The sequence below is a fragment of the Struthio camelus genome, chromosome Z (assembly GCF_040807025.1).
Source record: "Struthio camelus isolate bStrCam1 chromosome Z, bStrCam1.hap1, whole genome shotgun sequence".
Lineage (NCBI taxonomy): Eukaryota > Metazoa > Chordata > Aves > Struthioniformes > Struthionidae > Struthio > Struthio camelus.
The window spans coordinates 74,148,435-74,209,382 of NC_090982.1; the positions used below are offsets into that span (position 1 = coordinate 74,148,435).

The 60,948-nt window shown below is 42.3% G+C and overlaps 1 protein-coding gene across 2 annotated transcripts; it reads left to right on the forward strand.

The window, feature by feature from the left end:
* Nucleotides 1–8,072: 8,072 nt before the first annotated feature.
* Nucleotides 8,073–59,381, forward strand: LOC138064587 (leukemia inhibitory factor receptor-like). Of its 2 annotated transcripts, XM_068927892.1 has the most exons (21): nt 8,073–8,179; nt 16,541–16,647; nt 30,778–30,932; nt 31,640–31,760; nt 33,767–33,918; nt 36,186–36,349; nt 37,739–37,913; nt 38,255–38,524; nt 40,652–40,781; nt 42,620–42,783; nt 44,066–44,211; nt 46,561–46,726; nt 46,879–46,949; nt 47,375–47,588; nt 49,887–50,066; nt 51,748–51,849; nt 53,620–53,787; nt 54,449–54,610; nt 55,620–55,713; nt 56,286–56,364; nt 57,057–59,381. In XM_068927892.1, exons 3-21 carry the CDS (start codon nt 30,851–30,853, stop codon nt 57,693–57,695), a joined length of 3,279 nt encoding a protein of 1,092 aa, XP_068783993.1. In that variant the 5' UTR covers nt 8,073–8,179; nt 16,541–16,647; nt 30,778–30,850; the 3' UTR covers nt 57,696–59,381. The 2 variants fall into 2 exon arrangements, with proteins under 2 accessions (XP_068783993.1, XP_068783994.1); XM_068927893.1 differs by lacking the exon at nt 16,541–16,647.
* The last annotated feature ends 1,567 nt before the right edge of the window (nt 59,382–60,948 follow it).

Consider the following 60,948-nt stretch of genomic DNA (forward strand, 5'->3'; position numbering starts at 1 on the left):
CTATCAAATGGGGCTCTGTGACACAGGGACAGCTGTTCTCTGCATCTCAAGTGACTCAAATGAGAAAAGAAGTTGCCTAGACATCCAGCTTTGCAAAGACAGGAACAAGACAGAACATGCTCAATAGCACTCTTTTCAGCATGTAAGTACATTCCTGCTGTCTGCAGTATTATCCACATGTCCTAAGTGTTTTACAGAAAACAGTTTTCTGCCTGAAGAATCTCACAGCCCTAATGCTACAAAAAAATCATTCCCTGGGTGGGCAGCCCCTTGGCATTACTGGGGATGTGCAGAGAGGCAGACATCTGCCCATCAGGTCCTGCTCTCAATCTGCAAGCTAGTGAAAGCGAAGATACTTGTTACACCAGAAGGGAGGATGTGAGGATGCATGCAGATATGTAATTAAGTGGGTACTAGGTTAGGATTTTACGTCATCGGTAAAGATGTTTTTGTATAAAAAAAAAGCAGAACATAGGATAAAAATAGGTCCACCTTGATGGAAACTCCTGGAACGGATACAGAATCAGCCTCAATTTTTAACCTAGTGCAAACAATCATCTGCCTTTATGAAACCATCTCTCAATTTGGCTTTTAAATATGCTGGGATTATCCTCTTTTTTTATACTTAGAATTTCTATTTATGTACCAATACAGAATTTACATTAGCCTGTAAGAGAACTGTGGTTAACCAGGGCAACTGAGACACACCAAACAATAATATTTGTAAAATTAGGCTCAGAAAGGGTAAAGCTGCTTCTGTATAAATGAATTTTGCCACTGTGTCCTCTACGGCCACATCTTAAGATATCTGTACATTATTTAATACTGTAATATCCCAAGCCCTGATGTTAAGCAATATTGAAACTCACAAGAAGTCCTGAAGACCTTGTAACTAAATTTTCTTCTATATGGTGTCATGTAGGAGACAGTGGTTACAACTAAGTGCACAGCCACGAACTCCCAACTTGCCTACTCATCCTCAGCTTTCATGTGTTAGTACGTACTTGCACATGGTACAAACCGTATTCTGATGAGTGTTTGGTATATTAGCATAGGGTCTATGCATGCTGCTGTTCTGTGCAGCAGTAAATAACTGAGGTTTCCTCTTGGACATGAGATAAATGCTGTAAGCTTTGGGTACAGCTGGGAAGACAAACAGCAATGTTAGTAGAAAATATATGGGTCACAGGACTGGCCATGCTTGAACACATCCTTGAACTTGCTACCTACCTTCCAGGTGGATACCTTCCAGATAAGAGAGTCCATGGGTATCTAAAGATGTAGCAAGCTCTATCACATCTGAAAAGTGACATGGAAGGACTGAGAGGAGAAATGCAATGACTGTGTAAATATAGAACTTCATATGCATCTGAAAAGCATGTATATTAGGTGTCTCCACCTGCTCCCTGACTGAGCTGTCTTTTTCTCCCTACTTATCACAGAATCACAGAATCGTTTAGGTTGGAAGGGACCTCTGGAGATCATCTAGTCCAGCCTCCCTGCTCAAGCAGGGTCACCTAGAGCATATTGCCCAGGATCACATTCAGACGGGTTTTGAATATCTCCAGCGAAGGAGACTCCACCACCTCTCTGGGCAACCTGTTCCAATGCTCTGTCACCCTCACAGTGAAGAAGTTTTTTCTCAGGTTCAGATGGAACTTCCTGTGGTTCAGTTTCTGCCCGTTGCCTCTTGTCCTGTTGCTGGGCACCACGGAGAAGAGGCTGGCCTCATCCTCTTGACACTCCCCCTTCAGATACTTGTACACGTTGATGAGATCCCCTCTCAATCTTCTCTTCTCCAGGCTCAACAGGCCCAGCTCTTGCAGTCTTTCTTCCTAGGAGAGGTGCTCCAGCCCTCTAATCATCTTGGTAGCCCGCCGCTGGACTCTCTCCAGTAGCGCCATGTCTCTCTTGTCCTGGGGAGCCCAGAACTGGACACAGTACTCCAGGTGAGGCCTCCCCAGGGCTGAGTAGAGGGGCAGGATCACCTCCCTTGACCTGCTGGCAACACTCTGACGCATAGAAGTTTAGTTTCAAACAGTGAGTGGGCATACAGCTCAGTCCAAGGTTACTATGGGAGAAGGCATGTTTGTTTTCCTAGATATGGTTCAGTAGGAGAGAGCGTATTGTGGCCTTGCAACTTTGTGCAGGGAGAATTTTGAAGACTTCAGTGACTTACCCAGGATTCACTAAAGCTGGCTGCTCAGCTGAGTGAGAGGAATTCTGGTCAAATGACTCCTGTTCATGCACAGATCAACTCTGGAGAGCATGTTCATAACAGCTCTGGTGCTTTAAATTCATCTGCCATGTTCAGAACACGGATTGAAGCACAGATCTGAAACATCACGCAAGCACCAACTTACTAAACTTTGTAGAGTAGGACATGTTTCTCTGTGGGATCTCTTAGAAATAGAGGAAGCATGGTGACATCTGTCTGATAAATTGGCAAGCAAAAAGATATGACTGATGGGAATGATAGGACACGGAGCCAACACAACAGTGACAAGAATTGCTAAGGAGCATAGTAGAAAGTTGCACAGAGCAAGGCAGTATATTTGAATGTGATACATTGATGTTGGGGAGTCAACGGCAGAGACTTACAACATTAAGAGTATATGAATGTCTGAGATGTGCTCAGTATCTTTTCTTTGCAGATTTCCATGCTTCTCTGACTATTACAAATCTAAATTAGCTTGTGACTCTCATAAATCCTCTTTTTCATGATGTAATTAGGCCCTTCCACTACTGTGCAAAGTAAGCCTCTTCAATTTCATATCCATAAATCAGACTAGGTTCTAGGACTGGTTCCACCAACCCTTCCACAGTTAGTAAGATTGTTACCATTTGTTGGTGTTTATCATGTTCTTCAGAGATTTATATTTAGCTTCATTTTCTTCCAAGAACTTTGCTGTATCTTATTTCACTGACATGAAGGCTGACCTCTTGCGCTACTGTATGGGACTCAGCAATGGGACTCATCCAACATGATTAAGCATGTGCTGAACTTTACACTGCCGGTATAATCAACTGCGGGATGGCGTAAGTGCTTAGATTGGGAAGCAGGCCTGCAGCTGTTAAACACTTTACAACATGCAGGTTGTTTTAACAGGTGAACTTCAGTAGGAAGTTCTTTCTCAGGCATTAGCTCACTATGAACACTGTAGAACTTTGTAACTGAAATATTAAGACTGGTCTGAATGAAGTATGAATGGGAATGCCTGTGTGTGGAAGCATCAGAAGACACACAAAGCAAGGGTTGAAACAATGGCCTGTATTGCAAATCAGGGGCATGAATGACACCAGTCAAACTAATAAACAGTGAGGAGTGCGTTGTTTACATCAAGACCAGAAGATATCTGCTCTGATAAGGCCACAGCGCAGGCAACTGGTCACCCGAAAACCCATGTTCTGATAACATGGGTTTGGATAACGTGTCTTCCCAACAGGAAGACAGACGGTGGCCGTAAAGATGGCAAAACAAAGAGACAAAGACAATGGGCAGAAACTTGCCCAGGTTTCATGGAGGATAACGCAAGCAAGATCCTGAAGCAAAATCTGCTTCAAATTCTGCATAAAAACTGCTTGACTCAAGAAGGTATAAAAGATCTATCCAAAAAATAGTTCTTCGTTGCCAGTTGAGAGAGACCCAATGTACTTAGTGAGGACTCGACAGCTGGTGTCCTCTGTTCTGCGTATGAATGACCCTGGCCAAACCACTTGGACACAAATATCTTGATGCTTGGCAGTATGTGGCAGTGAGATCCACCTTGTAGTAGCTATCTTCTCTGTACTGTGTGGGTGAATCTTCACCCTCACTGCTAACCGTAAGAGTCTTACTACAGGTAGTGAATCCAGTATTTCCACACAATGTATTTTTGAGGCATCTGAGGTAGAAATTTTTCCAGTGAAAGGAATGCAAGTACCTTCAATTTAATTGTTTTTGGCAATTAGGGTTTTTCTTTCCATTTCTTTTCAAATTCATGGCACTAAGTTAGTGCAGGCCGGCAGATCAAAGTCCTTCATTGCTCCGCCCTGCAAACACACAAACCACAATAGAGCATGTGGTTTTCCTGCAGGCAGAGGAGGCCAGGGAATTTTGTGAAGCCCTATGGCAATATATTGACAACATGTCACCGGGGTTTGTAGGCATGGGTCCCTAATGATGAAGAAAATTCTCTATATTTGAAAAATCTTAATTACAAGGAGATCATTTATCTGGGGTCAAAGAACTCATTTCCAAGAATAGCTGTTATCCAGCCTGACAACACAGGGATGCTTCCACTGAGACCTCATAGGAAAAAGCTGTTGCCTTGTGAATGCACCAAAACACATGCACTATCCAGCGTACTCAAGGTTATTCTTGGCATGAACAGAGGCTACTCTTGCACCTTTCACAGCAAATGTGAGTTTTGTTATTGGCTTTCCTGGATGCATTCAATCAGACACCAAATTTGCTTTGCTGGTGGTATTATATATCCATTTTTTAAAGAACAACTTAAGAAATAACTTTTCCAGACTTAATGCATAGTCCATAAAATGAATCATTGGCAGGCCTTTCTTGGAAATATTATATATTTACGCTCTCTGGTGTTTGTAAATGCTGGTAGAAGTACTACATCGCACATGGTTGGTTACACTGTATGGTTTTTAAAATGCGCACACAACTTTTCAGCAAAGGAAGTTCTTTAATATTCTTCATTGGCTGGAGGAAAGTGGGTGCCAAATACAACTGTGAAATGGGAAACAATGCACAAAGGAAAAGTTCCAGAACATCAACACATCCGTTCCTTTTCTCTGCCATAAATAACCAACACACCCTTAAAAGCAAGACTAAATGGCTCCAGGAAACTCTCATTAATGAAAAAGTCCTAGCTGGGTTTCTCACTTTCATTTGAAATTTACAAAGCCCCAAGACATTTTTTTCTGACCTAGACAGCAGATGAGTTGTTTTCCAAGTAGTATTCAGCCCTAAGATAAACTAGCTGGCCTGTTATCCACAGAGACTTAAACTTTCCTCTCTCACTGTCCAGAATATTAATATCGAAAGACATGCTCCTGCTGCTATTAAAATGAATGACAAAATCCTGCACTGAGTTTATAAAGGTACAGTGTGTGTTCCAGCATCTGCCCTTCAGTTATCTGGAAACTAGAGATAAGGCAGGAAACAAAATAAATGCCCTGCATATATATACTACCTGCAGTTAAGTTTTATTTTAAAATAAAATAGCTTTGATATTGTACACAGGGAAGGTCATGTGATGAGACAGGATGCACAAATAGCATAGTTTCTGCAGATCAGAAGTAGTAGGGTAAGGATACTTAAACCAGCCTTTCGTCTATGGGATATTTATATTTAAATTAGCATATTAACAGTATGACAAACTGATATTGAAACTTGTACTCTATAGATTTGTGTTAAATAGCCAGGTCAAGAAAGTTTCTTAACTTCTGACTGAGTCATTAAAAATTGAATCATTAAATACAAACCAAAAACCTTAAAATAACTTGAGGAACTACCCCTGCCTCTGATTTCTCCTGCCAGCTCCTTCTAATTTTGCAGTCGTATTTTCCTGCTTTTAACAAAACCTCTTTCCCCAGTTCTTCCATGGAACGTCTGTGAATTACAGGGGAAGTTGCCTAGCTAAGAGGAAACAGTAAAACGGCCCGTTTGATTGTGTCAAATAGAAAATGGGCCAGATCTTCTGCATTTGCTCATGGTACAGATTCCTTGATCAACAGGGCTTCGTGCTAAGTGAGCAGCCTGTGAGCCTTTACTAAAGGTGAAAACATGACCTGCTGAAAAGTCAGGTCAGTGAATTTCATTTGACGTTTTCGATGCCTTCAGAAGAAAGTTCTTGCATCCCTTTAGTGGATGTAAACCTACGTGTGTGGCTCCGTCATCCATGGCACAGGGTGAGCTGCATCCTTAACAGATTCTCCACAAGCCTTGGATCCAGACTCAAGGGAGGGCACCAGGCTTCAATTCATGAGGTCTGGAAAAGGAGAAAGGCAGAGGCTGCCCTCCTTTGGATGGGTCAGACACAGTGATATGGGCACCTTCTCCCCAAGCCTTCTGGTGCTATGGCTCTTCCCAGTAATACTATGTCCTCATAGGACTGTGGGAGTGCCTGGCATTCGTTGCCGCCCTGGGTACTGCTGGATGGAAAGAGGGCAGGGGGACTTCAGGGCTAGAACAGGAACAGGGAATTAAAGGGCTGGGGCAGCCAAACTACCAAACCTCTCGGAGTGCACAGTGGAGTCCAGACCCCAGAACCAGGCATCCAGCAGCCGTTCCCTGTGTGGAGAGATTTGGGCAAAGGGACTGTGGAGAGCTGACTGACCGACATGTTGGGTAGGAAGCTGTTTAAACCTAGCTGACAGAAGAACACTAAGAAAAGGACTCTTTTAACGTCAGCCCTTCTTTGGAGTTAAAAATGTTTTAATCTATTTCAGGAGGAGACATCACCTTCTGCCAAGCAACTTGTGCTTTTAATTCAAGTCTGTATAGTACATACATAGTGCTATGTCATACAAGTGTGTATAGTACAAGCGATTATGATTCACAGCCCAGGTCTTCTCTCCAAATGCAATTTTGAAAAAAAAGTGTTTCCCAGGAATGGTGTGTGTATACAGACACTTTGTGCTTCCCCTTAGGTAGGTGACATAGGTCAAAGGATACAAGACTGTCTCAGGATACAAGGTCTGAAGTCAAGCGTGCTTTTAAGCCAGAAGAGACCGAAACTCATGTCTGTTGAAGCATGACTTATGCTTCTCTTGCTGGCTGATGCTTCAATTCTCTTTGTACAAGGAAAGATAATGGAAAGGGGAGAAAAGAGTAGAAGATTTTTTTCTACAGAATAGCCTGCATGCACTTAGGCTGAGCAGGGAATGTGCTGGATGGCAGGAGATGCTGACCCTGGACCAGAAGCCCATCTACTGACCCAAGATGGGACACAAGACTGGACCCAGGATCTCCATACAGTTATTTGAGGTTCCTTATCATCTAGGATCTGAGAAAATCTGTAGCAACGTGGAAAATCCCTGTAGGAACATGTAAGCAGAAAAATGAAAGGAAAACTGAGCAGTTACTTTCTTCTCCCCTCTCTGCTGTGGTTTACTGGGGAACAAGGGAGGAGCCACAGACTTGCCAACTCTTCTGATTTTATGGGCCTCGTGATATACATTTTTTTAATTGCCTGACTCTTGAGACTGTGGGACTGTGAGGATTTCAAGTGTTATTTAAAAGAGAGGCTGGCATGTAGCTGTTGTGGCTTCAAAGAAATGTTGGAGGTCAGGCCCCAGACCTCAAACACCAGAGGCAAATAGGAAGATACAGTGAACCAAGACCCTCCTGGGATTGGAAGGCCTGGCCCACCATTTCAAACCCTTGAGGGCTCGCAGTGTTGAAGACTTTCAGAATACTGTTCTAAGTAGGATATTTGCCTGTGCCACTGAGAGAACCTGAAATGATCAGATCAGATTAGTAACTTAATCCACCCCAAGCATGCTTTTAATAGCTCATTGGGGACCTAGCTAAACCACTAGTCACTACGGGAATCTGTAACAACTTAGTCCTGACTAAACCCTGACAATATAAATAAATAATAACGACAGGCAAAGTGACTCTGGAGTGTGCCTAAGACCCAGGATATCGTCGGTCTGATAAAAATAAGAGTATGGCTTGTGCTTCTACGATGGATCCGCTGTCACGGCGGCTGGGTGGCGAAACCCTGCAAGGACCTACCCCACTGGAAGCGCCCTGCAGCGGCGTGCCTGCTCCATGTGCCGAAAAGCGGCGTGCCAAAGCCCTGCGGAGGTGGCACGGCAGGAGGGCAGGGGACGTGCCCCCCGCCGTCAGGGAGCACCTCGGGGCGCTGCGCGGGGCTCTGCCCGGGCTGGGGGTGGGGGTCGGGCCCCGGGGGCCGCAGCCCGGCTCGGGGAGCCGCAGAGCCGGGCGGTGCGCCGCGGCGCAGGCTCCTCCCGCCGGCCGCCCGCCGGCCCCTCTCCTCCATCCCTCCCTCCCTCCCTCCCTCCCTCCTTCCTCGGCTCCATCCCTCCGCGGCGGCTTCCTGTCGGCGCTGCGCAGCGCTGTCCGCCGGAGCTGGGCCGCCGGGGACGGCGCCGTGGGCAGCCCCCGGCCGGCATGAGGCTGCCGCAGGGCACGGCGAGGCGGCGGCGGGTGAGTGCCGGCCCGCGGGGGGCGGCGAGGGGAGAGGGAGGCGGCGGCGGGCGAGAGCCCCGCGGCCGCGCTCCGCACGCACGTGGGGGGGGGGGGGAGGCCGCCCGCGCCCGCCGCCGCCGCCGCCCCCCCCCCCCACCGGCCCGCGGCGCCGCGGAGAGACGCGTCGCGGCCTCCGCGCTCGCCTCCGGCCGCCGGTGCGCGCAAGGGCGGCGGGCGAGCTGCGGCGCTGCCGCCGGGGCGCCTCCCCGGCAGCCGCGGCGCTCGGCGGGGCCGTGTCGTCCGCCCCCGCGGGGCAGGTGGCGGCGGCCCCGGGCGCCGGCGGGGGACGGGACGGACGGACGGACGGCGGCCGCCGCCGCCGCTCCCTGGGGCTGCGCGGGGCAGACCGGCGGCTCCTTTCCGCCGCTGCCCGGATCCTGCGGCTTCAGTAGAGGCTGTGTTTTGTCAGCAGCTCGTTCTGCTGGCCGGCAGGTTGGTTCAAGGACTGGACAGCGGGTGAATGTTTATAGCTCTCTTTGCGGTTTGTTGTCGTTTTTTAATAAGTAGCACCCTTCTGAAAAAGGGGGGGGGGGCTCTGGAGGCCGTGCCAGGCGGCAGCGCCCCTTCCGCGCTTGGGGAGCGTCTGGCCGCGCTGCGCGCCGGCTTGCGCGGGGCTGCGCGCAGCCCGGCTGTCCGGGGTGGGGGGGACACAGGCGCTGCGGCAGCTCGCCGTGCCTGGCTTGAGTGATTGGATTTCTAATGTTTAGAGTTTGCGTTTGAAAAGGGTATCTGTCCGAGGTGGTCATGGAAAGAACATCATTCTCTTGTTAAAATTCGACGTGTGTAAGTAAATGGGAACTAAGCGTATGGTGTTAGAGGCATGCTTGGTGTTGCTTCAGGAAGAATTGGTGATATACGTGGTTTGATTTGTTTCTTAATCGTAATCGGTCATGGATGCCGGGGGGCTTTTGCTATAAATGGGAGAAGAGCAGCAGATAAATACTGTAGTCATCTAGTGCTGGGCAGAGTTAGGCTCTGAGCTGTCATTTAAGAATTGCCACTTAGATTTGCTTGCATGGACTCTCACACTTAAAATCTCCGTTGCAAAAGCAGTCACATATTCATGTTCCATAACCAAGCTGGCCAGGTCCTGTCGAATTCCCTTCTAGGAATCGCGGGCATGGGTAGCTCTGTGCTATTTTTAAAACCTAGCTTGTTACCAGAGTTAGGGAACGTGACTTGCCTTTGACATCTCACCTGGAAATCCGTTCTGCCTTTTTCCTCTGCTATAAAAGAATTCTTTAAATTCTTGTTAAACCTTTAGTTCAGCTCTATAGAAGGAACCCAGACTGTTAATCGACTTAGCAGCTTTAGCAGCTGTGAGGAAGATTAAGGTCTGTGCCCTGCCGTTTCCCCCCCTCAAATTAGCATGTTGCAATGCCAGTTGAGACAGTGATTTGTTTCATGTAAGTCCATCAATGCACGTGTACTTTATAAATAAAGCTCGGCGTGTTCTGCAGGGAAGAATGCATGCATTCCTCAAACTGCAGAAAGCCTGTGCTTGTCCTTAACTTCTCAGACATTGTATTCTGTATGTTTTTGCTGATGAAGGTAAGCATTGATTTCGGTATGTTTTGGTGATAAAGGAAAGCATGCACATAGAAGTCTTCTTCATTGGACCCCAATGAGAGTCAAGATCAAAACAAAAATTATGTTTGATGAGGGGAAGGGTTGGGATGTAGGAGAGATGGCAGCAAATGCAAGGAGTGGATCTGCATAATTAACACTGCCGTGTCTGCAGCTGGTTGGTATTGTTCAGATTCAGTTACCTGTCATTAGTTAGATAGGAGTCTGCGAGTTTCTTCTGAGAGGTGCGCTGAGGCAACTACGAAAAGAAAGCCTAGTATCAGCAGACTGCAGGTCTGCAGGGATCTGTATCTAAACTGTATTTTTTTTTTAGAAGTCCACAAATCAAAAGCTTAAAAATCACTAACTTGGAGCTGGTTTAGAGGATAGCTTTTAGGCAGTCCGCAAATCACCAGATTTTGTTTGGTTTTCCTTTCTGTTTACTCAGTCTTTGCATCCTTTCATCTTATCACTATTTCACCAATTCAACATTTTATCAGCATTATTAAGTGATAACAGTTTCCATTGTGCACTTTCCAAACATACCTATTTAGTCACTTACAGCAACCAGTGGCAAGTACTATCTGGTTTAGATTGTATCAAATCCCTTTACAGGTGTGCCGGTGTGCCGAGGAAAGGGAGAGACTTAACCTCTAGGCAGGGGCATTCTCATAGACTTGTCGAAGATTGTGGAATACATGAAGAGCCATTTGGGTGGAGATGCCCTCCAAGAAAGAGAGATAAACTTACTTTTACAGGTGGTAAAGCTGCTGCTGCTGCTTTAACGCAGAATTCATGGGGCTTTAGTTCTCAAGTGCTTGATGAATTAGGATCTGTTCTCATAAGGTCACATCTGTTTCAAGATCATGCACAGCTCAGACTTATTCTAGGGGCTTTAGTAACATCAGTAGAACTGTCTGAATTCATAAATCTCCATATGTAACACTAGAACAATACGTAAATCCATTTGGTTCTGTTAGAGCATGATTACATTGTTTTATCCAGTGAATGACTGAGAGTAGGCAAGTTTTGTGCCACATGAGAAGATGTATTTAAACACAAGGCTAAATGTATGTTAGTAAGAATTCCACGTGAAAGGTGAAATGATCCTTCAAGAAGAAAGTCTCTGGCAGACTTAAACAATCTAGATTTTACCAAGGCTGATGCAGATGGATTATATTTTTCTGCAAATGACTCGATAGATGATGTGACCAGGTATGTGAGGTTCTTATTCAGTTATGTTGTGTGCTAGTAGTGGTCAGAGGAGTGCAGAGGGTGGTAAATCCAACCATTTCTGTGATGTGGTCTAAAGAGCGCTGATACATTTGTTAGATGAAAACAAGAATGATCTGATACGTTTTTTAAATGGCTGTTTATGCTATCTTGTAATGAGCTTTATTGCAGCTGTTGAATGGTAGCTTTTGGATAATGGACGGGAAAAGAGAAAAAATAAATCAGGAAACTTTCTGAAATGAGTTTTGTCCTGCTTTAAATAATATTAATTGATCTAGGAAACGGTTATAAAAATACTAGAATCCTGGATTCAGACTAATGTTGAAATGCTGAGATGATTCAAGTGAAGGGATGTTATTTAGTAGTGCAGAGGGAAAAGTCTGACAAAGGAAGTTTAAAGACACTCTATTAGGTGAAAGGCGTGAGAACTAAAGGCGAGTTATGGGTGGCTGTCTTTCAGCCGCCCGTAGCTCTGAGTTAGGCACTGATTCACATGCAGAAAGCAAAGGAGAACTAGTAGGAAAGGCAGTTTATCCTCTTGTCACCATAACTAGCTAGAATTAGTTGAAATTGTTTCATGGTTTGGTATATCTTTTCCCCTGAGATTTAGCTTTGAATCCTCTTTGACAGTTAGGTGTTGAATTTCTGTCTTAAAGATAAGAAAAAGCTACTGTCTTCAAGGTATGGATTGAGAGGTGATAGTGTTGTGTGCCCCACGGCTGGTTTACATATTTCATTGCATAAACTGTTCAGTGTAAAAGATATGAATAGTCCCTGGGAGTCGGGCCTGGAACCCGTGGTCCCTCACTTCAGCGAGTGCCCTCTCACAAGGACACAAGGACACAAGGACAGAGTCATGCTCTTAGTCAGTGATTACTTAAGCCTTGGAGAGAAATGCCATCTGCAGAAAGGCTTGAGAAGGATCCGTCCCAGCTGGTCTTAGCTGATCTGTTACTTAGAGTAGTCTCCAGGACAGTCAGGGTTGTTTCCCACATCCCGGGTGAGTGCTCCAACCACTGGGCTGCCTTAGAAAAGGGAGCATCAAAACGTCTTTCTTTTTCTGGCTGTGTCTTTAACCAAAAGCAATGGCTTCTGCTCTTTCTGTGGAAGTTAGTTCTTTGGATATGAGTGTGACATGTTCCGTGCACGTTTTATTGGCAGGCAAGGGAACAATTACTTTGAGGGGCTTGAGTGTTTAAGCATTAGGCAGTTGTTCTGGCCCTGCCAAAGCTGAGACTGCCTGCATCTGTGCATGCTGATGCCTCCAGAATTTTATCATCACCTCTATCTTTTTTTTTGCCAGTAGTACTAAGCTGCAGCTAAATAGGAGTTTGAAGCATCATTGCTTTAAGTTTAAGTGTCTAAAGTTCTGGTTTTATAGGTGCTTAAAAGGTCTCCATGGATCTCTTCCAGAATCATACGGATCTCTTCCAGAGTCCTTAACGCAGCAATGAGAGGGGCCATATAAATTCCTAGATGGCAAGAGCTGTTTTCTTATCTGCCTTTGGGGGAGGAGGGAGAGGCTAGGATACCAGTCACCAGGCAAGCACCGAAGTTCCCGTGTTGTTTGTCTGCCTTACTAATTTGTAGATGGACAGATAATGATATCTAAGAGGTTCTGAATTGACACTGAGTAGAATACCAAGGGACTGTTTTTCATAGGCACCACCAATTTTTTGCTGATCATTGCTGTCCTCCTTCCCTTGGATTTTGTAATTCCTAAATGTACAGATTGTTGGAGCCCTCCTATTGTGCTTCTGTAAGGCCCTTGCACTTTGGCGAGAACCAGAAAGTCTTGGCATGGGCTTTTGCTGCTGCTGCTGTCTCCCTTCCCCTGCTGCTCCCTCTCGAATCACCCCTGGTGGCAGGTTTTACTGCAAGGAGAAAGTGCTTAAACTAAATATAACTTCTAGCCCTTCCGTACGAATGTTGGTCAGAGTGTAAGGTTTTGAAGGGCATATGTCTCCCCTCCTCTTTCCACGTGCTGTCTGGAGCTGGCATTGGAGTGATGTCAAAGACGGTTGCTACAACAGAAGCAGCTTTGCCAGGCAGAGAACTGCTGAGTTGTCAGCTGCTGAGTCCAAATTATGCCTTTTACCTCAGGGAGCACAAGTTATAAAAGCATGTGTCATGGAAACAAGGACAGCACCATACCAGTTCCCTGCTCTTTCTGTCTCACTGCCCACCACGCCAAAAGTCAGACCCAACGGAGTAGCCTGCAAGAGAGGACGGGCAGCCTGTGTTGCCAGCTTGGTGCTAGGGGAGCACTTGCGAGCGGGATGGCTTCCCCCTCGCTTGGGCCACATGTTATCAGGGAGCAGAGATTTCTTTCTCACCTGTAAAGCCATAAATTTAGGGGCTGCTTCCTGCAAAACAAGAGTGCAGACTTTCAGTCAGCCTCAGGCAGCTGAAATTTCCTGAAGTCTTAGGAAACTACAGGAGGGCTTTCTTTGGATTGCTTTTATGTGTTCACTATCTTCCAGGCCAGCCAAAAAACTTCACTGACACAGTAATGTTGATTAGAGAATTACTAGGGTTTTTGATTTGGTTGGTTGGTTGTTTTTTTTTTTTGGTGGGGGGATGCTTCTATATTGATGAGCAACATTATACCAATGTTGTCTGCTAATATAGCTTACTGCATTTCGATGACTTTTACAGTTAAAAGCACTTTCTTGTGTATTCCTAAAATAGAGAAATATATTTGTGCTTGCTCTGTAACTATAGCTGCACTGATAATAGTTTGTAATATCAACTTAATCTTAATAGCTTAATATCAAAGTAGCTTAGCCAAAAGTAGCTAGTAGTGTCTAGTCATGAAGTTTATATAAAGCAATGTATTTGTACTATTTTTAGTTGATAAACTCTGAATTAAAAAAGTGTGCTGGAATACTTCTTATGCTTACTTGACTTTGTCATTATTGCACAGGTTGCTTAAAGTTGTGGTAAAGGTGCAGGTATTCAAGATGCTTGTGTTGTCAGTCTGGCTCAGATGCTCCCTGTTTTCTGCTGCTGGGCCTTAGCCATCTAAGCTAGCTCTATTCCAGCCAACTTTATGTCCTTGAGTGCCCCTTGTGTTGTGCCCTTGGGCTTGCAACACATTTCCAGCCTAAAGCTTTAAAGACAACTTTCCCTTTATTTTGAGCACTTTGAACCGAGAAGCACACAAAAAAATTGTCTTGGAGCCAGACAGTGATATTGGCCACTATCTGTGAAGTGGTCACTGGGCTAGTCCATACCTAGGCATGCTGGTCCCAAGCAGTGTGAAGGGAAAGCAGGCTGCAGTATTTAGGCTGGGGGTGAAATTACCTCTGTAGTGCAGTCTGCCAGGGCAGCATGGGCATCTTTGATATGTGTCATTTCTGTAACTTTACAAGCTGCGTTTCAAATTACTTGGGTGTTTGAGGGTTGCACCACATATCCCATGTATCTTGAAGACCCCAGAGGAGAGGGAGGTTTGGACGTGGCTCTGCTCAGTGTGGGGCTGGCCCGGGCAGGTAGCTGGCTTTAGAGGCTATCTGATAATATTTGCCCTAGCCCTATCTAGGGATTCCTTTCAGATCAGGACTTAAGCGATCGCCAAGAAGCTTTTGTGCCAGGACAGCTCAGCTGCTCATCATGTGATGTAACCCTGTTCATATGGCTGACGATGGACGTTCCCTTCTTGAACTGGGTGATCCAATGGCTTCTCTTAGCTATAAAATCTGTGAGGACAGAGCTACAAAATATCTTTCTCAAATAATTGGTGTTAATAATACTGCAGGGCAAAAATGCTGCTTAAGTCAAATGAACTTCAGAGGAGAATTATAGTGGTCAGTGCAACAGTTGGGGCTTTTGCAGGCTCTGAAGCCCAAAGGTGAATGTAAGCTATTTGTATTCCAACTATAACTACTTTTCAGAATATTTCATGTTTTGGATCAAGTTCAGCACTTTGTGGAAAAGAGATGCTTGACCTCTGAGGTTTTATAGCCACTCTGGAGCTAAAACTGAGGAGATAAGTTGTTAATGTTTAATCCTAGGGAGAGAAACAGAGAGAAGCTCTGACTTATTTATGGTGTAGACGTCACTATTGTCTTGATTTATGTGTAACAAGCCCCAAAATACTGGGTGTGAGATATGGACATAAATATTGCACTCTTCTTTCACTTTGGTTGGAGTTTCTGCTGATTCGGAGGATAAAAATATCTATTCCCTAGAGTCTACCTATTCCCCTTCCTTTCCCCCTCGTTCCCCCTGCTCCGTGCTCCTCCAAAGGTCATGGCTACGAGAAATCTTTAGTATGCCAGTCCCTAGGCACGTAACTCATAATTCGTCCTCTAGAGTAATATTGTCACAGTCCCGAATATAGAACAGTCTTCTCCTCAGGTTTAAATGTGATCGATCTATTTCTTTTCTGAAATTCTAGGAAGTCTTCAAAAAAAAGATATTTTTGACCAAACCTTGTGTTGTATTTCAAATGATAGGATTAATCTGGATGTAAATTGAACAACCTGTCACATAACCCTTATTTTAAATCTTACCTCAAAATTGGTTGTTGATCCTCTGTGTATTGTCTTCCTTCAGCACTAAAACATTTTTTAATTAAAGTTCTATGGCATTTTTGTGCTAATTATGTTTGTGCTAATTTAGTCTGACATGGATGCAAAATGAACCCTTGTATCCAGTCTTTCCTTTAAGATTTCAAGCAGTTCATCCCATCCTTAAAAAGCTTTGTGAATACTTAATTACCTTTACTTTTAAAAATATGCACTTTTAGTTAAGATTTAATGCAGGGCATTGACTCTCCCTTGTCTCCTTTTTGTGGGCTATGTTAAAATCCTTTCTAGTGTAATCTTTTCTAATGTAGGTAATTGAGGACTGTGATCAAGTAACCTCATTAAACTAAATAGTTGCATTGTTTTAGGCTTTGCAACAGCAGACTATCTCCCAGACCTGAACTGCTCTACTCCATTTGATTCTGCATATAAATGAACTTTGTGTTGGACTGAACCATTTCTATTGCTAATGAATTGTAATTTTTTTCTCTTGCATTGTTAGATCTCTTTCTTCTGTTGCCTTGTCCATAGCGATTAAATTGGGAAGACTTTTATTTTCAGTAGCTTTTATACAGTTACTTGCTTGAGCTGTAATAGCTCATACGTAAAAACTTGAAGGTTTTCCATCTGCTTCTCCGTATTTCAACTAATGAGCGGTGCTGCTGGTGTCAATATGCGATGAACATGTCCTTGAAAAAAAATAGATTCTTGTTTATTATCCTTTTGTCCTAGCATATACTTGCTTGCTAATCAGTAGGTAACTCCGAACTGGAGATCAGTTTGGGCAGTGATTTTTGCTGGCAGTAACGGGAGCAAGCTTAACTGCGTGGAGCATTAGGTCGTTAACAGTCTCTGAGCGAAATAGTGTTAATTTCCCCTTCTGCATGTTCAACATAGAAAGTGTATTTATAATTCCACCATCTTTTCTGAGTCATCCTCTAGTGGAGCATCCCTCCCCATTGATTATATATACATCTTTTAACTTCAGGTATCTCATGTGACTACCCACAGCAGCGTTCAGTTCTCCTGTACTGAAGAGTGAGGACTGAGCCTGTCACAGGCTCTTGCAGCTGGGCTCCTGCCAACAGTGCAAATGTAAGTTTATGCGTAACTTTACTCTTGAAATAGAATTATTCATATATTTACAAGTCTGCAGATTAAGGAGCAGTATGTGTACGTATGTGGTTACTGAAGTTTATTATCTTACATAAATCTGATAGTTGCACAGTCGCAAACAGCATTCCGTGCCTTTGCAATACCTTCTCTGCGGTGGGCACAGGTGATCTCTGATAGCGTTAGCTGCCTGTTTCATGGGATGTGTGAAGTAGGATGTTACAGTCTAAACCTGTACTAATGACTTTAAACCTGAACCTGAATACTTTAAGCCTGAACTAATGACTTGAATAAGAATTTAACAAGTATTGCTAATAACTTTCTCCAGTTGATCTCTTCTTTTGAAGTAATGTGCATCGATTTTTACCATTGTTAATGATAGGTGAGTGTTTGGGGAGGGTTGTTTTTTTTTTTTTGTCCTTCTCGTTAAAAAAAAAAAAAACCTCTCTGAGATACTTTTCACTTACATTCCTGGTACTTCTATGGGTCTCTAATCTTTTTAATCTCTTCTGCTGTAGCTGACAAAGACTTTCCATATATGTTGTTCTAAAGTCAAATATTTATGCCCTGAGGCACGCACGTTCTCATTTAAATACATTCTGCAAATGTAATCCTTGTAGAGATCCAGTGTGTAGCTCTTTAGTATGCAAGACTGCAGAACTGGGAAAGGCAGAGCACTCTGCAAAGGCATTTGAGGAGGTATTTTTCAATGGTAAATGGGTTCTAAGAACTTGCTTTCTGGTGAGATTGGCACCAGATCTTGTAGAGGAGCATTTCCTAAAAGAAAAATAGTTGTGAGAGGTTTGCATTTCATACCGTCAAACTTACACTAGAGGTTTTGCAGCTCTCCGGATTTAGAAAATAAGAATGTGCTTGGCCTTTTGAGTCATACATTATATATTTGATGGGACTTAATGTAAGTGCATAAAGAGCAAAAATATTCCTAAGGAGAAAAAGAGACTGGAACACAAACTGAAAATAAAATAAAGCAGAGCATGTCTTTCCTATAATTGTACCAATTACCTTTATCCTCTGTGGGGAGTTAGGTTTCCTCTTGCCCCCACCTTCTCCCCCACATGCCCTGCCACCTCACTTGCAGCCGCCAGAGAGCCCATTGAGAATTGTCCCACGTCTCTCGTTCCCGCAGTTAGACTTGCTCAGCAGTTTGGAAACAATAGCTGCTTCATTGCTGAGTCGTGAAACAAAAAAGTTAAGCGTATCAGCAACAATGCATGAAAAATGTGATGAACAGCCTTCCACAGGAAAAGATGTTTCCATGCCAGTGTGTAGGTATGCAGGATTTATTGCAGACAGAAGGTAATAAGTAAGAAATCTTTCTTCTTTTGTGCATCATCTGCCAGCTCAGTACTGAGGGAAGAAGTAAACTGTGAGATTTACTAATAATAGCAGGAAGGAAGAACCCTGTTAAACAAAGATAGCAAAGTTGGAATGATTTCTGTGTGTAAAATTCAAGGATGTTTTCCCCCCCGACACACACCCCTATTCTCCTACTCATCCTTGAGAAAGTGAAAAAAGCCAACTCTGGTAGAAGAATCTTGCTCTCAAAGGCAGCGTGAGGGAAAAGAAGCAGATCCAGGTTACAGATGAGGTAATGATTTTCATGTAAAGAAAATGTGGAGATGTGAGATGAAGTGCAGCTGCAGCTTTGAAAATTTCTATTTTGATTCTTATTCTAAGTCTGAATTGGGTCAGGAGAAACATGTGGAACTAACTCACTGTGCCCTATTAGTAGCAGTCTCAGTTTTCTGTGAGCTGCTTTCAGCTCCAAAGGAGGTGCAGCATCGTTCGCCTTGCAGTCGCTGCTGTCTCAGCACTTGCTGGTTTGTTATTTACAGGCGTTCAGTTCACTGTTTTTGCCAAGTTCTAAACCAACCGGCAGAAAACCATTATTTTATTTTATAGCAATAAAAATGCTACATAGGAGTCCCAGCCATCTTATGTATTATTTTAAAACGTTCAGATCTTTGTTGCTTCGTTCCTTTTGTTGAGCGTTATCTTAATGGTTCAGAGTTTGTTCAACTATTTGATCCCCCTCAGGGTCCTTCGTAGCAGTATTTTCCATTCTGAGACCGTTTATGAAAAACTGAAAAGCTGCTAATTTACTTGTATCATGCAAAATCAAGAAACTTGCTAAGTTAAATAAATCTAATCAGCAGACAAGATGTAGTCTTTGGAGTATTCAAAACAAAATTTAGGAGTTTCTTAGCATCTTCTTCACTCTGTGAACTGAGAGATCTCAGTTTATGTTGTGTCAAATTTGAGGTCATCTTGCAGAAATGGAAAGCAAACTTGAGCTTTTCTGTATGCTTTTTGTTGTAAAACAAGATTATGCCTAAGCTGAACAGTCACCCTAAATTATTTGACATGGAAAAGTAGGTGTGAATTTAACTGTAAAACAAGTACGTCTTGTACCTTTGGCATTGCAGTCAGTGACTTCATTTAGGGTAGTAGAGTTGAGGAAGTGCCGCGATTGGTAGAGAAGTGGGAATAACATATAGGAGTCGATTAAAACTACATTGCTGAGGGCCTCTGTGCTTCAGTCTACGTCTGTTAGAGGGACAGAAAGGAGAACTTGATGGATCTGTGTATTTTTCTGTGCTGTGCTGCTATGAGAACTGATTCACGAGTGGACCACGAGTCCGTTGCAGGGGCCTGGAGCCCTGTGTTAGAGGAGCGGAACGGGCAAGGGGACAGTTTTAGCTGCAGGCAGCCAGGTTTGGTCTGCCTGCATGTCTGTTGGGCCCACGGCTCCAGTGAAGGCTGTGATTAGCAAGCGAGTAAGAGGGTACCAGTGCAGTAAAGGAGTGAGCAGACCTGCCTATGAGAGAGAAAGAGCGTAGATTTCCAATAGCTGTGCCTGTGTACGTGCATGCACAAGTGCAAGAGTTAATATTTATTCCTTATAGTGTGGCAGTGGCCTCTCTGAGGTCTGCAGAAGTTAATTAGGAAAGAGACTGGCCCCAGTGCATTTCAGCTGTAGAAGTCAATATTTGTATTTCTGAGTGCTTAAGATAAATCCCTACGCTTTGATAAATCCCTACACTTTGCTGCCTTAAAAGGAGGAAATGCATGTATAGCTTGAGAATGAGAAGCTGGGGAGGAATAAGATATAACTGAAAGGGTATGTGAGAGAATAACTGTTCTCAAATAAATGCTAACTGCTCTGTAATTATGCATGGACAGGCTTGTTCTGATATTGTCATAATGTGTTGTAGGCTTTCCTTCTTTGGTGAGGTTGGAAGAGGAACAGCAGTACTTGAATACCAGCTTGGGAGTGAAAGAGAGAGGAAGGCAATCAGTCACCTGAACAGAAGGGTAGCCTAGACGTGGTAACATGCTGCAGAATGTCTTCATGCCACGCATCTGGTCCTTATAAAGGGTGGAAATACAGCCGGGCATGAGAGCTTTTAAAATGACAAGAAAGATTAATAAAACGGGAATTTATCAGAAAATATAGATCTATAGTTTCAGGAATCACTCATTCCCTCGATTACTAAAAAATCAATTTCTTTCTCGTAAATGACTCTCATTTCTTTAAGACTCCTTAAACATTCACGCTAAAAGGATATTGCATAACTGTTGCTCATTATTCTCAATATATTATTTAATGTGAAAGCCACAGTTCAGCATTTGATCTATTTATATGCTGTTCATACCCATGAAGCCAGACTTTCTTTGGATTTCGTTCATTGTACCTTAAAAATAATTTGAATACCACCGGTTTCATTGTAAACAAAGAATGATTCCAACCGTTGGGTCATTGTCGGTTGTTTATAAAAAAACACTTGGAGTTGCTTCAATAGCTACCAGTGTTCTCTTATAAAACTAAATAGGCTTTTCCTGTGGTGGAAAGAAGATTAAAGGTCATATAGTTCCAAATAAATTTTTGCACATTACTAGATTAAGGGAAATGAAATTTCATTAATAAGGTCAACTCCGTTAATGTTTATCAGCTCATAATGACGTACGAACTGAAGGGAGGCTTTAGGGACGGGATTATATAGATAAATGATTTTACTCAAAGACCAGCACTTTTCTCTTGCAGCGCTCTTCGTAAAATTTGAGTGAGGGTGGTCTGGGCTTTGAACCTCACATTGAGTAAAGCACAACTGACAATGCGGGCAAATAAAATTTCCTCTGCAGATACGCTATCTTGAGAACAGGGTCCTAGCATTACCAAAGAGATGAAATATGTTTTGGAATTTTGGGTTTGTGTTTTCTTTCAGTTACATATCAGTAAAATGCAGTAGTATACGGGAGAAAAGGGAAACCTCGTCTGTACAATTTCATTTGATTCTAGGTTTATGCACTGCAAAATACATGGATATATTTGTTTATATTGTTGTCCTCATATTGAGTATTGAAAAGGTAAAGTGGATGGCCATAGCATTCATGATAAGATGCTTTTTGTGTATATGTGCAGTAGTGCGATTAGCGCGTCTTTGGTCAGTGTTCTTGTTCCGTGCTGTGCTGCGAAGTGCAAGAATTCAAGGAAGTGTGACCATGAGGTAACCAAATTCAAGTGTTTCAGGAAATGTGTGTAGCTGTATCAGATTTACGCAAATACATAAGTTGAATCCTTCACCTTATTGCAGTATTAATTTGGCAGTTGTACTAAGTATCAAAAAAATTCTGAATGGGTTAAAATACTAGTGTGTAAATGACTCCTAGCAATTTCCTTCTATTGCACAGCACAATAGGCCAGAAGATAAAAATTTCTCATTTAGCCAGTAGTGTCCCTTAACCTTCACCCCTTTGCTTTGTTCTTTGTTCAGATGATTAGGTGTTTTCCATCTGTACCTTTATGGGAGAAGAATCTGTACTTGTTAATTTGAGCTGACTTCCTAAGGAAGTCAGGCGTATCTGATAATGCTTTGTCTGTCCTCTTACCCCCGCAATAACCTTTGAACACGTTGCCCAGGTTCAGTTCGCTCAGAATGAGGAGCTGAGGTCTCACAGTATGATGTTTTTACAGTCTGTATGAAAATCTGCAGCTGGGTGGAGAGACCCCACTGAGGACAACGGCTGCAGAGCCAGCCCGTACTACACTGCAATCCAGGGTTCTGCAGCATGCCTGCTCTGATGCCTTAATAAGGCTTTAGGGGTAAGCGCCAATCTGTAATCCCATTTGGCTAATATGTCACAGCAATAAAGCACGAACAGGCTGTCATTTGACCCTGAACATATTTAATCTATTCTTGGTAGTATTAAGATTGTGTTTCTCAGAAGAGTTTGTTTTCTGTTGTTAACCATCTGGAGAACAGTGCTGTGTGCTTGGTAGCAATGGATGTGCTTGTGTTTGACCACATGCTTGGCGCTAATCGATGTGGACGGAGACTTCCAAGCTCAGGAGTTAGGCAGCCAATTTTCTTTTGAAAGTATCTTTGTACTTCTGAAAATCTCACCTTGGGAACATCAAATGCAGTGGCTAGTTTGGGGATCGCTCTTGTGCGGTATGTTCTGGGCAAGGTGTGGCAAATGATTCCAGTAAGCGTAACGCTTTCCAATTTGGAATATGCGTTTACTGAAAACAGGAAAAATTTAGTGAAAGCAAAAGAGACAGTGTGCAAAATATATTCCAAATTCCAAAAAAGGCGTCTACGGTGACTCTCTTCTGCCCTTTCCGTACACTGCTCTGCCTGACTGATCTGCCTCTTCAGCACCACTTCTTTGCTTTTTTCTCTCCAGGCCTGCCAGAGCTACTCTTCTCGCGTCTCTCTTTAAGTCACTTTGTTTGTTTGTTTGTTTTTTCTTCTTTTTGTTAAAAACATGAGTAACCTGGAGGAGTCTTACACTGTACTTCCCAAATCCTTTTCAAGATTGTAACCATTTGCTATGATTAAACTATTTTGACTAATGCTTCTTCTGAATATTTGCATTTCTTTTCCGAGGCAGATCTTATGGTTCCTAGCTTCTGTATGTGTATATGTGTTGTGCTGTCCACCATGTACTGAATGCGTTCCTAAAATTGCCTGTGAATTATGGTACCTGAGTACGCAGACTAGTAGCGTCTTCACAGATTTCTTGTGCAAATGACTTCCAACCTTACTCGCCTATGACCTGCATGTGTTCTGCATGCAGCACCCTCCCCAAATCAGTACAGTTCTTTCCAAGAGTTTTGTCACCTTTTCTTGCCAGATGAGGCTGCTTTTTCATGCTAATAGCTACCTGGAAGTATTTGCCAGCTTTCACAGCCTGCAGCTTGCCATTTTGTATTTCCGTAGCGTTTAAGAGTCCTGGGAACTGTGTGTGCTGCTCCAGCTGGGATGCATCTACCATGCGTCTTCATGTTGGTAAAATCTATTGTCAAAGTGCTTGGCTTTGGAGATGATGTTTGTGACCAGGAGCTTTCCAAAGGAGTTTGTGAAAGCGTCGGTCCTTCAGCTGAGTTTGTTACGTCCTGTGATCTCACTTGAGGTTGGACTAGATGATCTCCAGAGGTCCCTTCCAACCTAAACGATTCTGTGATTCTGTGACCTTGCAGAGCAGAAGCAGCCCAAAGTTGCTGCAAGGTAGTGGTGCCTTCCCAGCTTCTGTGGGACGATGCTGTTGTTTGGCAGCTGGAGGAAGGAGTGATGCGTTTTGCTACTCGCATTTGGCAGAATGAAAGCGGTTTGCCTCAAAGGACTGAAAATCTGCCCCTGTGAGCGCGTGCATATTTATTGTATAATATCTTAATACTGTTTGTTTCCTTTTCCTCCGGTGCGCATCAAGAGGGTGCACTGGTGCAGGCAGGCAACTTGAATTATTTTGTCAGCTTTCTGGAAGAGAAAGAGCTGATTTTTAAATTAATTCTCCAGAATTGGGGAAAGCTAGATTCCCAGATGGGATTCAGCCTTCATTTATAAATCATTTTTAGTGATTCATGTCCTGCTTATCTTTTATAACATGGAATGCTGCCATGTTATAAAACAGACAGGGAAAGCCTGCATTTGGATTACTACAGAGTGATTCTTGTCTTAAGTTGGGGAATTTTTTTAAGGAGGTGGAAGAATGTACTCTATCGAAAAACAGCCAAAAACCTCAGATAAGTCTTATTAATTCTACTTTCGTTTTTATCATACTCGGTTAGCTTTAGAGTCAAAGACAGAAGGCTGTGGGGTCAGCAAAACAGTTCTGAAGAAAGCCAGTTCATCTTCTGTTTCTGTGTTCATTGTCTTTACTGTCAGCTGTACTGGCAATTTGCTTTGTTTCCCAGAAATGTGTACTTCTGGCATGGGCTTTCAGTTAGGGGAATTTTTTGGAAGCTTTCTATTGGCAATAATAGGATGTGTAATTTGATATATGCATTTTTGTCTGAGTATAGGAGTGTTTTCTCTCACTTTCAAGGTTAAATTAATATCTTCATTTTCAAAAGAAGGCCAAGGCTAAGTAAAATGAGCGTTCTCCACCCACTAAGCAGAATAATTTTTCTTCGAACAATAAACTCCTAATTTTGGCACTTAGGTAACACCTGCGTTTCCGGCTGGCTGGGCTTGGGATGATGGCTGTTCAGTATCTTTGAAAATCCAGCCTGGCATCAGTCCGCACAATTTTTGGTACTGTGCTGGATGGTCATTTTTCTTGAGATCTTCTAGTGTTCCATTTGGTGTAAATTATTCTGATGATACCTTTAGCTGCAGAGGAAAAGCAAATAAGTTATAGCTTGAGAAAATATACTGGAGAACAGATTTCTTCTACTTTTAACCTATGCTTTTAATGGTTTCATGGTCTCATCCAGTATCCTCCACTTGGCGCTTCTCACAACTTTTTGTTTAAGTTGACTTTTTAACCTTTTCTTTGTAGATATCTGCTTGTGTAACACAAAGTAGGCGTGAAAAGCGTGGTTGCTGATCTTCAATTCATAGGCTTTTAAACCAAATCTGGAGGGTTGTGATTGGCAGATGATACTGCCAGGAGAAAGCAGACCAGAAAGATTTTTTTTTGTTTGTTTTCAAATTGGTTTCCAAGCACAATGAAGTACATTCAGAGACTAGAAATCTCAAAACTAGATTTTTTTTTTTTTAATTACTTAACAGAGCTTTGGAAAACTTCTACACTTGGAGAGCTAAGCTGTGACAACTGCCTAAGAAAATACTTCTTTTTTCTTCAAACAGAATCAAGCATTTGGTCAGCTCTGCGCTAAAAAAGATATGAAGGAGTCAGGCCAAGAAATACACAATACAAAAAACATAGTCGGTAGGAGAGATTCTGGTTATCTTGTGTCTTTACTGCGAGAGGTTAAGTCTAAAGAGGTTGGGAATGTCTCAGCATGTCACCGTCACACCGTTAGTGCTGTGCTTGGTTTCTCAGCTTGTCACAGAATCTTTAAGCCTCTTTCCAGTGAGAAAGTTGTGAAGGAAAGTTGTCCACAGATAGCTTCCCAGGCGCACCTTATTAACATGGGAGTACTTTTCCTCTCTTATCTATCTGATCCACCAGTAGGTGCACTGTATGCATCAAAACATCTTTAAAAGTAATTTTAAAAAAGTCCTTTGAAAGTCCGCAATTTGTGTTGAGCTGTTAAGAAGCTGCTTCCTCTGCGCGCGCGCGTGTGTGTGCATGTGCACGTGCACGTGCGCACTTTCTTAAATTTTGTTTCAAATAAGGGCCGCCTTCCTTTGGTTTCGGTGATTAATGATATGAATCTAATTGTTCTTGTGTTAATTTATCTACATGAAAAGCCATTGAAAATGACTTCTTTCTAACCACAGGGAGGAGGGTCAGTTCTTCTGCGCACCATAAAGCCCTGAGCAGAATTCAGAACATCTTCATTTAATGTAGCTTTCGACAAAGTTATTATGGAATGCTATTTTTAGCAGCTGCTCTTAAAGGTGGACATGTAGGTACTGAAGCTTGACATGCCTTTGCTATAGGTATGTTATTAACTTGTGTTTAAATACTCTCTGGATCCACACATGCTGTTGCTCCTTAGCATAGGTTTATGGGAGTTTTTTTCCTTGTTTTAAAATTTCAAAAGTGAAAGACCTTTTCAGGCAAGTTCATGAGTTTACTGTACAAATGTACTCGCACTAAGTCGGGAGGTTTGCAGGCCCATGTGGGGCCTCCCTATTTGAGGCCCGTTTGATTGGTTTGGAGTCTGAAATACCTGATAAATAGTTACGTGGCTGCTTTATGCAGAAGTATCTGCAGCTGGATCACAAGCTGCAATTGAGTCAACAGAGTCTGAGTGTTGAGAGAAAAGCAAATATGACATGGGATGTGTAAACACATACTGTGCATAGGTTTACCGTAGAAAAGTTCTTCCATCGTGCTTTGTATTGTTCAAGGCTTCAGGGGGAGAAATATGTCAAAGATGAGGACACCAGATTTGGTCCACCGAGGAGCGTTCCAGGAATGATCAGAAATCGATAACTGGGTTTGGGAAAGAGAGGGGGAAAAAATGGAGTTTTTAAGGGAGGAGCTAGTAGAGACATGGTGTCAGCCATTGTCTGTATAAAAGGTTGCTGCAAGGCAGATGATAAACTGTACTTTGTCTGCTGGAGACAGGACAAAGTAATGTGCTTAAAATGGAGCAAGGGATAGCTGTGTAGCACATTGGGAACAGTAACAATAGCGCCAGTGAAATGACGAGAATAGATTGCCCAGGGACATGAGGTTGTTATGGGATGTCCTATCACTGAATTTTTAAGAGCAGATTAGACAGCCTTTTGTTAGAAACGGTTTAGTTGCAGTTTCTCTTTCTGTCACAGAGATTGGGTTGGCCCCTTGAGACCTTCATCTTTTTCTTTTATTTTCTTATTATCTTTAATAAAGACTTGCAACCTAAAGACCTTTACACTTAGCAGCAAATGCTCCTATTCCATTCTAGCAATCCTTGATCAAAGTTTTGCCTTCTTCTAATACGTTTCTGAGCTCTCTTGTCCTAAAATGTATCTCTAACGTCTGTATTGTCCTGTGCCATCCTAAGAGTATGTCTGCCTAGGGGATAACATGCTCCTTGTATCCCTCCAGAGTAAGGAAAAACCCCTGCATCTTGTTTGTGTTAGTCTTAAGATGATGGAAGGCAGCTTTCATCCACAGAAAGTGAACTTCCTATTTTAAAGTTACTTCAATTATTTTGTAACTTTGTAATTAAAACAGGGCTCTAAATGAGGATCTTTCTTCCTGACTAATGGCATTTAATTATAGGACAAGAGTCTTTGAATTGCCAACTTTTCAGCAAGCTATAAAATGTGTATGAGAAGACAAGAGCCGAGGAACCTACGCTTCTTACAAAAGCTTGTGGTTTACAAGACGCTCATCATGCTCTGCATACGAGTACATAGGTTCCCTTTGGTGACTGTCTGACTCTGAAAGGGAAGCTAAAACTGTTCTGACAGATGATTTAGGAGAATTTAGTTTGACTCTATTTTCTTGTAATCCACTGTTACAATGTTACTCTTAAAACTTCCATGCTAGGGGGACTACTCAGGAAACCCTGTGTTGTATATGCAGAAGTAGAAGTTTTCTTGAAACACACACACACACACACACACAAGCAGTTGCCAAATCTGCCTCAGAAACCTGGCCTTTTGCATAATCAAGCAGGTTTTGCACAATCCTGTACAGATATGTATTTAGAAAGTGAGAGATTTGGGATTTAATTAATTTCACAATGTATAGTTTTCTTTGCTTTAAGTGGTATCAGTGCTTGACCTTTCTTTTATTCTTTCCTTGGCTTCTGTTAACTGTCAGCTAATTTTGATGTGAAACTTAAGGTTCTGGTTATGGGCTTTTCTGCAAACCAGAAGTGGGCTTTGAAGTGCTGAAGTACTTTGAAGAACTGAAGTGCTCACAAACAGTTGTAATTTACATGTATGTATCAAGTGGAAATCAGTCATTTTGTTCATGTATATCTGAGTGTGCTTCACATTCTTGATGAAGTTAGAGGCTTCTAGGCAAAGTTTAAACCTGGATCTAATGTGAAAGATCTTCATTAGTCACTTGAACAAATATGGTACGAAGTCCCTGAGAGACACCAAAATGCAGTGGCGTTTTTTGGTGTTGAGATTATTACATTTTAAATGCTGGCGGGTTTTTGACCCATCTTTACCTGAACGTGGACTTGTCAGTCTTGACACTTGATCTTTAACAAGTTACAGGACATGGATATTACAGCTTAGGAATGTATAAAAAGAAGGTCTTGATGTGTCTGGGGTAGTATGGCTTAAATTAATTAGTATACATTTTAATGAGTTTTTCGGGTGGCCTGGAAACATGATGAAGCATAAAGTAATTACTAAGGCTATTCACTCTGTTTTTTAGTCTGTTTTGTTAAGTGTCTCTCTCTTTCCTCCAGTTGTAACATCGACCTTTACCTTAGCATCTCTCTCAGTTCCTGTGTTGCCTGGGCCTTTTCCTCAATCTTAGTATTGCAGAACAAGAGAAAGAGAGAAGCAGCTCTTCTGTAAACAGCTCTGAATTATTCAGGTAGTGCCAATACATTTGTCCTAGCACAGTGCTGACAAATTGGTGAGGGACAGAAGCATATTTGGGGCATTCCCAGCAATGTGATCAGGAAGACGTTTTAAAAGCTAAGAAAATAAGGCAAAGTTGAACTGTAGGGATGAGGGAGCATCCTCCTAGTGATGCAGAGCACTTTATTCAAGGAAGGCATCCTTAAAATTAGGGAGGCTTTTAGAAAAAGTCTCTTTTTTTTTTCTGACAGTGATGTATATCTAGCTTTGGAAGAGGCTTCTAAGGCAAGGTGAGGAGCCTTCCCACTTGAGACTTCTTTTAAAAGAGGTAGCCTGGACAAAACGTGAGTTTGAGAGAGCTGCTCTGTAAGAGAGACTGTTATGTTCTTAGGTGAACAAGTCTGCTTCCGCTGTTTGTCACTGTAATAGTGCCCCTTGCTACATGAGGCTTATGGTCTCTGGGAGGGTGCTCAAACCTTCAAGCCTTTCAGGTAGTTGGGAAGCAACACATCAGCGATTGGCTGAGCTTTAAGGTAAGCTTTTGTGCAGCTTTCTTTTTGACAACAAAGCCTGATGTTGGCTGATGTGCGAGTGGAACTCAGTGTGTTCCCTAGATCCTGCTGAGCAGTGGAACTTCACTTTGGAAGACATGCAACCCACTAATCTTCAAAGGAAACATTAACCTCTTCTGTAGCTAATATTCTAGATGATTTTTACCTTAACGTCAATATTTACAGCTAAAAAATCCAGAGTTTGAGAAATGACTTTCGGTTTCTGGCCTTTTTTCCTCCAGAAATTGTGATTTAACGTTGGGTTGAATGTCTTGGGTGACCAGGTCTAGTTCTGCAGTGTCTCAGGCTTCTCAGAATTTCGAGAAGCAACAATATGCAGAGTGAGGAGAGGGGAAAGAGAAACAGGCACACTCTCCTGTCCCCTTAAAGCATGGTCCAAAGCTAGAGACATTTGCATTCATGGTGCCTAGGACACTTTGTGAATGTGACTTTTCATCTAAGTTGGAGAGACCCAGGAAACTACAAGCCTGTCAGCCTCACCTCCATCCCTGGGAAGATGGTGGAACAGCTCATCCTGGAGGTCATCACTAAGCATCTGGAGGACAAGAAGGTGATCAGGAGTAGTCAGCATGGATTCACAAAGGGAAATCATGCTTGACCAATCTGATAGCCTTCTCTGATGGAATGACTGCCTGGGTAGATGGGCGAAGAGCAGTGGATGTTGTCTCCCTGGCCTGCAGCAAGGCTTTTGACACTGTCTCCCATCACATCCTCCTAGGGAAACTCAGGAAGTGTGGGCTAGATGAATGGACAGTGAAGTGGATTGAGAACTGGCTGGATGGCCGAGCTCAGAGGGTTGTGGTGAATGGCGCAGAGTCAAGTTGGAGGCCTGTGGCTAGTGGTGTCCCCCAGGGGTCAGTCCTGGGCCCAGTCTTGTTCAATATATTCATCCATGACCTGGAGGAAGGGTTAGAGTGCACCCTCAGCAAGTTTGCTGATGATACTAAACTGGGGGGAGTGGCTGACACACCAGAAGGCTGTGCTGCCATTCAGAGGGACCCGGACAAGCTGGAGAGTTGGGCGGAGAGGAACCTCCTGAAATTCAACAAAGGCAAGTGCACGGTCCTCCACCTGGGGAGGAATAACGCCATGCAGCAGTACAGGCTGGGGGCTGACCTCCTGGAAAGCAGCTCTGCCGAGAAGGAGCTGGGAGTGCTGGTGGACAACAAGGTGACCATGAGCCAGCAATGTGCCCTGTGGCCAAGAAGGCCACTGGTATTCTGGGGTGCTTTAGGCAGAGTGTTGCCAGCAGGCGGAGGGAGGTGATCCTGCCCCTCTACTCAGCCCTGGTGAGGCCTCACCTGGAGTACTGTGTCCAATTCTGGGCGGCTCCCCAGGACAAGAGAGACATGGCACTGTTGGAGGGAGTCCAGCAGAGGGCTACAAAGATGATGAGGGGACTGGAGCACCTCTCCTATGAAGAAAGACTGCGAGAGCTGGGCCTGTTGAGCCTGGAGAAGAGAAGACTGAGGGGGGATCTGATCACTGTGTACAAGTATCTGAAGGGAGGGTGTCAAGAGGATGAGGCCAGTCTCTTCTCCATGGTGCCCAGCGACAGGACAAGAGGCAACGGGCACAAGCTGAACCACAGGAAGTTCCATCTGACCATGAGGGCAAACTTGTTTCCTGGGAGGGTGACGGAGCACTGGAAGAGGTTGCCCAGAGAGGTAGTGGAGTCTCCTTCGCTGGAGATATTCAAAACCCGCCTGGATGCGATCCTGGGCGATGTGCTCTAGAGGACCCTGCTTGAGCAGGGGGGGTTGGACTAGATGATCTCCAGAGGTCCCTTCCAACCTCAGCCATTCTGGATTCTGTGACCTGTTCTAGAAGAATACCTTGCCATGTCTGTTCTGTTCCGGCCTCAAATAGCCCTGAAGGAGGTCTGTGTAGAGTTGAATTTTACAGATATGTGATTCTTGAAGTTATCTTTGAAATTCCTCACTGAAAAAGTATGCATCGAGGAGTGGTTGGGACAATGAAAGATGTTTGCTTGCCAAAGAAACTAAAGCAGTTACTGGGCCTGAGGGAAGTATTAAGGAAAAAAAGGAGATAGAACAAAAAATGGTGTTTGTGAAGGACCAGCTCTGGGATTTCAAAGGTTATTTTTATTTTTATTTTAGAATTGACCAGCTTGTCGGAAGATGATGTTTATTCCTGCTTGAAGTTGTCATTCTGAAAACAAACGGTAGAAGAATGTGGAAGAATTCAAGCCTTCGCTGTGTTTTAGCACTAGCTATTTTATGTTTAACAAGCTTAATATGTAGTCAAGAGATAGGTGAGTGTATTTTGATATAATACGCTAATTAATGTCTCTTTGTAGCCTCTCTGCCCATGCCATTTAGCTGTGGTGCATTCCTAATATATGCGTGTCCAAAGATTGTCACCTCTGTGGTCCCCCACCATCCTAGGTGTAGAGGTACTACTAAGCCTGATCTCTGCTTTCCAGCATGCAGTGGCATCTTGTAAATCAGTGCAAAGTCAGGTGTTAAATTCTCCAAAGCATGACTCTAGTCGTCTGCGTGTGCGGTCGGTGTAGCTGTTTGCATTGAGATGTTCTTGCCGCATATGTCAGCATATGCGACAGTTCCACGTGTTATCATTAATTGCCCTCCTATCGTTAATTGCCCTTGGTGTGGGACAGTAGAGGAGAGCAAAAAGCCCATTGAGTTTATCATCAAGGCTTGCAGTTTTGCCATTGGCCCAAAGCCTGCTTATTAAGGAAGGCCAGGAATGAGTAGCGTGGAAAGAAATAGCTGCCTGTGCTTATGCACACAAATAGAAATCCAATTGTGGGGTACTTCTGGCAGTCTCTGCCTTTCTCTGATCAGGCACACAAATCATTCACCAGTTTTTAAGATATTTGCTAAAAATACATGCAGTAAAAATGTAAAAAGAATGGCTTTTGATATGTAAAACACTTGTTTTACAGTTGGTCCGTTTTGACCTGCAGTTTGTGACTATATAGTTCTTATCTCATTTCAGGTTCTCCAGGGGAACCACAGAATTTGAAATGTATAATGCACAATTTACACAAAATGGTCTGTACTTGGGATGTCTCTTCCAAAGGAAGATATGGACAAACTGATTTTTGTTATGCCACCAGGTAAGTCCATGTATACCTAACTGAAAACCGTAAAACTGTGAAGAAAGTGTAACTGTTCCTCAGTCCTTGCCCATGGAATTTGTGATGATATTGTTTCCCAGCATCTCCCAGTCAGTTATCCTTGGGTGGTGCTCTCTCCAGGCACTGTTAATTCAGGCAATGGCGAGTCTTCTGGCAAAGCATTGTTTCATGCTAACAATTCTCCTGCCAAAATCTCCTGCTTGCTCTCTTCAAAGGGCTGGAAGATGCTCTCATTTCTTTAGAGTTCTCTGTGTGTCTGCCTAGCCCTTGCTCAGAGTTTTCATAAGGGACATCTTCATACCAGTGGTTGGTTCAGTCCAAAAGGAAATGATAGTTGGAGGAAGCAAATCCTGGTGCTATGGGCCAAAGCGGTAGAATACATGACATAAGTGTCAAGATTCACATGTGGAAAAACATAAAAAATCTCTTGGTGGTTGTCTTATAACCTTTATAAATTTTAAGCTGTCTGGAGATCATTATATGAGAGGAAACATGAAAGTGAGTCCACATTTGGAATAGCCTTTCCAAAATACATGAGAGATGAAAAATTTCAAGAAACATTAAAAAAGCTTAAATCTTCAGTATGCTTTTCACTAACGAGAACGACATGTGCAATCCCCATGCTGTGGGTCTGCCAAATACTTGTCATGTGCTAGGAAGTTTTTGCATCTTGATCCTGCCCCCAGTCCAGATATTTGTACTGTCTTTCTTCCTGTAAATCCTCAGGCAGCTCAGACTTGTCCTTGGGGTCCCAGGGCTTGGCTGCACTTCTTCCACCTACATACTTAATTTTATGTGTGTAGTTATTCCTCCTGTGTTACCAGCTATCACTGCTATACAAAAAATATGTGTATGTGACAGTGTAGGCAGAGTTTTGGAGTGCAGAGTTTGTAACGTTCTGCCCTCTAAACAAGAATAACCAGGTAACTGTTGCTATTCCTCTTTACCAAAGCGGAACAGGCTTGGATCTCAGAAATTTAGAAGCTGAGGCAGGCTTAGCTTAGCTTGGACATCCGTTAGGGAAAGAGGTTTTGGCTTTCTTTTGCCTGGTCATCCTCTAATGGCATCTCAGTAACAGAGGAGGAGTAGCCCATTTGAGCGCTCAAGTTTCACTGGCCTTTACTAGTGCAGAGTCTTTTGCATGAATCCTTAAAGTTCAGCCCAAGCTCTTGACTTCAACAGATAGGAGTTCCAGGATCATGTTCCAGTTCTTAAATGAGTAATAGTCCCTCCACAGGAAGTCTGGCATTGTTCTCTTTCCTTTGCTTCCTCCCCTCATTCCCCCAAGAGGAAGATCTGGATTTTTCCAAAGAATTTTCCTTTCTAGTTACATTTCAATGATTATGAGCAAAGGGGCTTGACCTGTCCATTATTTTTGTCTATATGTGTCTACAACCTCCAGACAAAGACCAGATCGCATTGCGCTGAGCACCGTGCAAACGGTTCTCCCTTCTACCCCCCTGGTCTTTTTCTACTAGCTGAGCAGCAGAAGGGAGCTAGAAGGTTTATTCTGTGATGGGGAGACAGATGTGTGAACCCACTGGTTGCATCCATATTCCATGACTCTGAAAAGAGAAGGAGGGAGAAGAAGTCAGGGAGGAGAAGAAGGGAAGGATACTGCTGGGTGTTGTTTTGTTGGTTTTTGCTTATTTTGAAATACTGATTCATGGTGACTGCCAGGTTCAGAAATGTGTCTTTTGCTTACAAAGTCATGCTTTTTCACTTTGAGGTGTTCTCTTATGAGCTATGTAGCTACATTATACAACTAGTGCAGAGTCTACCACTGTGATAAAAGTGACTTGAAGGAAGAGGGAATGCTTGTTAATCGAATGTTAACCAAAGCTCATGCGTTCTTAATCTTTCTCAGGCTTGAAACGGAGCTTTCTTTGTTACGTTACAGAGAATTTGTGTTATACTAGTGTCTTGGGAATGTCTTATCTTCCTATTAAGCTGGAATACCTGCTTAATCCTCCCTCTCTTTTCAGTGACCTCCCCCCTCCAGTGTGTATTAAAACTAGGGAGAAAAGAGTAGAGATTCCAGTCTCAGAGAGCTCCGCCACCGTGACAATAACGACAAACAACGTTCATGGAACTGCTTTTGCCACCAAAAAATTTACAATTCACAAGACAGACATCTGTAAGTATCAAGTTTTATGTGTATACGTGAGGCCTTTATCCTATCACTGATTAAACATGACCCAGAAGCGTATGTGCTTGCAGTTTTCTTTGGCAGTGTTCCTGTATGTAAAATGCTGATGTGCAGAATCCCTAATCATCTAGCCATATGCAGTAGGAGGTTGTTTTTCTCCCCCTTCAGGGAAAAGAAAACCTCTCTACCCGTAAATCATAGCAGAAAAATTGAGGGCAAAATGTAAGGAAGAAAACAAAATTCAACACCATTGCATGCCCCTAACTATTCTTTGCCATTGTTTTCCTTGCTGAAAATTAGGAAGAGTTTGCAAACAAGTTACTATCTACGTATTTGAATCGTGGCATACTACGTGGGGCATAAAGTGCTCATACTAGCTTTGGGAGAAGTGGAATAAAATTTGTAGTGGCAATGCACCTTTCTTAAATGCTGAAACCCTAGAGAATGAAGTAGCTTATTCCTACTGCTTTGTAACATTTTAAGGGCAGTTATATCATGTGTCACACCTAATGGGACTTTATTGTCTTAGTGTACACCCAAATTGCCCCTTTTGTTCAAACATTTATGAAACTGAGCAAATGCTTGGGAGGTAGGCAACTCTTCATACTGCAGTTATAGCTAAATTAGATGGATTTTTCCCTGCTTCCTTCCTCCCAAAGATGGAGGAAAGCAGGGAAGTATCTCTAGGCTGAGGTAGCTGTGTTCCACACTATATCTCTTTCTACCACATTAATAGCGCTGTGCCTTGATTTGGCTCTAAGGAAGTTTCTCTTGAGTTTTGTCTTCTCTGTTCAGAAGGAGATCCCCTTATCCCACTCAGTAAGTATGTCTGCCCACGTGCTCACTGCCCCGGGTTACGTCAGCTGTGTGCTCTTCCACGTTCTCCCTCTTTACAGTTATTTTTTTTTTTTTACTATAACAGTCTCCCCCACCCCCCCCATTCCTGCAAACTGAATCTGCTTCAATAGCTTTAGCTGTTGGCATTATGCTGTGGATTCCCACCTCCCCTTTCCCTTTCGGTCAGATTTCCCATCACTAGCTGCCTCTGAGCATCCCCCGCAGAAGCAGAACTTAAAACAAAACTTGGACTAGTTGATAACTTATTTTTCTTCAGTTTCAACTTCTCTGGTTCTTCTTAGTTTCTAGTGGCAACTCTACTGATTATGCAAGTTCATCAGCTTTATGCTAAAGATGACATTGGTACCATCTGCCACACTTACTCATAATTTAGCCTTTTTTTTCACTTTGCCCATTTATTCAAAATCCAAACTCTTCCATTTTCAGTTGCTGTTCTTATCCACGGCTCAGTTTTCTGACCTGTTCTTAGTTGAGAAGAAACTTTAACAAAGCACAGCTCAAAAATGTGTGGGGTTCATACCAGGTGTTTTGCTGACTCCAGGCAGGATGGGCCTGTGGGTTCCTCACAGGTTATCCCAGGTAGCTTGCTGACTGTGCTCAACACTTTGAAGGCTCTCAGAGCTTCCCCCTGGCTAGTACCCCAGCTGGGTAAATCACACACTGAAAAAACAGGATTTATCCTGCAGCAACCCGGATCTACTTGAACTGTCATAACCTTTGCAGGGTTCAGAGCCTCTTGCTTCACTACCACCCATTCATAGAAGAGGCCCTTCTATTTAGATAGTCTCCCTGTACTGACTCCATCATTTTGTCGTGCCTTTCATGTTTCTGGTAGCTTAAAATCATGTTCCTCATCTTCCTCTTCAGAGCCTCATGTGAGCTTCTTCCACCATGTGCTTTTGCTCTCCTTTCTCCATACTCCTGTTTTTGTTGTGGCTCTTCCTTCCTCCTTCACGCTTTCCTGATGGTGTCCAAAACGCTCTTCTTCCTTTGACGGCTTTTACTTTCTCCTCCCTAATTGTATTCCCATGTGCACTTAAAGTGTTTCTTTTATCCCTGTGGCACTGAATGAAGGTTGTGAAAGGTAATACGATGTTTTCCTTGCCATGCATTATGAAGAGGCATATTCGTGATCAGTTACTCACACGTCTGCCTGCATGCTGAAATGTTAGAAGAAAATGCTACCTGGTGACTCATCAGCACCTGTGCTTTCCTAGGAACCTTCCCGTTCAAGTAATGACAGAGCCCATCTTATTCTAATTACAGAGGTTGACCTCCATGTTTGTATGGCTACCAGCCAGTTCAGAGCAGAGAGATGTGGCTGTTAAACACCTGTATGGCTGGTATTGCTGACTAATGACTAGAATATGGGCTTTTTTTCCCCTCTCTTTTTCAAGCGTTTGTTCCGCTCACTCCGCACATTCTCAGTTTAACTCCTGACTTTTCGACTTCCACGTTAAATCTGAAGTGGAGCGATAATGGGTCAGTCTTCCCATATGGACTGGATGCTTTTTGGCAGATTGAGATACTCCGTAAAGAAACAATGGAAAAAGTAACACGAGTAAGTCCTTTTCTTTCTTTACGAAAAGTATATATACGTTTCCCCCCCACCCTAATATTTTGAGGGGTCATTGAAAGAAAGCTCACAATAATGCAAATTGTTGAACTTTGCAGATTCTGTGTCTGATGCTGGTAGGTAACTTACTGTTAAGTTTTGAAGTTTTGGGAGGACAGTGGATGTTGCACTGTCAGTATTTGTTCACAGCCCCAGCAGTTTTTTTTTAACTGTTACAGTTCTTTTATTTAGAACTTGCTTATGAATTTGGCAGATATACTGCACCATTAATTCTGCGTCATTTCTCCAAGAGTCTCTCTAGACTTGGTGGATTCAGCTTGTTTTCCTGTGCGATTGCCCTTATGTTCCCCCCTAAAAAAATCCAGAAAACATGACTGCAGCATGTTCAGCATTCACAAGCTCTGTGTTTGTTTGAGCATACCAAGTAATCAACTCAAAACAGGGGAACAAATTTATATTTTTCTCTCCGCTCCGTGCTGCATTTTTGAAGAATATCCTTCTTGGTGTGCCTCAATGCTGGGGTTTTAAAAACTTTGTAGGAAAAAGTCTGTCATTGCTCTTATTCATGCAGCATCTCACATGTTCGTAGGAGTGGCGATGAGTATCAAAAATTAATATGCTTCTGAATATTACATATGGAAGGATATGCTTCTGAATATTACATATGGAAGGCATAATTTTTTCATATGAAGTGAATCTTTCTTTCTGTCCCTGGTTATGCCATTGAGTATTCAGGTTTTATTTATCTTTTTGAAATAAAAATAATTACTCATTCAAGTTACCCCAGAATTGTTTTTTAGAATAATTCACTGTTTTTTTCAGCAGTAAACTACTAGATTCCTTAACCTTACATTGTATGAAAGAAGCTATTTGCCTATAGATTATGTTTTGCAGCAGGTCGTTAGACAGGATATATACATCACTTGATATTCTGGGGGCACCATGCAATATCATGAATTAAACCAGTATTTTGAGAATGGCAACCTCAGTTTGCCCAAGCCCATTTGTAACTTTGTTCTATAAGTTTTGGGAATGGAGAAAAAATAAAATGTGTGGCCTGGAACTAAAAGTTACAAGAACTGCATTTTGGAAATGTTGGAGCACATCACTGCATGGGAGATGCCCTGGGCACTGGGATGCAATATATACCTTTTGAAAGGTTTTCCAGGATGCCTGCCCTCCCTCAGATGTCCGCCCTCTGATATTTCTGGCTGATAGTCTTCCTGAAAGTGTTAGATGGGATAGTCTGCCCATCTGTTGGGTTTTATGATTTACCTCACGTAATTTGCCAACCTGTTGACACTTGCAAGATTCTGTATGTTTCTTAGCAACTGTTTATAAGCTCTCTCTTTGTTATTTGGGGAAACTTTGCAGGTAACTTACCATTCAAAATTGACGCATGAAAACATCCTTCTTTCTTGGAACTGGACATCGGACATGCCTTTGGAGTGTACATCGCATTATGTGAAGATTCGCTGTTACATTAATGTCACGGATTTTGCTGGCCACAAGGACTGGAGTGACTGGAGCCCAGTAGAAAAGGTCCCTGGTATGTCTGTTCCCTTACCGCCATTTGGACTTTGACTGCTTCATGAAAAGCAGCCTGAAGTAGGAGGAAGAGTGGTAGGCAGTGATGGCCTGTTGCGTTCAGGGTGTTCTGATTAGAGAAATAAGAATAACATGCAATCACAGGTTAATGAAACCTAGTAACTATAGATTTGTATGCACAGAAGCGCTCCTGAGTCATGTTTTAGCTGATCAGCACTGTGTTTGTTACACGGATGCAATTATAGAAGCGAACACCATATTTATTACATATATTGGAATTATAAAAGCAAACTGTTAATAGGTTTTCTTTTTATTTGTTTTCTGCTCTTCCTTCTTTGCTAGGAAAAGATACCGAGCCCAATGGGAGCGGGGTTTTTCCTCAGGACACTGTGGTGGCAGTAGGTTCAGATGTAACAATTTGTTGTGTCCATGAAGAAGGACAACAGATACAACAGATGACTTACGGATCAGAAATATACCCACTGATACGTCTGAGCAGTCGGAGCAGTGCAATCAGGGTGCTAAATGCCAGTGCTTCAGATACTAGTGGGACAAATGTAGTGTGTACACTATACCCAGAAGAGATGGATGGAACTGTCTTGTTTGTAGGATGTAAGTATACTTACATTTACTAACCTTAGGAAAAATCAAAATGGTTTTGAGACTCTTGCGGTTCCGCTAGGAAACAGGTGCTGTTGTGGCTCTTTTTTCCTGGCCTTTGATTTCTGAGGATGAACGAGGATTTTAGTGGTGTTCCTTTACGCGTCTGACTGATTTCACTCTGCGAGCTCCAGCACTCGGAGAAGATGCTGGGGTTGGAAGGACAGAGAGGTACCTGTGGAAGCAGCTGTGAGATTCTCTTACAGCCTGGCCCAGTGCTACTCTCCTTGATCTCTCTTCCTAAGGCACTGCTTTATGGTCCAGAATACTTACTAGTTTATTGTATTTAAATATTTGTCCTCATTTTCCATCAGTTTGTGTTTATATCCATTCCAGTTTAGTCCTTGAAAAGGCAAGAGTAAGAGCAAGAATTATGGGTGAAAACATTCATTTACCAATCAGTCAATAAAAAAGACAATAAAACAATTAGATTTGCAGGGGCAACAGATCCTCATCCAGGGCAGTAGCTCTCTGGGAACTCATTACTGCAAAGGAACCCAGTTGACAATTAATCTTTCCTGGAAAATCTTCTAAACATTCTTTTAATATTTTCTTTAAAATATTTAAGATACTAAATCACTGTGTATATTTCTGTGTAACCTTGCAAGCCTCAGAAATGTCTTCCAGATATAGTTACCTCTTAAAACAAACTGTTGAAAGTATCTGGTTCTTCTTTCCCATAATTGGTCACTTCAGAGTTTTGTGCGTTTTCCCCCGCAGTGAGTGCTTGAGGGAATTGCCTTATTCCAATAGCTGCCCATTAGAATAGCAGTTTCCCATTATGAATACCCACCTTTGAACCTAACGGTCCTTGGAGGGATGAGGGAAAGGAGAAAAGAGACTGCACTTATTTTGAAAGTGTGTTCCTAATTCCACTAATGTCACTGACTTTGGATGTTAAATGTGTGATAGCAAATGCAAAAAGGAATCCAGCTTTTTTTGGATTCTCATTGAGGTGCTGTTTTCACATTGTTTGTGCGCTTTGGTTGGAAAACTCTCCATGTAAGTCAGTGGTTCATAAATGAAAGTTGTGACAATCTCAGAGAGGACAAAGAAGCATACACAGGGTTTTCCCATACAGCAGTTTTAGAAGATTTGGGATGTGGTAAAGTCTATTCTCTGCCACTGTTTTCCTTGTGGTACCTAGTTAGTGGGAAGGGAGAGGTCTGGTCAGGATGCTCTTGTTGATGAAACATTTGATTCATCTGTCTGCTGTTCCCCAAATGTGTATACACACCACCTTAGGTAGCCTAGGTCTGGCAAAATAAGCGTTCTCCTTTTTGGCCAGTTGCTCGTAATTTGAACAAAGCCAGCTACTGTTGTCTCTTGTGTTAGTGTCCCTTCTCTAGTGCAGGTACTTGATTTTATTATGCCACCTTTTTGGGGGAGAGTGTATGAGTCTTGAAAGAAGGGCTGCAAACAGCCTCACATCAGCGTGGTTACCCTGTCTCTGCTGGGAGCACTGCCCGTCTTGTCCAGGAAGGCGGTCAGTGGATGTCAGCAGTGCTGTAGTCTGGGATGGAAGGACAAGCTTTAAAAGAAAAGGAAAGAGGGGCGTATGCAAAGCAGAGGTGAAGAGGATGAACTATTCAGGGCTTGCTTCAAGTTTCAAATACAGGGTGGAATTCGTGCTTAAGGGAACTTCTTGACGTGACTTGCTTAGAGAATTCGAAGCAGTGGTGGGGCTGCCACGTAACAAAACGTGACGCGCAGCCAGCAGCACTCCTAAATTGCTCAGCGGCTAAACTGACGCTCAGAATTTTGGAAACGTCTTGGCAGAGTTTTAGTAAAACACTTCCAGGTCAGCGCCTGGAGCTTGTGAAGAACATAGTTGCATGTGTTTTACCAGATTCTCCACCCACTTAGAAGCCTAGAATCAAGTGTTAGTCACTTGGGCTGGTAATAATTATCCGTGTGTTTAATCTGAAGCGTATTATTTATATGGTTGGAGAGTAACTTCTACCATGTACTTGTGAGGGGCACAATCTAGACCCAGCAGAAAAACTCTTTAAGTGGTAATGGTGATGCACAGGACGGGGGAACACTGGCTGACTGTTCTGGTTTCCTTTTATACTACAGATGCCCCTGATACTCCCCAAAACCTCATCTGTGAAACATCCAACTTTCTGATAATAAAATGTACCTGGAAACCAGGCAGACCCAGTGGACTATATGGAAAACGACGAACAAAGTACAGTTTATTTGAAAGGTAAAACAGTTAAGCGTTGCAAAAAGATAGAACTTTAATATATCCCTTGCTGCCTCTGACTTTACTGCTCCATGCCTACCTCTCATTTAAATGAGATCGTCTCAGTTTTTAGAGCCTAAAATGTTCTTCAGAATTTTGTGGATTGAACTAAAGTCCAAAAACAAAGTCAGAGAACTCCAGTCTAGTTTTGCAGTGTTGCAATGAGAATTGAGGATGTTTTTTCCCAAAAACTTATGCCGGTCCAGACGCATGACAAAATAAAGGACTTTGTGTGTCAGATTCCTGCCAACAGGTGGATAAGACCAATGTGAGAATACTGGGAGATGGGGGGAGTCGTTTATTTACTTTTTTTTTTTTTGTATGCAACCTATGTCAGATCATCTGTCAGACATTTACTGAGCCTCTGCATGACAGAAACTCACTGAGAAACCATTGTAAGACAGAGCACGGAGCATTTCCCAGGTGCCATTGGAAATAAGCCTACTCAAATTTCCCCCCTCTCTCAGCATGAAGAATGGTGTAGTGTAGAGCGATCAAAGTATGTGTTACCTGGAAAATACTGAAAGCCACAAATAACACTGGCACCATCTGCAGAATGAAATGAAAGCTGGTGTCCCACTGGTTTATATTATATGCTAGGCCATGTACAGTCTTAAAAGTGGAGAATCATCATTTTGGAATTGGACTTGTAAATGGTATTCTTTGGTGGTAGTGATTAGAAGTTGCTGAGGAGTGAACAAAATTCCCGTGGTGAGGAGCTTCCCCGTACTGCCAAAGGAACAATCAAAGAAGAGAGCCAGGAGGCCTGAGTCACACAAGGGAAAATGGAGTTTAACGGTGGCCTTTAGAGCAAGTCAGAGTGAATGAAGATGAAGTTATGGTCATGCATCTTGGCCAGGAGGCTATTGCTAAAAGTCATTTGTTAGGGTGCAAAGAGGTGGGGGGAAAAGAGCAGGTGTTCAAAGGAAAGGAGCTCCAGTCACTGGCTGCCTATTTTCATATCATAAATGTAAGGATATAGTTCAAATATAGTTCAGAGATGCATGTGATGCGTTTCAGAGAGAATATTCTCATCCTTACTTTCTGGCCACACTGAGCTTTTGAAATGGAGAGCTCAGCTAGAATATAGGACGAATGCCCAAAGGAGGAAATTAAATCCTTGCTACTGAATGAGAGGTGTATGTAGATTGTAATTAAAGCAACTTTTATGTACATGTGTGTGCACGCACACACACACACACACCCCCCTATATATACACATATCTGTACATACACACACACAAACGCTTTGTATTTTACCTTTAAATATGTAACTCTGGTCTTGGCTATTATCAGACCACCTTTCCTGCTTTTGATTTGGGAACGGCTGGGACTAGTGGAAGTATCCCAGGTGACAAACCATAGCTTAGGTTTGACAGGACTGATGGAAAGATGTTACGTATGGCCCATCTCCTTAGTTCAGAAAGCGGTTAGTGACGTACTTTACATGCAAATGTATGCTGATCTGAGCAAAGATACTTCTTTAAATCAGTCTTAGTTGTGACTTGTGAGGTGGTTTTACAGGACATACCTGTTTTCCAGGCTTTTGAGAAGTGAGAGGATGGAAATGTTATGATAGTGGAAGAGGAGAGTTTGACGTGAGAACAGGGCAAGTCATGACTGATGCCACTTTAACCTGCGTTATGGTGTTAGATATGCCTCTGCAATCAAATCATTCTGTAAGCCATGCGTCAGTGAACCCATCATTCTTTACTGTGTTTTCAATCTAGACTGTTGACTGTTGCTAGAAATTGTCTTATTCAAAAATTAAGGTGTTCCCCCCCTGCTTTACTTCATAGGATATCTGGTAAAAACGTTTCGTGTGAAGTAAATGAAATGAGCAGAGAGCGTGTCTGTGGCTTTCCGGTGCTGGCTGATCAAAAAACGTACAGTTTCACACTAGGCGTCTCCAATCCTATCGGGCAAACAGAGTCCTCGCTTTTGGTTGATTTAACTCAGAGAGGTAAGACTTAAGAATTACAAAGGCAAAAGATACATTTACTGCATGCGAACCATTTGTTTGAACTCAGAAGATCTGTGACATGCTATACTTACTATTATTTTGCTCTCTTGTCAACAATTTTTGGTGTTCAGTAATTTAAACTTAAAAAGAAAAGAAAGCTGAGGACATGACTTGTGGTTAAACATAGGTCTGCACGGAGATGCTAGTTCTCTCCGTAGCCATGCTACCACATTGGATACAGTGCTGTGTGGATAAATGCTCCTGTGATCTAATAATTAGCCAACTGCTGTTTACGTATCGCTTCATATTCTAGTAAGTATCAATCATTAAAATTTAGGTGTAACTTTATGAACTGTGGGTGGCCCCATATTTCAGTGCCTGCTTTTAGGGCAAGATCTTACAGGCTTACTTTTGCGGGATTTGGAGCCTAAAAAAGTGGCACTAAAAGGTAATAGCAGTACTGTTGTAGCCATGATCCTCTGCTGCCACGGTTTGTTGAAGGAAGTAATATCTTTTATTAGGCCCCCAATATAAATGAGGAAAGGGAGAAGACAGGCACCTTTCTGGTGCACGTTCCCGTCTTCCCCTGCCCTGTTGTGTCAGCCTCCGCAGACAAACATAGCCGCGGATTCAGGCATTCCTAAAGCTTACAGTACTCAGTCATTCTCCCGGAAAAACTGATTTTTTTCTTCCAGAAATTGCATTTTTTGCCCATTTCCTAATTACAAGTGAGATTAGAACTGTCAGGGTCAATTGACAGGCCCTAGAGAAGCATAATTTGTTTCTGTTAATCATAAACTGGGCTATTTTACAGTTGGTAGGTTTGACTGCTGTTTCCTATTTGATTCCTTTCCTTCGTTTCCCTCACTGTACAGTTAATTGCCAACATAGAGTACACATTCCCTTAAAGATAACTGGGCCAATTCCAGCAGTTGAGTTTTTCTTCTCTGGTACCTATGATTAGGTGCCCCTGTGTTCCAGGTAATTGCACCTTTTTTATAAAATCAGTTGGAAGTGAAGTGTTTTTGTGAGTTGCCAGCTTGTTATCATACATGCTGTTTTGCCAGGGACACTCAGCCTTGAGCAAATCTGTTTGTGTTTGATAACTGAAAAGTGCATCAGGAATGAAACAGCTTGCAGGTGCCTTCATAGCACCAGCTGTCCTAGTTGCTAATCAGATAATTTATTTATTTTTCTCATTCTCTTGGATCTTTTAAAATTAAATTTTTCTGAGCTAAAATTTTTGTCTTAGAACTGAAGGTTTTTTCCTTTAATTTTTAAGTTCATCCAAAAACTCCAGAAAAGTTAACTGCTTCTGGGAACAGTTCTACAAGTGTCCGTCTGCGTTGGTACATAAACGGCAGCTTTATTGAGATCCGGCTTCTGTGTCAAATTGAAATTAGCAGTGGTCACGCTGAACAAAAACTGGTAAGTGTTGCTTTTATTGGAATTTGTTGTGCTCAAATGTTGATCTTTTTCACTTGACATTCCTTTCATGGCTTCAGTCTGATTGTCTTATTGAAAGGTTAATGCGGTGATGGCTAGAAGTCCATCTACTAAAATCAAGAAGAGTTGTAATCTATTGTTTCCTGCTTTATTTTGTTTGGTTGGTTGTAAACAATTTAGAGGAAAGTCAGTTTAGCAACCATATTATTTGGAGCATTGAGAAGGTGCATAGTGTTTTATACTGACCCTTTAGGTAGTAGTTCTTGTGCTTTGTCCTTCATGATGCAAGCTGCACCAGCACATGCTAGTTCCCATGATGTGCTGCTGCTCTGCGGACTTCCACAGTAGTTTCTCATTGCCTCTTGCAATCTGTAGTTGATTTTCTTTTTTTCCCCCCTCTCAGGGAACATTTCAGCTGCTTGCTGTCAGCAGTTGACATGCATGTGGCTGTAGTACAGCGTTGCTAAACCTGCTCGTGCGTCAGCAGCGTGGAGACAGGGTAGGGAAGGATTCTCCCATTGGGCATGTGAGTAGGCAATCCCGATGGAGACTTCTGCATCTGGAGAGAAGGTGGTATTTCTGGGTAGAGTTCAGATTTCCAGCATTCGGGCTTCTGGTTGCTTTAGTGCTCTGCGTCTCTGACTGGAGCTGCGTATTTACTCTGCTGACTGTCAAAGGAGCTTAGGATACTATTTTAAACACCAGCATCAGATGCTGAGTGTAGGTGGTGGAAATATATCCTCTTCTTCCTTATTGCCTAACTTAGCGTGTGGGTGATCCGTTTCGCTGGGGAAGCCCGATGGCGAAATTGTGCAGGTATGGTTGGCCTGAGGTCTGCCCCCAGACTCTCTTTGCCCGTTCAGATGGTAAATCTCTGACCAGCTCAGGCAGGCTCACGCTGAAGTATCCAGTCTCAGTGCACAGAACGTAGCCAGAATTTGTAACCTGAATACATTGACCTTAGAGGTTGCTTTTTAGAAAGCTTGTTTCTCAGTTTGATTTTAGCAAGTATTCTGTTAGTCACGTATAGTTAGTTGCCTACCAGGGAAAGCCTTGAATAATCAGTCAGTCAGTCAAGCCACAGAAGTGATGCAGCTGAGGCTGCATATGATCGTTATATACATTATCCCTAAAATAATAGGGCTGTAGTTAATGCACACTCTATGCAGAATGTTTTTTTTAAATACCGTGAGAGCACTTACATACTGTGAGTATGTAAGCTCTTATATTTACTCTGTAATCAAATGTGTTAAGTAGTACCCAGAGATTAGGAACTGCAAAGAAAATCATAGCTATCTTGAGAATTACCAGGAGAAGGAACTGAACTGGCTTTGAGATGTAAATAACAGCTCTGACAGATGAGCTGTGTTGGATTTTGGTGTGGTAGTTTGAGATATTATCATCCACAGTTTGCATTTGTCTGCTCCTAGCAGTTACTGCTCCTGGAGCAGTCAGCAGTGGGAGCGAACGCCACTGTGGCACCTGCTCCCAGCTCAGTTAGCTTAAATTACCAGCAAATGTGGGTTTGCACGGTTTGGTCTAGCCTGAGTCGCACTGGATGAAGCTTGGGGCACGTATTTGCTTGTGAGCTCTGCTACTGTTTCAGTAGTTTGGGCTGGTGGGAGATGGTAAGGTCTTACGCTGCCACAGCAGTTCCCTTTGCTGCACCTGTATCAGAGGCCTCTGTTACAGATGCTTTTGAAACATAGCATACAACTTTATAAAAGTTTTGGCAGCATTATATTGACTCTGGTTGCTTAATAAAAAACCTCTAAGAGTTCTCTGTAATAAAAAAGTAGCTGTGAAATTGTTATGGGTTTTTACATGGCATCTTGAAGAGGTTTTCAGAAACTTTTCCTTCCATGTGAGAGATTGTTGGCTCTTTTTGATATTTTTCAAGTTGTTATTTGGCTTCAGAAATGCACAATTAGTTACAACTTAAAGTTGCTTAGAGTCCCGTTCTTGGCAGCTGTGATGCACGCGTGTTATAATTAGATACAGTAGAAAATATTCCCAGGCTTAGAGTTTCTGTAAGTAATCATGAAACTGAAATACTCCCTAGACTTGCACCATTTTAAGAATAGCAAGAGTGACTAGTGCTGTAAAATAGACGTGAACAGAGATCACTTGGGTAAGACTTACATACTGTCTTTTGAAAGAAATAGGACTACTACGAAGAGTATGATAAGTATCTTGCTCAGACGGACCGTCTTCAGTGTGCTTCTGTGCACATGTCTTAGGAAGAATATCACCTTGTTTTCAGGTGTTGATTTTCAGCATAATTTAGGAACAACAAAAAAAATCATGTCAAATTTTATAAATTTTTAACAGCACAACGTCTCCATGCCCGGTGGAAAATTCTCGACTTACACAGCTCAGCTGAACGTATTGCACCCGTATACCAAATACCAGTTCAGGGTGCGCTGTTCAGCTGCTGACCACTTCTGGAAATGGAGTGATTGGAGTAGGGTAGAGGAACACACAACGTTGGAAGCTCGTAAGTATTTTTAGTTCTTTGATGACAAAATGCTGAACTTGTGAAGCCATATATTTTAAATGTTACAGGAAGGAAGGCTGTCTTTCTGATTGATAGATATTAAATTGTCTCTTGTACAACTCGGAGGAAAAAAAAATTCTCTTTTTTCTTAGCTCCTGCAAGAGGACCAGATGTCTGGAGAGAGAGAAGTCCTTCTGGAAGAAGCCTAAAAATCTTTTGGAAGGTAGATAGGAAACTTAGAGTTTTAAAGCATTACATAAAGTAACTCTTATGAAAATAATATTCTTATGCATTTATGAATGTGTGGAGTTTATCGTCAGTAAATCAGATAACTTTTCTTAACTCTTTTTAGAATCATACCTTAAGACAAATAATTTTCCGCAAATGAGAATATTACAGAATTTTTCTATTTAAAAAGAAGTATTATTGAAAACTTTGATTTGAGAAGAATTTCACGTGAAGAATTAAGTTTTTAACACGTCCTGGGTAAAAAATAAAATCTTAGGAACTTGCACGTTAATTCCCAAAATCACACTTGAGTAGCTTGTCTTTTTTGCCTGGTGGTCCTGTGCGTTAGATTCATATAATCCTATGTCTTCCTCTGTTTTTTCCATCTTGTTTTTAATGCATTCTTTGACTACTTCATAGCCATTGTCCGTTTCTGAAGCCAATGGAAAAATAGTGTCTCATGAAGTGTCATGCTACCTGCTAGATACACCACTGGAGTATAAAGAAGTCACCGAACCTTCAAACAGTACTGAGATAAAACTCGGAAAAAACGATTGTGTAATTAGCGTTGTAGCCAAAAATCACGCAGGCTCGTCTCCTCCTTCGAAGATAACGAGCGTGGAACTTCCAAGCGGTGAGTGCTCACAGCAGCGGTCTAAGCGCTGTCCCAGCCTGGGGAATATCTGGGCAGGCTTATTTATTGAAAAACAAGATGACGCATGCTTTGTTTGCTTTGGTGTGCAGGGTTTTATCCCACTGAAGTCTAATACACATGCTGCTTTGCTTTTGGTGCAGTGTCTCACCAAGTAATTGTGCTCTCCATGGGTGATAGTGTGCAGTGTCTGCAGCTATGTTGCACCTTTTTGGAGACTTCCCAGGAATAACAAGGGTGATGCTAAGTTATTGGCACAGATCTCTGATGTTTGGGGAGCTCAGTTTGTTCCTCTGTGTTCTTGTTGCGACACTGAAATGTGGTACATGCTAAAGAGAATCGGAAAAAGGTTGTAGGGGCATGTTGTGTGCCTTGTTAAGGGGGGAATTGTCAGTTCATTGATTCTGAGCTCTACGGGAGAATACTGTTTGGGCTAGCTGGAAAAGCATTTGCCTCCTTGTGCTAGAAGCCGGGGTTTGAGAAGAAAGTGGACTTCAGCTTCCCAATTAAAACACTGCCGCTTTTGCTGTGGGCTTCTGTGAAGTGATGTAGCTGAGACAGATAGTGATTTTCATGAAGATGCTTTTATAGCTCTTTTTTGAGCAAAAAGAGAACTAGATTCTGGGAGTGGTGGAGGTCTCTCTAACACAGGTATTGGTGTGGGACGGACGACAGCTTTGCAACTCATTTGCAGCTTTCACTTGGAAAGAGCTCAGAAGTCTGAGGTTCCCGTGGCATTACCCAACTTGTAGAAGATTTGCTACCAAGTTGGTATAGGAATTATCTGAGTCACTGACTGGAGTCATGAAATGTGACTCATTCACTGAACTGGATGACATTTCTTCCCAAACATTTCTTCTGGCTACTTCCTGTATACAGTCCGTAAGTGCTTCTAATGTCCTTAAGAAAGCAGTGGCTCTGAAGCTGGATATCTGATGAGGTTTCGTGAAAACTGAAAACAGAGGATACACTGCCTTAATTCATCTGTCACTGTCTCTGAAAAGTGCTCTGCAGAGAGTCAAGGGCATATAATCTGGCTGTTACAGGCTCCGCTGCTACAGTAGGTATAGTACTGTAGATAGTTATTTCTACTACTACAGCTATAAATACCCCCAAATGAGCAGAACAGGGCTCATTACTGCCCCGGGTGAATCTCCTGTCTTATGGCTCAGGGAATAATATTTAGTGTGGTGTACTTAAGCATTTTTAGAGAGTATGTGCCCACAGTCCCTAGAAAGCCTTTCATGTAAATAGGAAAACTAAAGCAGCTTAATTCTCTTCCAGCATCATAGAAATGGGGAAAAGTATTGAAGTACTTCTGGAGTTTGACTTGTATTTGTTTAAGCATGTGTGTCTTTCTTGCCATGAGCAAACTAGAAAAGGATTAAACACTTCAGTATCTATTAAAAATGTTTAGAATTATGCAGTCCTTCAACATTCACAGCATGTCTGTGAGAGTAAAGTTTTCACAACACTGCTTCTTAAAAATCGTCCTTTCCCTTCGGCCTCCCATGGGTCAGGGCTTTGACAACAGGAAATAATTGATTCAATAGGGGAGCATAAATAAGAACATTGAAAAAAGAAAAACTGAAACCCCGAGATTGTTTCTGAAGATCTGTCGTGGCCTTTGGAAAACATCCCTGAGCTCTGCAGGACCCCTCCTGACAGACGGCCATAGAGGGAAGTGTCATTCCCCAATCTCATGAGTTCAAGGGCAGCTAAATCTCTAATAACCAGAAACAAAATAAATGTACTGAAGGCAAAGCAGAGGATCTTTTTTTACCCTTGATATTCTGGAGTCTCCGCAGAGTTTGCCAGGGACTTACCTTCTGCCGTTGAGTCTCAGTGAAAAATTGTTGCCTGTGGTTGTACGAGAGACACTTTAAAAGGAACACAAAGCAAACTCTTAGACAGAATGAGGAATTTGTAGCTGGAGGCTCCTGCCAAATTGGTGTCAAGTCAGATTTGAGCCTGACATCTGCTGTAAATGCTTACCTTGAAAATGTACTTTCTTAGCCAGTCCCGAGCTGCAGCACTTCTCGTCATCCTACTCAAGACTGGCTGTAGGATTTGCTGCAGGCTTCGTCTGATTTCCAGCGCTTCAGAGAGCGCAGCTGAAAGCACCGCTCCGAATTTCACAGCACCAGGAGCGCGCTCCTCGTTCTTAAAAATGACTGCAGTTTGTAAAGCCTGTGTGCTGTGGCTGGAAGGCTTTCTTTTCGCTTGGACTACAGATAAGTGTCTGCTCTCTGATGGGTTTTTGCGTCATTTTTGTTGCAGACAATGTCAAAACAGAGCGGGCCGTTGCACTGGGGAACGGAATTTATATTTCTTGGAATTCTTACCCCAACGTGACCTGTGGCTACATAGTAAAATGGTGTCATTCATCTGGGTCTCAGCCCTGTAGTGTGGACTGGCAGAAATTTCCTTCAAATACAACAGATGCAGTGATAAAATCTGGTAAGTCAGAAGTAAGAGTTTTTATGAGTCTTTCTGATTCAGAGGTTGAACAGCAAGTGGAGGGAGAACATTACCAATCTACTACAGATCAAAGGTTGTTGTGTTGCTGTATGCTTGTGTGTATAAATGAACCTCTTCTTGCTGTTGTATTCATTTTAATTTCCTATGCTGCTCTGCCAAATCCAAATATTCAGTCTTGGTTTAACTGTTATCATCCTATTTTATTAACTATTTTCAAATTACCTTTTTTAGCTGCACCTGAAAACTTGCTAGTTCAGCCCTAAACTTCCTAAAACTTCCTAATGGATAATGGTTATTCTAGGGTTTTGAATTTTATGCAGATTCTGAACAAAAACTGTGCTGCTCAGGACAGAGGGGAGACCTCTGTCTGTTGTTTTTACATGAGGCAGATATTTTTAAGTGTAACCTCCATGTGTTGGCTTGCTGTCAGCAACTGAAGTTTCCTGGAACAGGGCACTTTCCAGGTCTCTAGATGCTGGTGGGCAGCTCAGGGAAATGAAACTCAGCTGTGGTGGGATTAGTAGAAACAGAAGAGGAAAGAAAAAGCTCAAGAAAATTTTAAGATTTTTCTCTGCTCCGTAAAAAGAGTATTTATTTGCTTTTTAGAAGAGTTCAGTATGTAAAGTCTCCATTAGATAAAACAACTTGGAGCTGTGCACGTAAGAAGGTGGTGGGAGGGGTGTTGGGGTGGGAATTTTGACAGGGGGCAATGTGTTGTTCTTAATATAGTTACACCATCTCATCCATGTTGGTTTTGTTTGTGTTGGCTATAGCTTGCTTTTTCTAAGCAGACAATACTGTGTTTGTCCTAGGATGCACTGGTCTCTCTCTTCTGAGCTCTTTGCTGGGATGTTTCTTGAAGCAGATTGTAGGAGATACCAGGCTGCTAGGGCTGGGCTCAAACTAGTAAATTCACCTCTGTGCTTCATCCTGCAATGAGACTCTTTCAGGCTGGGCCTGAGCTCTTGCAAAAACATGCTTGACTGCTGCTGTGGGTCATAGTGGCATCCTATGGAGGAAAAAAAAATAGGCAGAGGATACATTTGAAAATATTGTGCACCCTTGAGGAAATCACAGAAAGTGGTAAATTATACGTACGCTCTAGTACCAAACACCTGTGCCTCCATTGAAGACATAGAGGAGGTTTGATGACTATCTGTTTTATATGCTCAGAGTTCTGACCTGGATTTTGTTGTTGAACTGCTTCAGTATCACTTTTGAGAGTTCTCTGAATTACCTTTGCGCTGTTTCTGTAATAAGCCTGTGTATTTTAAAGATGTGTTTGCATTTCTGAGTAAGCAGGATCTACACAGGTACCATGGGAGGCAACAAAAGGGATCGTTTCTGTAACTTTACAGTTTGTGTTTCCTCATGGAAAAGAGCAATTTAATGCGTTTCCAGTAGACTATTTTCTGTCCTATTTGTTTAGAACTGAAATTGCTCTGAGAGCTAGATTTTTTTTTTTTTTTTACTGCCCCCAAACTGTGTTTGATGGCATAGCTTTTATAGGAATTACAAATAGAGATAGTATTGATACCTAACTCTGTGGTCTAAGACTTTATGATCTTTTCAATATGTACTTATATGTTTGCATCATCTGAAAGCTAAAAGCATCATTCCTCATAAGCCAAATCTTCTTAACAGTGATTTTCTCTTGCAGTACTGTTTAGACCTGGTGTGCGATACAACTTTTCGCTCTATGGCTGCAAATCCAGTGGATATCAGTTACTGAAGAACATAACTGGGTATATGAAAGAGCTGCGTAAGTATACTTTATCGTTCAGAATGATTGCAAAGTGAAATTAAACCGTGCCTATTTTTAGTTCAGTGTTAGCAGAAGATTAAGAGCAGAATCCCCTTATAGTACCGTTGACTTCTGCAAATTCTTTATATACAACTGCAATATAGTTCTCTTCATAGATCCAGTAATCTTTCAATTTCTGTACCACACCTACTTTTTTCTGTGCTTTTACTTTAGATCTAAATGCTGTCCTATTGACTTGAAACTACTTGTCTGGATTGCCTGCTTTTTCTTAAGCACTCCTGTGGCTGTTCCGTTTGGAAGTTAATAAACGCATGGGGTTTGCTTGCTTTCTCTCTCCCCCGCTCACACACGCGCACAAACACGGAGACAGACGCACCTCACATGCCCATCACAGCCCCTGGGCTGAACCGCCTGCCTGGCTTGTGCAGAATCTCAGATGTCAACAGTAGCACGTTTGCAGTTCAAACTGTGTGCCTTGTGGTTATATGAAAGCAGCCACTTTCAGTTCTCAGCACGCAGTATCCCTGTGTCCTCCAGCTTCCTTGGTGGCAGAGGGTGTTGCAGAAGCTTGCTCTGAAAACGACGACGTTGCAGAGTTGGAGGCACAGGCATAATTTGAACTACAGAGATGGGGTCACTTCCCTGGGAAGGGAAGGAACTTTTCTTGGTTCAAAGTCAAAGTAAACTTCTGAGCACATGCGGTACAGCTTAGCAGATCTAAGAGGTGTCCACAACGTTGCTGATTGAATGCACTTTTTAGACCATTTCACTTTCAAGTTTAACATGTTTTTGCTGGAATAAGTTGCTCGGAAAACTAAGCTGATCACACAGTCTGAGGCCATGGAAATATCCTTATTGTAAGGACTGAAGATTAGAGTAAGGCAATTTTACCAAAAACTCAACTTTCAGCCCTTTGCATCTCTTTTAAAAATCCTGAACAGTCTCTTGGAAGAAGGATTTTCATATGGGTTCTTCTCAGAATTGGAAGCTTTCAAGATAAAAGAATAAAGGCTTTTTGGGGGGAAATCCATTGGACACTGAAAAGAAGCTTATTAGGAATTGAGAAATGTATTCACTTTGCTGAAAAGTACAGATTTATGCTAAAACTTCGTATTTGCCTTTGGTTGGATAGCCATCAAGACAAAATGTTTGCATTCTTAAACATGAGTTCAGCTTTGGTAGATAGTCACAGATTGGTGACAAATATCAGTCAACGTCCTGTTGTGTGACTGTACACAATATGTGCAGTGATACTGTCAGTGGGATATTGGAGAGATATTGGAATAAGGATTTGCCATGCCTGCTACGACTAATTCTTTTAAGCTAAGGTAGATTTCCTTGATAGGAATGTGAACTTTGTTTAATTTCAATACAAGCAATGTAGCCACGGAGTTAAAGCCTTAAAAAAATAAACACTTCAGTTTGCATGCTCAGAATGTTTATGCAAACTTTCTGGGTTTGATGCAGGGAGAGGGGTATATTACACGTATGTGTCCACAAGAAGGCTGTCTAAGGAAATGTTTTTCGTTCAGCTTCTGTTGGTAGATAATACTGCAGTAATTACTCATAAGGAGGCAGAAATACTGATTGCCTTGTAGTATCACCTACTCAGTTTTTTTACATGTCCTTGAGAAAGAGAGAAGAGTATTCAGGAAAAAGTCAAACATATTAGCTCTGAAATAAAACGAATGCAACACTTATGTGGAGTCTGCATTTTATGATAGTGTAGATTCTTACTAACTTTTTCCTGTATAATTCTCCCTGCAGCCCCAAAACGTGCACCAAATTTTACTGTAGAAGAAACATCTTCAGATTCTATATTGGTAAAATGGGAAGACATTCCTATTGAGGATTGTCAGGGGTTTCTAGAGGGATATCGGCTTTCCTTTGCAAAAGGTGAAAAAGATGCTTTAAAGCCTAGGCTTTCAGAATCAGGTAAGTGAAATCTATAGATTGCAACTTTCCTATTTTAGCCTTTTTTAGTTCCCAATAGTTTTAATTCCACTTTGAGGGGAAAAAAAGAAAAAAAGATGTTTTAATTATAGTTCAGTTGCATTATTCAGTGACAGAATCGGCCCCTAATATGTGACAAAGGCATTTCAAATATCAGCTTTTTGTGTTGGTAGCACAGTTATTCTTTAATATAGGGCAAAAGTCAGAGAAAACACTGACTCACCAAGGCCATAAAGCTGTGCAGTGACTAAGAGGCAGTGTGACACACTGCCCTGTGTTCACAAGCACCAGCTAGAGGACGGGTAGGAAGTTACGTGGCTATATTTAATAGGGTATATTCTTCCAGTACCCGGCTTGTAAGGACATGTCTGTACAGAACTGTACAGAACTAGCTCATTAACGTAATAGGATAAACCTGAGTGTAAAAAGTCAAACCAGTCTACAGCAACAACATACGCACTGTATTGTTTGCTGTTCTGCGGCTGAGTGGCATTCCTGGGATTCTCTACTTCTCTCCTTTCCAAAGACTGTTCTGCAGGCTTAATATGCTGATTTTAAGAAATTCTTGCTATGCTTATGCTGAGAGTGATCTGAGAATCCCTTACTGCAAGGTATTCTTTTCTTACTTCTTCCAAACAAACAGGGAATCCAGAACTTAAAGTTAAGAATATCACTGACTTAACAAAAAAGTCTTTGAGAATACTTGATCTTCAAGGCAAAACAAGCTACCAGCTGGACCTACAAGCCTACACTGCTGGCGGGATGAGCCCTCCAAATAGCCTCTATGTGGTGACAAAGGAGGATTGTAAGTTGAATATCCCTGTTCATTAATATTCTTTGGGACAGGGGCTGTACAATGTATATAAAGCTGAGATTCTTTTGTCTGGTCCCTTCAAGCAGTTTGGGCCTGCAGCCTGCTTTTTATTTTAATTTATTTAGTTGTTTATTTTTAAATGTAAAAATTGCTGTAAAAAGTCTGTTCCTGTCATAGCTACCATGTAGTTCATGGTAATGTGTGCAAGAAGAATCCTAGACATGGTGGAGTCTTAAGTCTTTTCAAGCAGCTAGTTGTTTTTGTCAAGTTTCCCATGATGAATATCTGCTAATAAATGGTGGGAAGAAAGGCATTATGGAAATATTTACCAGTTTCAGAATTATAAACAGATGCCTCTCTGCTTTGATTTCAGCTTTATCGATCCCCTGACAGAAGCAAACCCAGAAAGATAGTTACAGAAAGAGATCAGCTTTGGAGGATGAGAAAATTTTAAAAAGTGTTTCACGTGAAGGGAAGAGGAAGCGTCGGGGTTCAGTGAAAATACATGAAAAATCAAAGCTGAGGCACTTAGCATCAGTGGAGAAAGACAGTGGGAACATCTTAGAGTAACCCTGGGGATTAGAAGCATTGTAAACCAGAAAAAAGCAGTGCAGTGTGTGCAATGAATTGGTGGCCTGTAAGAGCCATTACCAGAGATGTGGCCAGCTCAAGTAACCTGAAAGTGTAATTCTAGTGCTTCCTCAGAACAGAGCTTACATTACAATCATTCTTGTGTTTCATCTGAAGCTCTTCTCAATTAAGCAATCAGAGAGAAATATATGTTGATTTCTGCAGTGATCCGTGAATCGGCCCTTTTACAGATGGACTTTTCCCTTTCTGGCAAAGGGGAAGTATATGGTATAGGTCACTGTAGACCACTGTTAAGTGAGTTTCTGGTTAGGTGACAGGGCCTCTGGTCTGTAGGAATGTTACAAAAGCCATAAACCTTGCTGGTAACTTGGGATATGTCTTTCTTGTTTTTTCTTTTTCCTCTCTCCAGCTGTGGGATTAATCATTGCAATTCTCATCCCAGTGGCAGTGGTTGTTCTGCTTGGAGTAGTGGCCAGCATCTTTTGCTACAGAAAGAGGGAATGGTAAATGCCTGCATTCAGTGCTGGTCTTCTCCTGGATGTGTTTGTTTCAGGGCTAGAGTTTTCTGTGATTTGAGTTACTCTTTGTTTTCTCCGAATACCCAAATACGTCAATGGGGTTTACAGGGCTTTGTTTAAGAGCAGGGGGCGAAAACATATGGTAGAAGGTGAAGAAGGAACTGAGTCGCAGAGAAGTGAGAAAGAACTCGGAGTTAGTTAGGAATGAAAAAGGCTTGCGGGAGCCTGTCTCCCAGTGAGCACCGTTTATAGTCCCCAAGCGTAAATGAGCTAATTTGTGACCCATAAATGATGTAATCTGTGACCCGTCCACAAAGACTCAGGTAGACATCTGATCTTCAACTTGTAAAGATGGCATTTCAAGTTCCTAAGTTAAAATGTTTGCTGTTCTTTCCATTAAATACTCAAGTGAAACGTGAAAGTGAAACACGCTAAAGCTTTATGCCAGATGTCTTGAGTATTCTGAATTAAAGGGAAATGTCCTGACTCCTTTATTGTATTGTCAGTCTGTTTCTAGGCCTGGTAGCTTCTAAAAGTTCTTTCTTTCCTCTTTAAAGGATTAAGGAAACATTTTATCCAGAGATCCCGAATCCTGAGAACAGCAAGGCACTGCAGTTTCAGAAGAGCATCTGTGAAGTAAGGCTCTTTTTAAACCTGGAATTTTAAACTTACAAAAGGTATTGTGAGTAGAAGAGTCTTCTGCAAACTTTGAGTCTTCTGCTGCAGTTGTAAATTAACTCTGTGGCCCCGGGGGTGGGGGAGAACAGGGCAAGTTACTGAGTTACTTTTTGTATCTGGAGCTATCATGTTGTTAATGTAGTTACTTGAAAAGTTTGAACAAGGAAAGCGCTGCTGCAGTTCTGTCCTCCCACAGTAATAGCACGTCTCAGTAGACGGGATGAGTTCCAGCTTACTCCCATATAGTTATCTTCCTCATGGTGTTAGGAGCAGCGGAAAGCGGGGAGAAGTGTATGTGCCATGTCCCCAACCTTCTGATGCACTTAATAGCTGGAACTAAGTATAACATTTAAATAACCTTCTGGAATGGCTTATACAAAGCGGAGATTTGGGGAAGCAGTTCTGAAACACTTACTGCCAAAGCTGGAGTCTCTTTAAGTTAGCTGGAATACTTTTATGTTAATAGGAATGTGTGAATATTCATGAGACTGCAAATGAGAATTAAATCCCTTTTTTGCATTGTAGTAGTGGAAGTGGTATGAAGGCAAGCCGCAAGCCAGCATACTGTTTTAATTCAGGCAAGCTGTTGCTTTCAGGATTTCCTGATCTTTTTGCTTAGTCTCTCCCCCTTCTCCTTTTTCTCACTTCAGGGGAATAAGACGCTTAAAACACTGGAAATGAACCCCTGCACCCCCAATAGTGTTGAAGTGGTGGAAACACGGTCTGCAGCTCCCAAGATAGAAGACACAGAGATGGTATCCCCAGCAGCAGACACTGCTGCGCCCGAGGATGGCTCTGACTCAGAAAATGAGAACCATGTAGTTGTGTCCTACTGCCCCCCTATCATTGAAGAGGAGATCTCCAATCCCCCTATGGATGAACCTGTGGGGTCATCTCAGGTCATTTACATTGACATCCAGTCAATGTATCAGCCTCAAATTAAACCAGAGGAGGAGCCAGAAATAGACTTAGTGACTACAGCAGGCTATAAGCCACAAATGCAGCTGCCTATCAGTGCTCTGAAAATAGAGTCTCGCTCAGCTACAGAGGAAGAATCAGATAAAACTGCAGGTTACAGACCTCAAGCAAACACAAATGCCTGGAACGTGGACGCTCCAGACTCGCCTGGATCAGTTGAAAGCAACAATGAAAATGCATCTTTTGGTAGCCCGTGCTCCATTAACTCCCGACAGTTTTTGATCCCCCCAAAGGATGATGAAGATTCTCCCAAACCCAGTAACGCAGGGTGGTCCTTTACACACTTTTTTCAGAACAAACCAAATGATTAACAGTGAGTCCTCATTGCACCCGAACCTGCCTTCTAAATAAGCTCTTATTCCTGATGTTGTAAAAAAAAAGGAGGAAGAAAAGTGCAAAAGGCACGAATTATTCTTGGAAACAGTCAGCAGAGGTTCAAGTGAGCTGAATGTTACCATGTTTAAGTTAGTGAAAATGTTAATGTTCCATTTTAATAGAGACTAAAAGGCCAAAGTTATAGCCATTTAGTTATTATTCTAGTAAAATGTATTGGATGTAAGGGTATTGAGTTTAGATCTCCTGATAATCATAGTCAAAGAGCTCTGCCTACCCTCACATAGTGTTCCAAAAATCAATATGGTCTCATACAACTTATAACTTAGAAAGGTTGCTTAGCTTTGTTGTAGGTGTTCTTGACTGTGCGTACTCAAAAGATGTAGCCCAAACAGGCTTACGAGCGAAAGGTTTAATTTATCACAAACCTCAGCCTAACACGTAGAAACAACATGGTTGGAAACTCTTGAGATCTTCTTTAATCTAGTCATAAACTAAGAACAAATCAAAGTGCTTTTTTTTTGGTCCCATTTGGAAGGGTATTGTCACTGTTTAACACTTCTTAAGCAATGGCCGTTCAGACCTGTTGCTTTTTAACTAGACACTAGTTTCTGTACCTACTGTACAATGTTTGTTCAATGTTTGACTCAGGGGTACAAACTTGGAAAAAAAAGCCTAACACTGATTTAAATGTCAATGAGAACTGCGTCAAGTTTAAAAGTTTTTTTTTTTTTTTAATCCTTAGAATGCTCTATATTTTTTCTATCCTTTGGTTAAGGAGTAAATATTTCCTAATGTATTGCACTAATGCATTTTGTATTTTTGTAGCTTCAGCTCCAGATCTCTTGTCTCAAAGTGGTACAATATTCCATTCTCCCACAGTGCTCATCAGTCTTCAGTTGTACTCCACACCGATGTAAGCCATGGGGAAGTCTACATCTACTAACATTAGCTGACCAAGCAGTTTGGCGCCAGAAATTAGAGACAGTAATGTTAGCTCTGTGAGAACAAATTACTCCTAGGATTGTCTTTACTGTATTAGCTTTGCCACCTGCTGCCTGGTTGTTCTCCACAGCATCTACCGAACAGGGCCCTCTCAACAAATCCTCCCTGGGAGTACTAGGTGGGATTTTTTTTTCTGCTGGCAGGGAGAAACCTTAGGAGGTTTTGGTGCCGCTAATTCTACCTCTCCTTTACCAGACATGTGATACAAAGAGAGCTTAGATGATGTAAATTTGTGTGGTTACAGAACTGCTCAGAACAATCGTCTTTGAAAACTTTTGTTTTCACATGCGCACCTCCAGGCAGCTCTGATTGTAACATTTCACTGTGTAAACTTCAGACTCTGGCACACACGAACAAGTTTCGCTAGCTTGCACAAGAAAGTGCTTTCTAATTTGCCTTTTCCTTACTGTAAAACACAGTCGTGAGAGGTCATATGTTAAGGCATTTGATCGAAGAGGGGCTCCATAAAGTCCTAACTGAATTTTTTTCTTTTAATTTTGATTTCTGTAACTGGCTTGTGGCTTCTTGAATTAATAAGATGGAAGAATGGATTTCTAAAGAAGATCCTGAGACAGATAGGGAGGCAGAATTTGCTAAGCTACTCATTCTAAAGGAGTGAGAACAGACCAGGAAGACTGCTAGCTTGATAGATATTTGGTCCACAAAACCACATGATCTGGCTGCCAAAATAAAATCAAGCCTTGAGCTAAACTTACTCACAGCAGAAGATGGTGAAATTTCAGATATTGGAACGTCTGTGCCATCTCCATAGAGTGAAAGAATAGGGAGATTTCAAAACTGACAAAAAGTCAAAAAAGTAAATAGCGTCCAAATCCTCATCAGTAATAACGGCCTCTGTGCACCTTCAGGAGGAGCGAAGACAGTAAAAATAGATCTCTTTACAGACCTGACAGAATACAAGATCTGTCTGAAAGCATAGGAAGTGCAGATGAGATTCAGTATTCAAGGATGAATTTTGGAATTAACAGAGAAGCAAGTGAAAAGACAGAGAGACACTGAAAATAGCTGGTATCCATATTACCAGACATCACTGCAAGAGAAAGTTTGATGCCTAATTATTATTGCCTGGTATTCAGAACACTAAATTAATACATAAAAGGAGGTAGTTCTGCTCTTTTGTGCTTGATGGCTGGGAGGTGGCTAAATCCAAATAGGAAAGACCTTTTCCTTCCATTCCAGAGTTCGCAGTACCACATTTAAGAGCAGATTTCTTTTCACTGCTGCAGAATTGGCTTAATGTGTTTAGCACCTAAGGTGAATTTTAGATTGTGCTGCCATATGCTTTTAATTGAAAGCAGATGATGTCAAGGACACAATGCGTGGGTAGTGTGGGAGGGTTGTTTGTGTGTGTGTGTGTGTGTGTTTTGGGGTTTTTTTGGTTCTGTTTTGTTTTTTTCTTACGGAGCAGTTTTCCAGTACGGGAGAGCAATCATTTTTGTATGATGATCCAAACAGCCAAAAAACCCTTTGCATTGGGACAGCGGATCTTGAGGAATAACTGTGCTTTCTTACGGCTGTGTATTGCAAGAAGTGAGATCAAACTGAAGTTTGAGTGTGCTAGCGGTTTTTAACTCAGCAGACTGGAAGCCTGGGCAACTGCAGAGCACATACCGAGTGCATACAGAGTAGCCAGACACCCTTCGCAATGCTTCCGTGGAGGATCATTTAATTACAAGCACTGTGCGCTCTGGTTTTCCTCTGTGCTGCCCCTCCTTTTCAGCAAAGGCAACAGCTTTTTAAATTGGTTGATTTCTTAGTTGATAAGCTAGGGGAAAGTTCCCCAAATTTAGGGTCTGCCACAATGTTATCAAAGCGCTCCCATCTAATTATCCATCACTTTTTTTTCCCTTAAGTTTATCTGTTTTAACTGACTGACTTCAAAAACATAGAACATGAGTCCTTTTAATAGTAATGGCGTACCATACCCGTAAGGTTTTATCCGTAGCACTAGGGTAGGGCAAAAGGGGGAGAGGCACAAGCTTGTGCAGCGTATGCAGCACTGTGTACCGCTGCTCAGTGGTTGTGAACCGGCAAGCAGTTTTCATTCGAGCAACTGAAAGCTCAGTCGCTTCGGCTGTGTGGTTTCCTTGGAGCCTGTTCAGTGCTCCAGGTGGGGAGCCTATCATTCAAATGCCTATCTTAAATCTTCAGCAGCGAGTGCAAATACGAGCTGGGTAGTGGGACTATCCAGAGCATGTGTGCTAA

Excerpts from the sequence above, each read along its gene's own strand:
- LOC138064587 (XM_068927892.1), top strand. The coding sequence starts at position 30,851 with ATGTGGAAGAATTCAAGCCTTCGCTGTGTTTTAGCACTAGCTATTTTA. Across the intron at positions 33,919-36,185 it reads AATTCACAAGACAGACATCT|CGTTTGTTCCGCTCACTCCG; the intron begins GTAAGTATCAAG and ends CTCTTTTTCAAG. Across the intron at positions 55,714-56,285 it reads TGCTACAGAAAGAGGGAATG|GATTAAGGAAACATTTTATC; the intron begins GTAAATGCCTGC and ends TCCTCTTTAAAG.